This window comes from Manduca sexta, chromosome 11 (assembly GCF_014839805.1).
Source record: "Manduca sexta isolate Smith_Timp_Sample1 chromosome 11, JHU_Msex_v1.0, whole genome shotgun sequence".
Classification (NCBI taxonomy): Eukaryota; Metazoa; Arthropoda; class Insecta; order Lepidoptera; family Sphingidae; genus Manduca; species Manduca sexta.
This window is the reverse complement of record NC_051125.1, coordinates 2204987-2276794: the sequence shown is the minus strand read 5'-3', so window position 1 is coordinate 2276794 and position 71808 is coordinate 2204987. Positions and strand designations below refer to the sequence as shown.

Below are 71808 nucleotides of genomic sequence, written 5' to 3'. Positions count from 1 at the left end.
GTGTAAACCCATCTGGATGTTCTTGCGCAATAAATTGCTGGAAGAACTTGCTAGCCAAAACTTAACGCTTAATAAAATGTAGGGCGTCCTTTGTCAAACACATTATTCGTTTTACAAAATGTGTTAGTGAACTACTTTTAACATGTTTATACTTTTAAAAATATTCAGGTTATCTATATTTCAATGTTTGTGAAACTAAACATTGGTGTTAAACTTACCCCAGCATCATATCCGCCATAGAGGCCGCCTGGTTTGGGCTTGGCGACGGCCAAGGAAAGAAGCGCGAAGAAAACCTTAAATAAAAACATCCTGTAAATTTTTACTTAATAGATAATTTGGAGTAATTGTATAATTTGATTCGAAATATATAAAATTATCTTAACTGTGTTGTGAACTTTACGCATAGAAATAAAATGATAACAAGCGCAAAGAAACATATCGTTTTAGACTAATAATATATTACGCATTCGGAATTATAAACAAAAGAATAGTTCAATGCCATTTCAGTTTCTTCTTTGTGGGGTACGGTATTGAATTACTCAGATCGGAAAAGCAGCAACGCTTAATAACATATTACTTATATCGTAATGGTAGATGGAAAATCATATCCCTGGGCTCTATGATGATTACAAGGTCCAAGCATGGACGCGATCGTAATGCTGGTTTTGCACCAGTGTTCTTATTTGTTTTAGTAAAAGCTAACGCTGATTCTACTTGATATACAATTATTTATCAACGAAATCCAGTGCGATATGAGGCAAGGAAAAGTGATATATCACGTAGCACAAATAAGTGTTGGCTCCATTCGAATCGCTTTGAAATTGACATAACAATATAACGAATCAGTTCGACAAAGTCGTGACGCGGAAGACTTGGGGAATCTAGATCTCCGATATTCGCTCTTATTCTAATTGCCAAAATCAAATACTTACAAGAGCTCTCATGGTGTGAGTGTGTGGCGACGCGTGTAATTCGTGTGAGTGATCGCCCGCCGACTGCACCTTATATACTTAGAACGACAAACGCGGGTCGGCCATATATACTCACCGGTGGACTGATTCCGTCCAACCAACATAAATAAAGGGCATTTTGAAATTATGTTATTGCGTTAGATCAACATTTCACTTACTTTAATGAAAACGTTGGTCAATTGCATTTTTATTTTACTATTTGTATGTTGCCGCTTAGAGCTCATATATAAAACATAGGCAGCTGTGTGGTCTGTGGGCAAGGCTAGTTCCAATTGTGCCTCCAGCCGATGGCGAGCGGTTCCGATTCCGTTCTATTTGTTGTTACGTAATATCACAGATAATAAAACATATGAGATATATGTATACCTGTAGTAGAATATAGATGTTTAATAGAATTTTATTAGAAATGAATGAAGTGAGTACGAGATCGCAAGACGATCGCCCATGCTTCTGTTTGATTTAATACTGTTCTTGAAATCCTGAGAGTTTATACTGGGAGCCTATAGTGGGACTGAAATTGCAGTACCCATATTTCGAATTTAATAAAGTGGTGGCAGCAGATGACCTTTCGCTCATGAAGGATTGACCTAGTGTTTCCCAGTAGTGACTAGTAATTGTTTGTACATTGATTATAATTTTATTTCTTACTGTACCCGAAGTCAAGATGCGTAATCACGCTAATATTTTTGGCATGACTTTACGTTTGTTAGCCTAATTTATACAAACATACCGGACTTTTGGCCGAGCGCTTTGGGCGCTCGCAATCCTGCAGAGCGACCATGCAGAGCATGCACCCATTATCGGGTTACGAAGCTCGGCTCAGGAAGGCTAATGGGAGAGGATGAGACACCAACGAAGAGCGTACTAGAAAATCTATTCATTACCGTATTAGTCGGCACGCGGGCCGGAACTATTAGAAAGGTCGAGGGGGACGGGGAACGCGATGAGATTCTCGGCGACGACGAGGGAACTGCGGTCTTTTAGAGTGTAATAGTTTCAGGAACTCATTTTTACGACGAATAGCCAGAGTGATAACGTCCTCTGGGTCTGTAGGAACTGAACGTGGTCGTCTCCATTTAGTGCGGTCGAATGGAGAAATACTAATAGAAAATATAAAAATACATGGGCATAACATTTAGCTAAAAGATTCATAACTCAAATTAAAACTCCATAAATATTTAACTACGCAGTATGTAGCATTAACATTCGTACGAGTTCTTGAAATAACCACCGATTTACACATACTGTTACCATTTGCAGCCATGTTCTAACGAGTTTAGTCTTTTATGAATTTTCTCACGTTTATAGTAAATGAATTTTGTATTACGTAAACGTTTTTGCAAAATATAGTTCATTCTGGATCTGTTTTGGTAGTTGTTTAAGTCGCAGCTTAATTGATTGCATTTTTACCACTTTATTAGATTATTTTATTGCGTTATTCTCACCTGTGGGGTTTGTTTGATTTGCGGATAATTATTACTTTATTGAACGCCATAATGTAGCATAATTTCATATCAATGAATCATATAATACAACTTTTTAAAAGCATGGTTGTTTTTACTGTTTGCCATAATAAAGAATAATTTTCTATTTGTTAAATGTAGTAAAAGACGTTAGTTTTGATGATACTATTTAAAGCAAATTAATAGTTGTTTTAAGATAGTGCCTCTTCATTGTAATTGTCATAAGAATTATTTATTTGCTTACACATTGTATAAACAATTTGTACCCAAAATATTGAAACATCTGCAAAAATCTTATTTTATTATATATTTCATGAATTATAAATAGTGAGACCCGAATCCTCTTACAAGAAGTTCGACAGAAAATGCTTTTAAAACTGACAACTCTTCAATCAAGTTTCTTGTTATACATTGCTCCAGAAATAAATATTGCGTTATGTATGTTAAAATAAGATTATTTTCATCTAGTTTGCTATGGATTATGCAGTGAGATCTATATTTCATATCGGTTTGAATGTGGAACGGTTGGTTTGCAGAAATAACTGACATGGCTTTATAATTAATCGCTTCGTTAATAACAGCGCGCTGGTAAATCAGTGAGGTTTGCTGATCGATTTTCAGGTCCGACAATTTAAAAGTTTATCGATTTTACATACATTAGTCGCCTTTAGTAAAAAGCGGCGATAGCTTAGTTGGTTGTGAAATGGATTGCCGAGACGAATGTCCGCAGGTTCAAAACGCACGGGCACCTCAGACTTTCATGAAATCATATGTGTATTCTTTGTGAATTATCGCTTGCTTTAAAGGTGAAGCAAAACTTCCTGAGGAAACCTGCATACCTGAGAAATACTCGAGGAATTTTGAGGGTTTATGTAGTCTACTAATCCCTCACTGTAGAAGAGGAGGTCCGTTTAGGTGTAGCTAGGGACAGCTGGACCTTTGGGGAGTTATTTGAAAGCAGTAAACTCACCAAATGATTGAATCTTTGATTGCTGTCAGTTGCTATTTGGTATACCTTACTGGACTGAATGTTTATGACTGATCTCAAATTTAAGACTATGCTGAATTGTTTTAAAGAAGGTAAACGCTTGATTTCTAATGAATAATTTGGGGCGAGAAAACAGATTGTTTGATTCCATTATTTTATTACGATATTTCATCTGACACTATGTGTGATCGTCATTTTTTTATTGAACAACTGAATGGAGAGACAGTGAATGGGAGATTGAACGAGTGACTGACAGTGAGATAAATATATTCGTTCATTGCGTGAATTTGGATCAGCCGAGCCCATTTGATCATTATCGCGGCTCGATGTGGGACAGACGTCCGTGCGCCTGCCCTTATATAGATACTTATATTGGATTAGTTCATATTCAGTGAGTCAACATGCAAGCATTGACTTCCTTTTTGATTTGGGGTGTATATGATTTTAAATATACTAGAAGGTTTTAAAGGATATAATTGGAAATAAATTATTTAAAAAAAAAAATCTAAAGTATTTGGATGCAGTCACTTTTTACATTTTTATATTCGAATTGTTTTAAAAATTAACTAATTGTTCTATGGAAATGAAATGTAATGCGTAAAATTAGCTATTATTGCGTTGAAATAAACGGGAAATAAACACTAAAAAGGTTCGGTTTAAGTGTATCTCGTGATTCCATTTCTTGGTATGGCAGCGGGTCAGTAAAGTGACAGTATTTATAGCTTACAGAGTAACTTGTTTCGTTCAACAATTAAATTGGCAATAACGGCCTATTGCCAACAAAAAACAAACATTATAAGTAAAAAGGTGTGTCAGACTATTATACTCATATATTTGACAAAGTAAAATAATTCTATAATGTTTTATAAATATAAACCTGTTCTTCCTTTATGCTTAGCAATAAATATATATCTGTTATTTATCCTGTCAATAATGAGTACTTTGACCCTCAAATTTTAAAGTAAGGAAAGTGAAAAATCAACAATTATTTAAAATGCTGATCAATAAGACTATCTCTGTAACTTGAGTGTCAGTTTAAAATAGAAATTACTGTAAATATTGTGGATATTATGGACTACACGGACCGGTAGTGTTTCTTGATGGATAGGTTGTAATAATTGCTCTACATTTCCAATAGAGTGAGCTGCGCAAGAGTTCATATCGCCGCGTCCTGTTGTGACAATAAAGTGCTTTACGCTCTATGGCAACGGATATATGTTGAGTTTGTTTTCTTATTAGTTCGGTTTCATTTTATTAGAAAAGGATATAATTTTTTTGTTGTTGTCAGAGTTACCTATTTGGAATTGGAAATGTGATCTAGATTTCTAGATCAGAAAATCATGTGTGACGTAATCAATTAGGTAGTAAAATATATATGCTAAGAATGTTGCAAATAAAACACTACACGACTCCGAGACATTTTTTTCATCATGAAACATATCAGTATTTTAGTAATGTCTAGCAGGGTATAATAGTCAGATATATAATCAAATATTTCGAGTACCTAAGTCATAGTAATAGCTCTAATAAAGGCGTTACGAAAGAACAGCTGCTAGTCGCATGCAAATACTTCGTGAGATCGTAAACAGAATTCGTTCAGTTCTTTGGCGGATACATAAATTCCTGCCCAGCCTTTACTATTTTACATGGACGGCTGTAGTTTCGTCACAATGATGAAATAGTACTGTCTTGAAGCTAAGAACTGTCCTACGCCTATCCTTATTTAGTAAACACGATTTTCATATTTATAATCGCCGCATTGGTTCTGTGGCGATATTTGGAATGTAAATTGGAAGTGGAATGGGAGATTCGGATCGGCTCTTATGGCGCATAAATAAATGGTAGGTACCTTGTTATGCGATTTTGAAAATTACTGATTTTCCAGTAATCATTACATTCCAGTTGTATATTACACTTAGTAAACCTATATCAGTGATGTTCTTTATTTTGGACCACAACAGCCTGTATGCTTCTGCTTGATATAGATAAAGCTTGAGGTAATTTGGAATACAATAGACCTTTGACTTTATATGCGTTACCATTCCCGATATTTTGGCTAACAGATGACACAAGATAAGACGCTGCGATATACCGCCATTTTCAATAGTCAAAGGCAATCGCTTTTTCTCGGTTTCCGATCAATTTCAAACATGAACCTATCAGAACAAATTATTTTTGACACGCTTACAAATGACTTATTGGTTCATTCTCGGAATCGGATTGAAGATTGAGATTGGGATAATTTTTTAACCTATAGCATATACTTTAATAAATAGAGACACTGGGCTTAAATTTATTTACCACCATAATTTACCTTCATTGAATTAGGTCTAAGAGACACGTCAACTGTTTTAAGAAGGCGTCACTAAAATACGAGTTTGAAAACCAGCGTTCCACTTTCAAATTTTCTTGGAATTGAATTGGATACCGGGCACGCCGGAAGAAATATGGAATTCAACATTTTCGTAATTAATATTACCAGGTATCGATTTCAAAACAATCATTCGATTAGAAGTAGTTAATAGCGCGTAAACCGAATACAAATTATTGAATTAAGTATTACAGAGATAAGTATTGTAGATATTTTTGTTGGTGTTTTGCACGTGAGTTAATTATTATAGAATTTATTGTATTTACCAATGTTATACGTAAGTATAGAATTTGTAATTTAGAGTTTGTGTTTCTACCATTCGTTGGAGAATGTGTTTTGCCTACCAGTGGGTACTTAAGTATTTAAAATAAACTGCATTAAATCCAGGCTAAAATGTAGCTTGTTTCAAAACATTCGATATTAATGTCCACTTTTAATAGACTAATTTATACTAAGATCGATAAATTAGAGTTCGATTAGTGGACAAATGTAAGTCCAAAATTCTATTAACTAACAGCACAGAAATCGACGCTAAATCATGAATGCATCGAATGAATCAAAATAAACCTCTATTTATATCCCAATCGATATTGAATGATATCGAATACATCCGAATAAGGCGTCTGTAACATTCCGAATAGAAACACGGGCGTATGCAATTACTGTAACATTTAAATTTCTAATACATTGCCTAAGTGGGTGTTATTTTTTGCGTCAACCCCACCCTATAAGTTCAATCAATGTCCTCGTTAAGAGTTATTTGTGTTGATCTTATACGGATAGGTTAAAAGCGTTACGGAATGTAATATTTGAAGTATTTTAAATAATGTTAGGAAAATAATTATAACACAGTTTTTAGAGTTAATGAATTAAGGTAATTTATATTCTAGCTTATATTTTAAATTTGTTTTTTTTTCGACTTTAATAATGATAAACAATGGCCTGGTGACGTAGTTGTTTTACGGTATGACGGCAGTACTATGGTCTCGGATTGGATTGGGTCGGGTAAAGTGATATCGGGTTTATCGACTTAGTATTAGCACGGAGTGTGGAAATTGTGCTTGATGTGGCGAAAGACTGTTTCCATTATGAGACGAAATGCGCACGGCGGAATATGGATTCACTAGTTTCGCCTCTGTCTACCCCTTCAGGGATAAAAGGTGTGAGTGTGTGTGTAATAATGTGAACACGATCAACTTTTTTCTAGTTATTTACCAAATAATTTACGCAGTGCTTACATATCCGCATGTCAAGATACTGCGTAGTAAGAAATTCAACGAAATATTTATTGGGTATAGCTGTTGATTACGCAATTAAAAACAGGATTAAATAATTTTAAGGATTTCAAAGGATCGCGTTTTAATGGGTTGTCAGTGGGCACTGGGTCTTACAAACCTATTTCGAAACAAGCAAATAAGTACTACGTAGGTTTTCTGTAACTACTTTAAGCTTAATTTTTTTGCTGTTGCTTTGAATGACGAGATGAGCTTGCCGTTTGCTTGATGGTAAGCGATATGACCGTTCATAAACAGTAGAAACATCATCCAACACCTTAAATTACAAAGTATTGTTTGGTATTCCACTGCGCTCTCCATCCTGTGACATAAGATTAGGTCTTATGTCCAGTAGTTACACTGGCTACAATGTTCTTCAAATTGGCATACAACAGAGACTACACACTGCTGCTTGGCGGTAGAAATAAACATTGTGATGGTACCTACTCAGGCGGACTCCCACATATGAGAAACCTACTACCAGTATGAATTTAAAACTGCTGTTTTCAAGGCGTACCCATCGGAATATTGTTATATATAACATATGACGCTTAATGATAACGTAATGAAGGCCAGTGCGGTTTACTTTAAATGTATTTTTAGCTAATGAGCACATAGCCGTGCTGCGTTGGTTCAAAGTTGTAGTTAAGTGGGTAGTTGTATTTGGAGTACACTGAATTTATGAGGTTCAAGTAAATTTTATGTGGCGATAGCCTAGTTGGTTGTTGATCGAACTGCCGAGACGAATGTCCGCAGGTTCAAAACCAAGGGCACGCACCTCTGACTTTAGTAAATATATGTGTATTCTTTGTGAATTATCTCTTGCTTTAACGGTGACGGATAACATCGTGATGAGAACTGCATACCTGAGAAATTCTCTATAGGAAATTTGAGGATGTGTGAAGTCTACAAATCCGCACTAGGCCAGCGTGATGGACTGAGGCCTAATCCCCTCTTAGTAGTATAGGCGACCCGTGCCCAGCAGTGGGACAGTATATAATACAGAGCTGATATTACGTAAATTACACAAATAAAGATGAAATTCAGAAAATAGTTAGAAACAAAGAAGATTTTAGTTATGAGAAATGCTTTTGATTTCTATGCTTATGAATTTCAAGTTTATGAAACATAATATGTGGCTTGTTTGACTACACGAATGAAACACGAGATGAGACTGCAGGCGACATACTACCCGAGTGGTAACATTAGACAAAATTTTATATAACCAAATACATATCCACATAGGGGGACCTCTTCTACATTATTTAAAAGTCTTTGCCTTTAGTAAACAACCCATTGTTATACCAAAGACTTTAAACCTACGTCGGCCCACCACAGACAATATTTATGGGTCAGTAATGGTCGATAAAGCATTAATATTGCACGCCCATCGATCCATGTAGTCCAAGCGCCGCAGTTCATGTGTTTACCCATTCTGTTTGGTCGTAGTTATTAACTAATATTAGGTGAATGTCCGCGGCATCTTTATCAAATATTATTAGGCACAGTGTAGGTACTTTAAGGTAGATTAAAGATTGATTTGGATTTAAATTTTGTTACATTTGGGTTGATATAAACTATGATTAATTTGATTGTATTTTTTTATATTGATTGAAGCATATTCGTTTGTAGAATTACGATTACCAGAGGCTAAACACGACTCATTCTGCTTCAATGCAAACATGGGTAGACACTTTAATTTATGTCAATATTAGAGAAAATCTTCACACTTCAATTTTCCGCTTAAATTTGTCGTTTACTAGTCCTTATTTTTGAGGCTCTAATGGTCTATAGTAAACCTAAAACCTAGAAAATTAACTTAGAATTGTATTGCTTAGAAGTCTTATAGATTAGATTGTACAAAGAAAAAAAAATATACATAAGGATTTTACAGACTGATGACAATAAAAAGATTCTTTGGCGAAAAATGTTTTTTTAAATGATTATGACATATTTCTTTAAGAAACTGAATTCTAAATTATTCATAACCTTGTAAGGTTTAGATAGGCGTGACCTAGATGCCCTAATGATATCGGTTCCTAAAAGAGAGTTGTCGATGACTAATAAATGGCTTCGGCCAAGTTTGTGTAAAGTCTGGACGTTACTGACATGATGAATTACCTTTACCGGACTGTTATATTTCTCTTTATTTTTGTAGGTCCTTTGTATTTTCCATTACCTATAGCACTGCAAACCTCAATGTCCCTGGGTGTGGGTGTCGACGAGAGATAATTAGCCCTCGTCAGTCGACCTAATTTTGTCGGCTTGTTTAGTACAGGATTTATACTTATCTTAAGTACATTATTATGCACCCCCCCCCCCCCGTTTGTGTTTAGTGCACATCATTTTACCTAATTTACAATCAATGTTAGTAAGACAATTGAATAAGAAATATTTTCATAGCTTTCAACTTTTAAAAGATATTATTTTTTTTTTATATAGAAATTATAGGTATATTATAACTTAAATATTTGCTTATTCCCGCTCATAATTCGTGCGATTTAAAAGTATGAAACGCATGCCGAAAGGGGGATGCTCCGTTTGCTTAGAAGATGGTATTAATGAGCGCTGTATACATACCTTTAACCTTCTCGGACGGGGTTGTTTATACTTCTGGACAGTTGTGGCGCATATCATCAGCTGGGAAATATATAAAAAATTACAATTCCGCCCTGAAAGTTTGCCTTTATTAAATATAGCAGTGGCTTGCAGTGGCGACATCTATTAACGCATAATTAAATAACCGTGACGAATTGCTTACCGCGTGACAGTTTAGTTCCGATTTTTGCCACAGATAAAAGTATAAAAAATAAAAGTGTAATATGTAGTAGTTATCGTAATATACTTTTTTTTATTTGTACTATTTGACGAGATGGCGCTGTACTTGGCTTTTATTTTAATATGTTATTTATGAAAAAACTAGTTACATCTTTTGTAATTTTTACTTTTTATTGCTACTTTAAATTTATGAACACTAACAAAACGGAAAATTGACTATGTATTTAATTAATTTTTTTTTCAGTTCTGTGAGGTGCCGCCGCGTCGTCGTCAAAACAGAATAAAGCTGGTGTGTCCCATAACTTCGAGGTATCTTCGTTATACCTATCTATCAAACACAGACATAGACATAAGCATAATGTAACCTTATTCCCAGAAATTACAAAGCTCTTTTTTCCATTTAAGTATTTAACATGCTTAGTGAAATTATAATTACCTTGTTACTCAATACCATCGGGAAACCATTAAGGTTTGTACTAATGCTATCAGGGTTGACATTGTAATTAAATATTGTTAATAAAATCAATGAAAATGACAACAATATTCGATTATTGCAAAAAAACAAGAAAACAAATACAATTTAACACAACCTAGTTATTCGCAATCACTTTAGAACGTAACAAATACATGTACTTGTCCAGTCCTCGCCTACTTTCGTAACATTGCCCATTTCACAGAACTAACCCACGATAAGATAAATTCTGGACCGACAGTCATACTGCCTGACATTTTGGACTCAGGCCCAGTTATAGCGAAAACGAAGGGGTGTTAAGTTATAGCGACTTACATTTTAAAAATATAATATAATTATATCAGCCCTGTATTATATACTGTCCCACTGCTGGGCACGGACCTCCTCTACTATTGAGAGGGATTAGGCTTTAGTCCACCACGCTGGCCTAGTACCGATTGGTACTTCACACACCCTCTAAGTTCCTATAGAGAACTTATCAAGTATGCAAGTTGCCTCACGATGTTTTCCTTCACCGTTAAAGCAAGCGAAAATTCACAAAGAATACACACATAATTATAGAAAAGTCAGATGTGTGTGCTCTTGGGTTTTCACCTGCCGACATTCGTTTCAGCAGTTCCTTCGACAACTAACTAAGGTATCGCTGCTGTTTATGTTAATGATATACATTATACATACTAATAAAACTTATTAAATTGATCATACACCCCTTTTATCCTCGAAGGGATAGATAGAGGCGTAACTAATGTATCCACTTCTATTCTATTCATGTTGCAACAGGGCGAGAGCCTATCGTCAAATCAGGTACAAATTTTGGACTCCGGGCTAGATAGTACTTTGCGTCCTTTTTGAGCTGTGAGATTGCTAGGACTTCAAATAACTATTTCTCCAGTTATCTGTTTACATTTTCTTAAAAGTAATAACTAACACGATTCATCAGTCCGCTTTATCTTTAGACATGAAGATGCTACCCATGGGTATTAACAAGGGTTTGGGAATTCCCGACAATTTAAAGGTCCCGGGAAGATCCTTCAATTATTTGAAAATGATACCATCATAATTTCGACCACCTTGTCTTGTTTCGAGTCTCAAGCCGAAAGTCCCAGGACTTGAGACAACTAAAATTACAGAAAGTCCCGGGACTTTGAGACACGAGACGACCCGGGAATCAAGCCCTAGTATTAACTTAGTTATGCGTCTTAAGATGGGTCTACATTTTAACATTATTTTTACACTATAAGCGGGCTTTCGATACATCCGAACTTCTAACAGCAACCCGGCTACACAGTAGTTAATTTGACATAGAAATAGCGCGACACAGCCCATTTTCCCCATTGCGCAAGTGGCGCGCGATCGCACCCGCACTGTTCCGCGTTCGGTGCCCCGGTCACGTTCGACCGAGTGTTGGGTAGCAATCCTTTGTTACTGTTTGTTTTGATTTCGTTTTTGTTTTGATGTAAAATTAATTCGTGTCGTTTTGGCGAACGGTCACTTTATGTAAAAAAAAAATACAAATTCAGTGAATCCCTCCGATCTTAGCGAGATTGATATTATCTTCTTTTGAAATCGGTTAATTGGAGTGCAATTTGGTGTTGAAGATTCGGATTTGTATCTGAGATAAAACGCCTTATATTATATTTACGACATAAGATGTATGATTTAAATATTTAATTTTATTTGCGTGAGATATCGTATCATGGATATTTTGCTCTCTGCTGCTATAAGTATGGAAATGAGACAATGACGAGTTGCTCTGTTAAAATAAATTATTTTATTTAATACTTGGGAAACATAAAGCACAATCTGCAAACATTGACGTATATTCTATTGCAAACTTATAAATTTGTTCTAATATTATGACCAAACTGCGACTGGTGGTAGGGACTATAATATAATCCATCTAAAATATAAAAAGCATTGCGTATATTAACTAGAATTATGCCGCCCCGATTTTTTTGGTAAAATTTCGCAGAGTTGACTGCATTTTTTAACTATAGCAATCAGTTTAGCAGTTATATTAAAAGTGCACTACTGAGACTACAGAATTTCTCTTATACGTTTATCATTTCCTTTCCCGAGGGCATTTTACAGTGCGCGTAGTCTTTCCGCTCAATTTTTAATACATCATGAATGAATGAGCTAGAAAAGGGTGGTTATTTACATTTAAAAATAAGTAAGCAAGTGTTTCACTGTAGTTCTATGCCAGATTGCTGGATAAGCATCTCTATTGCTACTTTTCCTTCATATTGTATGGCGATTCATTGTTCATAATTAGGTTCACTTTGAAAAAAAAAATATTCAGTCCTATTTCTTAGATATAAACCACATAACTTATATCTCTATCACATCACATCATCATCATCATCACATATCTTTTGAGTGAATCTTATCTGAGTGACTCAAAAATACTGAGTAACCTTAATCCATTCATTAGTCACAAATCCACTTTCTTCGTCCTTCAATCAAACCTTATATCCACGGCATAATAGATTAAGTAACGATTACACTGGCTGATGTCATCAGTCTTCATAAGGCTGGTGCCACACTTAATTCTAATCACATCCTTTTCCTATAGAAAGCGAGTTAATCGAGGATTGGTTGCGTAACCGACGTAAATGGTGACGGATGCGACCTTGGGAATGCAACAGGTGACATAAAATGCAATATTTATGGAGGGAATTTCATTAATTAGCTCTTTGGAACGTGGTTTATGGTTTCTTAAGGTGAGAGGAGACTTCGTACATGCCTTCTTGACTGATGACATGAGTATGTGAGGAAAGAATGAGGACGTTGATATATAGTAGGGAAATTGCAGAAGAAATAGCAGGCATATTAAGTAATATTGACTTAATGTATTTTTTTATATAAAAAATATATAAATTTAAATAGTTTATTTATTACCACTTACACTAACAATACTTTTGCGCGTTATTTTTATATAATAATTAGTTGTTAAATTAATGTATTATTGTGTAGTTAACCGTGATTAACTTGGTTGGTACTAAATAACTATGAATGACAGATCTTTTTGTTTATTGCAGTACGTGGAAGTAAATGAGCTAGTGGCGGCAGATTTAACACGCATTGTAGCCTAAAAGGTTTGACTTTTAAGAACTGATTGTATTAAATTTTTGCAAACACACTGATGTTAGTCTACAATAATTATGTAATAGTAGTTATTTATTATATAATAGCTGCTGGCCACAGGGGTCTTTTACTTCTGATCGGGTAACAATGCTACTTGACTAAAATATGTGTTATAATAGCCTACTTAAGAACATTGTAATATGTAAATAAGGTAATGCATAAATAATGTATGTATTCCACGTTGTGTTGGATTGGTGTGAGAATATTTTATTGTTGTTTATAACCTTTATAGGCATTTTTAATATCATAAGAATGAGTATTGCGATAGTACTTTCTTAACTATCAAATAGTTCGGTCTTTTGTTTGCAAGTTATTGTTTTATATTTGTACTTACAAGACAATAAAGGATTATCTCATTTTTAAGTCTATTATTATGATTTTATTTTTATTGAATACCTAATTTTTAAAGTTAACTTTATATCTCCTTATAATGTAAACAACGCCATCTCTTAAACGTTTTTCTAAACTAGAATTAAAATAGTACGAAAATGACTTGAGTTTAACAAACACTTATTGTTAGATGGCGAGGTATTTAAAAAGTTATAACAACCTTTTATTTTATTTGTAGAGCTTTTCTCTTGGTAATGATAATATATACTTAAGGCGATACCTCAAGGTCCATTTTCATACATTTTGTTTCGGCTTTAATCTGGGTAACTAAACAAGTATTGGCAAGTAAAGAATTTAAATTCACGTCTAGTTAGTGATTAGTTCTCGCAGTTGAAAGAAAAATGTAAAAATAATTAATAATCATGGATATTTCTGCCTTTTAAATTTCGTCATATTAAATTTTAAAGGCCGAAATATCCATGATTATTAATTATTTTTACGTTTTTCTTCAACCAATCACCAACTAGACGTGAATTTAAATTACAATACGTTAGATTTAAAATGACCTTGAGGTATCGCCTTAATAGGTATGATTTTTGTTTGTTCCGAAGTGTTAGCTTAGAGTTTTAATTATTTTTCAACCAACGTCTTGTAACTACAGATAACTTGTAACTTAGGTATTTAAGGTGGTAAATAATACAATCCAATTTGTTATTCTAATTTGAGACTGTGTGATCTTATTGGTAAGTACTCGGATATTATTTTTTGATAAAATGAATATCAGTCTTATTTTATGGCAAAATTAACTGTTTTTCGTGTAATTCTGATAGCGTTGGTGGAGTATGTAATACAAAAGGTTACAGAAAGTTGTCGAAGGTATAAAATCAAACAACAAGTATTTCATCATATATTTTATTATAAAAGTCGTATAAAAATCGTATGTTAAATAGTTTTTAGTCGACTGCGGTCGAAATAAACTCTTGATCCGTTGATTATTAAAGCTAAAATATTTACATACAAATGTGCATTGTCCAGGTACATACATACATTTCTTTCCCAACAATATATCGAAAGAGATCAGCTGAAAATGTCTCCGAAAATATGAACGAATTTCAATACGCCTTTGCACGTTTCAATTGAAAAAATACTGTACCACTTCAAGCATATTGGATAATAATAAATGTTACATAATATATGATTAAATTGATTAAAATATGGCAACCCAATTTAATATACGATAAATAATATATATTAAGATGATTTATGGCAATATGGTCACCCCAACAAAAAATTCAAAATGGCGCTCTACATTTTTGTACAGTATGATGGCCGAAAATATGGGCATAGACCATTGACATATCTATGGTCTACAATACTTTACCAAAAACACTCACACCCTAATCTAACTTAATCTAAATCACATTATATTTTTCTATACAGAATCCCCATAAGAAAATGCCTTTGAAACATTTCTTTGTCACTTGTACGTTCCAGATTTTTACATCTAGCAATATAAGAAATTCCTAATTTTTATCAGCAAATTTGAGCCTTGTCTTAAGCCAACAGTGAATTAATGTCTAAAATCGGAACGTAAGAGTGATTTGACAATTAATTTACCACCCGTATTTGGAATGCAGAGAGTGGAGACCACCGTGCGAGTGAAGTCCGTGGCCGATGGGTCCTGCGAGGGCGGCGCCGACTCCGACCACTGACTTGACCACTGGAACTGCGACGGGAGCTGCTACTGGTACCGCCACGGGTTTGGGGACTGCGACTGGGTACGGGGCGGGAACTGGGACGCCGACCTGCAAATGGTTTGGTAGAGTCAGTATTTGTGGAAAGAGTTATGAGACTATGGCTTAAGTATTATTTACTATTGTTTATTGGACTTCTACTTCGAATGCCTTAAGGGAAACCGAACGAAATGGAAAATAATACATAAAGCCAGAAAGGACTTTCAGAGCCATGATCTTCAGTAATGAAGTACGCGAACAAAAAGAAGTGGACTTCAGAGACACAGATCAATCTTACATCATTTTAGTTAAGAGTAGCAACTACCAGAACTTTTCAACAGTTTCCCTAATGTTTACTTTTTTAATTCTTAATAGGAGTGACACTAATTTATATCTGGAAGGAAATTGCATTATAGTATTCATAATCATGAGCAACAACAGGAATCTCACGTCTACTTGTAGCTACCATTCCTCAAAAGCTAAGTTTTTTAACCGACTTCAACAGGAGGAAATTTACTTCATATTTATTTAGTTAACTACCACAATTAGTCTAGAATAGTCGTGCAATTATACGCTTTCCTTACCTGCTTAATGACGGGATAAGGCACAGCGTGAGGTACGGGAACTGGTACAGGCCTGTCGACGGGTACTGCGACGTGCCTCTCCACCGCGACGGGGTACGGGCGGGGTACTGGCACAGCGTAAGGGCGATCTACTGGCACTGGCACGTTCACCTGGAATGATCAGTATGTTAGATGTGTTAGTAGAACAGAAGAATAAGGATGAACATTATACAAATACATGCATTGTCAGAGATGATGCAATTTGGACAAGAGTTGTTTTGATGTTTGCTGCTTGCTATTCAAGAAACTAAACGAATCTTTTGGATCTATCTAATTCAAGTAATTTTATGTCTTAGATAAATAAAAAATCGGCTATTTTCTGTCAATGAAATAGAAATTAGGCTTGACAATTTAAAAAAAAAGTAACTTACTCTCTTCTGGATCTATCTAATTCATGTAAGTTTAGATCTAAGATTGATATAAAAACGTCTATTTTCTGACAATGAATAGAAATTAGGCTTCACTATTCAGAAAGTGACTTACTCTAACGGGGTAGGGGACGGGCCTGTCCACAGCAACCGGGTAAGGCGCGGGCACAGGGAAACCAACATGCTTGGTGACTGTCGTGTGGACATTAGCGCCGATCACAGCGCCGCCAGCTGCTTCCGCGGCCAATATTCCAGCGCTAAGCGGACCAGCGATACCTGGACCGGCGGCTAATGCGTGACCTGCTGCCAGAGCTGGACCTGCGAAATGCGCTACAGCTGGACCTGCTGCAATAGCATGGCCAATAGCAGGACCGGCGATAGCTGGAGCAGCGACTGCGTGTCCGATAGCAGGGCCGGCGATGGCAGCGCCGTGGACTGCGAGCCCTGAGGCCACTCCGATGCCGTGGCCATAGAGAGGCGCGCCGTAATGGCCGACTAAGCCGCTGCGCTTCTGGACTACTTTGCTCGGTTCAGCAAGAACTGAGGCAGTCACGAAGAGGATTGCGATCTGTAAGAAGTTCATGGTGTTGGTTAATTAATTAAATAGGAATTTTATCTTGGATGATGACGAGTATTTAAATTGAAATATTATTTTCTGAAATACCTTGATGACGAAGACTCAAATGGAAAGGAAAAATATTTTTTATCAGAAAAGGTTAATTTATCGCACGAAATATATTATGTTGAATTCTCAATACTATAGATATGATCAAAGCTGAACTGAAGTTTTAAAAAATATTCAAAATCCCTTAAAGTTCATCCACGGTTTTTTATGAATAGAGTTAAAGTTTATCCTCGGGTTTTATATACTAAATGGAGTTACTGTTGTTATATGTAGGTACAGTAATCTTCATCAAGATCTTAACTGTATACTTAAAATCAACAATCGATAACATGAAACAATTAGGTAAGGAACAAACCAATTACAATATACATTGTGATATTGTATCACAAATTCACACATAAAAAATATTTTGTATTGAAAAGTGTTTCCCATGACGATAAGAACAGCTGGCAACGGCATGGGAACTTGTGAATAGATCTGTAAGGACTTTTTGTTATATTACACAATTTACGACAAAGAAATGTTACGTCAGGATATGTAACTAGCGCTGTAGAATTATCAATTAATCTATTTATATAGCATTGTTAATTAATAATTGGTTTATTAACTAAGGCTTCGGACAGCGTGTAGAATTCCTTTCCTCCTTCCATCCCATAAACCCTTGCCCTTATCCCTAAAGCGCCATGGTTGCTAAGCCGGGGGATTGCTTATACACCGTTAGTAGGATGTGATAATCATGGCGTTCCAAAAAAAAACTAAGGCTTCGCACAGACGTTGTCATTTTGCCAAGAAAAACTACAATTTACAGTTGCTACAAGAGCGCGTGTGCTCAACGTCTACAGATCTGGGGCCTTATTCTCTATCCCGCACGTTATTTTGACAGTACGTAACAAGCACGTAACACATCGCATCATGTTTAGGACTATAGAAATTTGGCTTACAGAATACCATTCCACGCACATTTCACGAAGATAACATGACACGGCCGCGTTACGCGTTTACACTATCATACAGAATAAGGGCCCTGTAAGGACTTTTTGTTAGACATTACACAATATTGTACGACAAAGAAATGTTTACGTCAGGAACATATGTAACTGGTGCTGTAGAATTATATATTTATAGTATTGTTAATTAATAATTTATTAACTAAGGCATCTCACAGACGTTGTTAACTTGTCGATGGACACTACAATTCAACTAGAAATTGCTTTATCAAGAGCGCGTCTGCTCAACGCCTTAGTCCAAGTAAGAAATGCACAGATTTTTCACTTTCCATTTCCAAATAACCAAAAACTCTACAAGTGAAAATGAAAGCGCTGTGACACGTAAGTTGCCAAAATCTACGGACAATGCATCAGTGCATAATACAGGGTGCGTCGAATATTCATCACTTTTACTACGTGACGTGATGTGATATGGTCGATTGATGTGCACAGTGTGGCAAATGAAATTACGGTGTGCTGCGAATTACAAGCAGCCGACTGACTCATGCCGAATGTAGAGAAATTTCGATAATGTGTTGGAATGTTCGCGATATGCGCATTGGGGTCTACAAGGAAAAATACGGTCTTGATTAATGATATGATGTAAAGACTTTATGTAAAGGCTTGGCAGAATATTTTTGAGTAGAGCAGGTTAGAGGTTTTAAATTTTAATAAAACTACTTATATCATTGAGTACGTAGTACATATATATCGATGATTTCTATCGTCTTATGAGTATTTTTTCTTTAGTGCATTTTATAAAGGTCTAGCCGATTTAACCACTGAATGTTTTAATTACATACAAACATACTTTCAAAATTCTATTATAATATTATAGAGTGTTGCGGTGTACAATGAAATCAACAATTTCGCCAATAGAATTCAATTAATGACTCTTCCTTACTTACTATAGCGCACTTCTATTCCTTGCTGAACAATTATAATTAGCTAATATTAGTAAAAAACCTATTTTAAATGCTCGCATGATTGTTCGCGTAACAACTTATCACTAAAAGTGTTCGTAGTAAATCAGTCGCCGGTAGAGCAGGAACTATCCGCAGTTATGGCTGTTACGTTTATAACGCCTATGTTTATGTCATTACTTTATGCTACCGAGTTTGTTTATGGAGTTATGTGAGGAGTAAACTAGTTATTTTGTAAGTTTACCGGCTTTTATTGATTTTACTGTTTACATTTTGTGTTTTGAAATAAATACTTTTGTTTGGTTTTCGTTCGAAGTTTGAAAGATTGTAGGAAAGTAATTTTATTTTTAAAAAGAATATTTTTAAATATCGAATTATCCATGCGATGTAACAGAATTCTCAAATAAAATCAGAATTAATATTCAACGCTACATTTAAAAATAAGTTTGTATATTAAAATGTTAATGAAAGAAATAAGATTTAATGATAAATTACTCAACAAAAAATGTGTTTATATTGTCCTTTTAATATTTTTTAGTTTTTCTCACATTATAAATGTTGTATCATAATTACCTGCTAAAGGTAAACAAACAGGTCGTTGAGTTTTGTAAGAAATATATCTTAAATAGCCTATTGTATTATTTTCACAAGCCTACATGAAGGCAAAAAAACTATATCAATCTATCTTAAACCTTATATTCTAGTATGTTTAGTATAAATTCACCTGAATCCCTCGCGATACAATTTCAGTGTTATTTATATCTGGAGTATGAATGGGTTTGCAGTTTGGCAGTTCACAGAGTCGGGGAATCTTTTACCCTAGAACAGTAGCGAAGGTCGACATTTTCCAAAAGAGAACCCGATGCAACATAAGGGCACTATTGATAAGCATAAATGCGGTTTGCAAATCGCTTCAATAATAATCAGATTTTACATAAGTTACGAAAGGTAAGCCGATAGGAATCGTGTGTCATGGACCCTTCACCAGTGCCCTAGAAGATTCTACTTCTGTGTACTTCTTAGTAAGATTACCTTTGATATTTGGGGAAAGAAAAGTCTAACTGAACGACTGTTAGAACTGAGCTATGCCTAATTAAACGGTAGATAGTTAGAACTGAGCTATAGGTAATACGCATTAATGCGGAGAAGAGAATATCTAAATAATTACAAGTCATTGCGTAGTTAATTTGGAAGAGAGAGAAACTAGATTGGTAGAGTATGCAAAAATGTATCACTCAGGACTAACTAACTTGCAACATATTTCGGTAATATTATTAAAATTGCGCAGTTTATTTTTAAAAATATATAAGTATGAATGTGTTCTGAATGGTAAATGTGGACTGAGTTTACGGATTCTGTTTCATTGTAAATTAGTTCAAGTCATTTCGTCGTCATCCTGCCTCAAACGAGCTTCAAAGAAACATTTAGAAATACTACGCAACTACATCATTAATAACACATCACAAATATTGTCTATTTGACTCAACAATTTAGAAGACGACATGAGTGTGATCTTCGACAGTTAATCACGATTCTTATAAGCGTGATCGAGATTATCCCGCCCTTACACCTACCACTGCAATGCCAAGTAAGTAGATCTGTAAGCCAAGATCTAGGACACGCATTTTATGACACAGAGCGGTGACGCTCAGCGAGTCTCAGGGATCACCTAAGTCTTAACTCGCAATGAAATTAATCAGTCCAGGGATAGGAAGAACTTGGAAATATTTTTTCTTCTTTCTATTACCTTCTATAAGCGGGAGATAAAATCATGAACTAAAGAGGTATTTTTACATAGATATTGTCTATTTTCCGGGAATGTGGTAGCGGATATTCTCAATATTTTTGGTGGGCTTTAAGTAAATTCATTATCTCTCTACGTCTCCTGTCTCATTTTAGGCCCGATGTGAAACTGCATAACTATTATATCTCCAGTCAATTCAAAATGGCCAATAGTTAATTTAGTACAAGCCGACTATGGTTTTGAATTTGTTTACATTGTTATATAAAAAATATATATTACATACAATGTATATTCATTCATAAATAATGTATATTATACATTACTCAATAATCTCATATTTTAAGGACTTCATATTATCTTCTACCACCTCAATATTATGTGTAGGTTTTTAATTAAATATATTGTCAGTAGTAAATGTAGTCACCTATTAGTAGCACACATATAAGATGCTGTCTTATTGTTTTATTGCAATGAGTGCTGTTGGTATTATTGCAATAAATAAATTTGTATTTAAAAATATAAGGGGTATGTATACTCGTATTTCAGATTTTGTTCGCTTTCAGAGCTGAAATGTTTTACACAATATAATTTGCATTCAATATTAATAAAAGAAAAAAGTGCGGTATTAATTTTAAAAAAATAATAGAAGAGTTTCGAACGGGCCGCATGGGCGGAAAATCCGCACACGCATGCGCATAAGCTAAAACCGTGAAGATTCCATTTTCGAAATATTCACCTGGGTTTATCACGTCTTAACTTGGTTCAGATCTTAACTAATCGGTAATATAAACCTATTGGAATAAGATATAAGGTGTATTTTTTAAATTAACTCATAGAGTCATGCTAACGACTACATTATGCTTGTATGAAAGGATTGAAAGCGATTATTTTTTTCATGCGTCTTCATGACGTAGTGATGGTGATATGAATGTGGTCGGAATCTAGTGATAGTGGGTACGATTCCCAATATGATCGACTTTCGGTTAGTTTTTTTAAATTTTGATTTATTGGGGAGCCTCTGTGAGAGTAGAGGCGAATATTATATATATCCGTTTTAACGAATGGGCGAAATTGTATGATAATTTTAAATTATATGTTTTAAAATAATTATAACAACGGTAAATATATGACTTGAAAAATATTTCAGCATAATCTGAACATCTTCTCCTGTATGCAGAAATAAAAATATTTATTTAATAAATAATTAAATTATTTTTAATAGAGAAAGGATTTACTGATTATAATTTATTTTATCTCTTATACACATTCATTTCTATACAATAGTCCTCGAAATCACACCATCATTTTTCACTTAAATATTGTTAAATATTATAAAACACTTACAAATGCCTTCATTGTTATGTACACGCACAACACAAGTTAAATGGCTCAAACTGGCTCAACGATCACAGTGGATATGTGACAGAGGAGCCAGTAAGGACTTATATAAGGCGACCACCGACTACCCCACTATGGCGCAGGACAACATCGGATAGTATTTTGCGACACATTGGCACTGTGGTGTTGTGGGAGAATGGCGATTGGGGCAATATGATTAGTGCCTGGATTCGTTTATCAGTAATTTAGACATTGGAATGTAATTACGGTAACAAATATGTAATATTTTAAATATAAAAATTGCATGTTCGGTTTTTAAAATGATAAATAAAGTCGTAATAAGATTATCTAATAGCTACGGATGGATAGCACTGCTCACAAATATACTTAGTCTGGCCATAAATACTGTTACACTTAATTATAAAAAAATATTACATTTGAATTTCGAATCTGTCATTTTTATACGATTGTTCATTGTGTTTTCTCATTTTGGCGCCAATACATTGTAAAATATTTTGCGATATTAAAATGGTGTGGGGTGATAAAGAGAACCGAATCGCTGTGATAGCATTACACAAAGTAGGTATGGAGCCAAATGCAATTTTTAAAACTCTCCATACACTTGGTATTAGTAAAATGTTTGTGTACCGGGCTATTAATAGGTACAATGAGACCTCCCTCTGTTTGTGACAGAAAAAGATCTGGCCGTCCACGTAGTGTTCGTACGAAAAAGGTGGTCAAAGCAGTAAGGGAAAGAATTCGAAGAAATCCTGTCCGAAAGCAAAAGATTTTATCTCGGGAAATGAAGATAGCACCTAGAACCATGTCGCGTATTTTAAAAGATGACTTAGGACTTGCAGCCTATAAGAGACGCACTGGCCATTTCTTAACTGATAATTTAAAGAAGAATAGGGTGGTAAAATCGAAACAACTACTGAAGCGGTACGCAAAGGGAGGTCACAGAAAAATTTTGTTTACGGATGAGAAAATTTTTACAATTGAGCAACATTTTAACAAACAAAATGACCGTATTTATGCTCAAAGCTCTAAGGAAGCTTCCCAATTAGTCGACAGAGTGCAACGTGGACATTATCCGACTTCAGTGATGGTTTGGTGGGGTGTTAGCTATGAAGGAGTGACTGAGCCATATTTTTGTGAAAAAGGTATCAAAACATCGGCACAAGTGTATCAAGATACCATTCTTGAGAAGGTAGTTAAGCCCCTTAACATCACCATGTTCAATAACCAAGTATGGTCCTTCCAGCAAGACTCGGCGCCGGGTCATAAAGCTCGGTCCACGCAGTCTTGGTTGGAATCGAACGTTTCGGACTTCATCAGAGCTGAAGACTGGCCGTCGTCTAGTCCCGATCTTAATCCGCTGGATTATGATTTGTGGTCAGTTTTAGAGAGTACAGCTTGCTCTAAACGCCATGATAATTTGGAGTCCCTAAAACAATCTATACGATTGGCAGTGAAGAATTTTCCCATGGAAAGAGTGCGTGCTTCTATTGATAACTGGCCTCATCGTTTAAAGGACTGTATTGCAGCCAATGGAGACCACTTCGAATAAGCTTTTTATATTTTTAATTGTTTTATATTTATGTATTAAACTGACACACTGTAAAAGTAATAAATGTTATTTGCAGTTAACAATTTTCTTTTTTCTTTATTACAATATTTATGGCAAGACTAGGTATACAAAAAGAAAAAAAAATATTTAAATTTAGAACAGTCACGTGATTTTTACGAGTTTAAAATATATTCTTCACACAGGGCATCCAACTTTACGTTTTTCTTTGCATTTATTACGTACTACATAAAGTGAATACATTTAACTAACAATTTAAATATCATTATTCTGTAATAAGTTGAAACAGTACATTGCTTCTGGCGATGTTCCAAAGTTTATTGCATTGATGGTTTTATCGAAATCGCAATATGAGTGTATTAACATATGTATTGAGTTTAAAAACACAACTCCGATGATCCCACACTCATTTATACATTGTATTTAATAGGACGCGGACTGCTTTAGTAGTTTATAGAAACTATTCTGTGTTTGTACTTTAAATCTTAGTACCACATATTATTAAAACACATCAATTCAATTCAATCAATTTTTTTTCTAGATTCGCATAGAATAGTCGACCCAAAATCTAAGTAAATCTCTTTGCGCGTTGCTATTATAAGAAATACGGAATCATACGTCATAGTCATACACTTCATAGCAAGTCTTTATAGACATATGGTCTTATTCATAATAAAACCCTTATCGAAGGTATAAATCGCAAATAGTTAAAACGTCCTATAAGCTTATCGAACCTTCGATAAAATTTCTTATTCATAATGGTTTCATAAACCTCCGATAACAAAAAGGCCTTTAAATGTGCACAATGTTGCCATTTCGTTGAAAAAAAATAATTAAAATAAGTTCTACCAATTACTACCAAGTTTTGTCTCTAGAAACAGACAATAAAAAAAATTTTTTGTCATTGTCACAATGGCATTTGTCAAAAAAGTAAACAAAATAAATACAAGAGGAAGATTTATTTGATGTTCTCAAAATTCATTGTAAAACTTGGAAGAACGCATGCAGGAAATTGCGCTAAAATGGTTGGACATACGCACTATGATAGCCATCCTTAAAATATTCATATAAAAAAAATATTAGGATAATATACAATAGTGATTATGTACCCTGGTGGCATTCAGCACAAATAAAAAAGTTAAAACAGCACAATGAAATATAAAAGGAATAAATCAATTTTATTTTTTAGATCATGCTCATTGTGCCTCCTCAGACCCCACTTCCAGTAGAAAATATAAAGGAGATATGTATGTATCCGTTTTATGCTATAATCATGTAGGGATACTGTTGTATTAGGTAGGTCAAAAGTAAAAAATATTTTTGAGGTCTTTATTGATTAAAATAACAAATAAAATAAATAAAAACCTTTATTTATCACGTAGGCATATAAAAGGCTCTTATGACAAGTTAACATATAATCAAATATGATGTAAAATTTGTTCAGTACACAGATTAAGGCATGCATATGATGCATTAGTATACTATAATCCACCTCCACCTGGAAATATAAGGGAGGTATTAATTAATCATCATTAAGTAATTTAAATTTTATGCTATAATCCTGTGGGATACTAATGTATATTTGAATAAATATTTTTTTTATTTCAATATTATGTTGAATGCTTATACATTGCATAATTTCAGGTTTGTCCCACATCTGCAGAATAAATTGCAACAGTAGAAGTGCAACACAGGAAAGAGTTGCATGCTATTCAGATGGACAATGAGCTCCAGTGATATAAAAAAAATAAAACTGATATATTAATGAAAGAAAAATATAAATTTTATAAAAATAAATGACAATGACTAACTTTAATTATGTTGTATAATTAGTTACCTTTCAGTGTGAACAACATTAGTCTAGATTTTGGGTCAATGATGATAATTATAGTTGATTCTGACACCTCTTCAGTATCGGACACACTTTTCTGTGGCATATATCTCTCTTTGAGCAATTGCAATGTTGTGCAACACTGCAAGAGCCATAATAGTAGTCTTCACATTGCCAAATTTTAGATATGCTATGGAACAGACATTGAAAATGCTGTTTCCACACACCAAAGTTCTTGTTGCAATATCCGGGAGTTATGAGTGCTGCTTTGCCATCTAACAATATCTCTGATCTGAAGATTAGCATCACAAGTCACCTACAACAATTCTTGAGTTTAGTTTATGCAATGAAGTAGACCTAAATTAATTTATAACTTTACATATTCCCGAAAATCTTACCTGAACAACAACATTGAGGGAATAATATCCTTTTCTATATAATATTAGGCTGCATCACAACCATATTTTTAAATTTTATATGGGTGTAATAAATACAACCAATTATATATGGGAATTCTTTTACATGGTGAAATTCTAGCCTTAACAAGGGTTCCTCTGAAAAGAAGTGGAGCATAAATATAATCTGCAGCATGTAATACGAGCGCACGCTCCACTCTCATATACCACTGGTAGTGGCTTAAGATAATCCATAGAGGTCTGCAACATCTTGCATCTATTAAGAAAACGAATCTAAAAGTAGCTCATCATTAGGTATACGTACTTACCGAAGTCTGTATAAATATGGAATAGGATTAACTTACCTCATGACGATTCCAACATGTCAATGCAGTTAACTAATACTTGCAATTCTGGTGATCTGCCACAACCTATACGGTGAAGCTGCAACTCTTGGCGGACTATCAGTCACTTATAAATGCAGCCGTATGTTTGGAAAAATGATACCGTTTACGGAATTCATCATTATCCAGAGAAAACGGATCGAATTTCTGACGACACATTTTTCTACCTAAAGCAGCCTAGCTTGCATTTTTAATACGTAACTAAATAAAATTACTTCTTGAAACGAAAATTATGGGCTACACGGTCGAAATGTTGTTTACTTCTAAGTACAGACTGACTTTGGCAACAAGCGTCAAACACGAAACAGCTGACCGACATCAGCCATTTTTTTGATATCGAACGCTTAAAATAGGTGTAAAGACGGGCGTCAGGCTCGATAAATCAAAGCATCTTTATCGGGGACTTTTAGCGCAATTGAACCATTATGAATACAAATTTTTTACATGCCTCTGATAACGCCCAGATAAAGTTCCGATAATTCTGATAGTGTTATTATGAATAAGACCATTATATTTTAAATCAATACGAAAGAGATTAATTTCTCTGTACGAAATCCTATAGAGGAAGCGTCGTAGACATCATTTTCTCCGTTTCTCTATCCAAGGAGGGGTCAGCCGTTAACTCGATATCCTTTGAATATAGGCTGTACAAGAATATTGTGTAGATTTTAATTTGATTTATGTCTATTGTAGTATAAAAACACACGAAAAATTATTTAAAAATTATACCATCAAGACTCAAGTTTATATAAAAATTAATTTAATCCTCCCGCCATAAAACGCATTAATGCTACCACTAGACTAAGAAATCTAAGATATTATCCATAATGCCCTATTCCGAACTACGTCCGTAACACAGTCCATTCAGAGATAGTGTCTAGCGAAGTATACCTCCCGTCTGACGCGGGAACAAATAACATTACGTTTCAAAACACAGATATTAAAATTGCACCAACTTTATTGATCAATTACGAGTTTTGAACGATCTGGGATCTTGTTTGTAATGGTCTAGCAAAGTATGAAATTGTCAAAGGGAAGTTAATCAGGCCTTTTAAATATAAACCGTTTTAACTTAATTAAAATTATCCGATTGCATAAGACGAGAATTCTCGGATATGTGTCGAGACACATATCCGAGAAGACACATATACGTACTACGCTACGACTAGCGTAGTACGTATTTGGGCTATGAACTCTGAGATCGTTAGTTCGATTATCGAAAGGGGCTAAGTACATAAATTTGGTTTTGTTTACTAGGTGGACGAACCCGCGTGTAAAATCTAGCGGGTTATAAAATTATACATCAAACAAGCAGTCGGATGCACCACACGTTACTAAGTTTTTGCTACATGTGTATGCTTAATGACATCTCGTTTGTTGGAATTCGTATTTAAATTACAAATATAACGAAATAGTTAGTAATTATCTTTTTAGGTAAGGTTACTAAATAATTTTATAACCTGATTTTTTTTTTAACAAGCTTAAGTATCTGGTGAAGTGGAGATACTCTATTTCGGAATCAAACAATACTTTGTAATTCAAAGTGTTGAATGGTGTTTCTACTGTTGATGGGCGGTCGTATCGCTTACCATCAGGCGAATGGCAGGCTCGTCTCGTTATTCAAAGCAGTAATAAAAAAATGTTAAGTATAGGCAACAAATATTATTACTGGAACACTTCAATTTCTTTTTTTATTTCCTACGTTTATTAGCCGGATAAAGGTCGGCTTACGAACAAACCGGAGTTTCGGGTGAGCCTTTAGGCGCTCGCAACCTTTGAAAATTAAGTGACCTGTGGGCAACCCACTAACGGGTTACAAACCTCGACTCAGGACAGCCACGGGGAGAGGATGGAAACATCAACGATTGCGACACTTCAACTAGGTCTATCGACGCGTGCCTAACAAATTGATGATAAAGAAAAATCACTTATTGCAAAGTTGATATTGCATGACCACTTATATGATATGGAATTATATTTTAAGAAATCCTATTGGTTAATATTTTATTTCATTGTTGAAAGTGACTCTCGGTGGCGTAGTTGTACTGCATGCGTGGTAGGGCAGCGCTCTGAGGTGGGTTCGAATCTCGCGTCGTGATTCTGATATTTGGGTTTTTCTGTTTAGTATCAGCCCGGAGTCTGAAATTTGTGCCTGATATGGCGATAGGCTCGCCCCCTATCACATCCTGGGACGGAATACACTTGGCGAAAAGTGGGTGCCCTGGTTGTGCCTCTGCATACCCCTTCATGGATAAATACGTGATGTGTGTTTGTTTTTTTTGAAAGTGAAGCTATGTCATATTATAACTGACGGACTATCGAGACAAATGTCCACAGGTTCACAATCCAAGGGCACATACGTTTGACTTTTCTAAAAAAAACATTGTGTATTCTTTGTAAATTATCGCTTGCTTTAACGGTGAAGGAAAACATCGTGAGGAAATCTGCATACCTGCCAAGTTCTCTATAGGAATTTTGATGGTGTTAGAAGTCAACCAATCCGCCCTAGGCCAGCGTGGTGGACTATGCCTTAATCCCTTTCAGTAGCAGAGGAGGTCCGTGTCCAGCAGAGGGACAGTATATAATACAGTATGTTAATACCCTCTCTGTAGTATGCTATGTTAAATACAATGTGTGTTTTCTTTCAAAGTTAATCATGCTTCGGTAGTTCAGAATTATTGTTTCTTCGCATTTACTTCCAGTATCCGTGACACGTTTTCGTAACATTGTTAAAGGTGACATTTGTTAACTAAAACAATAGCGTGAATTTGTACTGTTATTGCTACGATGCTTAGTGAACGTAGGCGTGGCTGATGCACACGCCGAGCAGGTGGATAGGTAGAGATCATAACTTGAATCTATGACTTTAATGGAACGGACATTCTCGTCTTTTCAGATATCTGAGGATTTGTGATGATATGAAAGGCTGGGAACATTTTAGATATGAATAGGAGAATAGTTTTTTTTAATAATTTAGTTTTAGAGTCTTATACACTTACCCCCTTATTCATAAACGTTTTTTATCTAAGGACGGAGTAAAGCTGTGATAACAAGTCTGTTTTTCAGTGCCCAACGGCACTAAGAAACAGACATAGGGCCGTTGTGATTGGCTATTATTGTTGTATCTCAATATTAGCCAATCACAACGGCCCTATGTCTACGCACTGAGAAGACCGCCATGCCGTCAGCACTGAGAAACAGACTTGTTATCACAGCTTTACTTGGTCGTTCGATAAAAAACGTCTATGAATAAGGGGGTTACAGTGTAACATATTATCTATTATATAAACATGAAAAAAAATATCAAATTCTTTTTCACTAACCAGCATTATATTTAAGTATTGGCTACTATTTACATCGGGAATGGAGGAGCGGAACCGCGGCCAAAAGCTAGTCTAGTATAAACAGATACAATATGAATTGGAATTTAATTCGTAACACAAACTGATCTCATTCAAAAGCGTAAACCAGGTTTCAACAAGAGGTTTCAGGATGTCGGCCGGTAATCTATTATGGCGTTGCGCAAAGTGCGTGCGCCGACGCCGATCTACGGTGGGCAGTGACGTAACGCAGGATAGGGCTTGTAATTATTGTGTTTAACTGTGTTTATAGTGCTTAGATAGTAGTGCAGTGTTTTTCGATAAGGCAGCGTTTGCGGGTTACCTTATTTTAAGAAAGCTTTCTGGTTAATATGTAGAGTATGATATTTTATTTATAAATTATATCTTTTTGAGTTGAAAAATTCACTATTTTGCCTTACTTGAGAATCAAATACAGGACCTTACTGTACTTCCCAAATACGCTGGTACTAGATCAATGAGGGGACTGTAAATGATAATTTTATCAATTCTTGAATAGTAAATAATGCCTAAAAACCTTAAATTGATATATATATATATATATATATATATTCTTTAAACTTTTTTTATAATTTTGGCTATGACCTACATCTAGTCGAGTACAAATGCTATCACACTGATGCTTGACGACAAAAATGGACAGTTATAATCATAAATGAAAAATTAACGTTCGATAAGGGCGCTAGTGTCTCACTAAAGTTTAGTGTCAGAGTGGGGCAAGGTACCCCTGTTTGATACGTAGTTCGCCCCGTCAAATTTGTAGCAAGTACATTGGAGTATTTTTTCTAACGAACTACCCTTATGCAATATTGAAACAAAGAAACCAGGGCAATAGGCACGTCAAACGTTAAGGAACTTAACCCGGCGAGCATGTGGTGAAAAAATGTAACAAGAAGTATGAGGCAGGGTATGACATACCCCTTAAAAAAATTGGCTATAAAACTTGTTTCTGAAGAAGTATTATACTATTTATTTTTGGTATAATAAGACAATACCATCATAACGCATTGGAAATAAAACAATCGCGCCATTTTAACAATTTTATTTTTTTACCTCGATGGAAATAAGTCACTTTGAATTTCAAACAAACACTTTCAGTCTCTTAAAAACTAAAAGGAACTGAAGTAAAACCAGTTTTATGATAAAAAAAACTTAATCGTATGATAGAATATGAAATAATTTTCTTTATAAACTAAACAAAATCACAAAAAATTTAGGAACATCTTAGGAACTGGAGATAAAATCTGTGCAGTTTTTGCAAAAAAACATTGCATGCTCCACACTAATAGCCTTTCCTCAGCTTGTTCATGAGTATTTTGTCTTATGATTATTTTTGTTGGGGTAATCTCTACATCTAATAAAATGACCAGGAACATTTTGAGTCGATGAAAGTGATTCGTTGATCTGGGAAGAAATTCTGTGACGTATATAAATCGAAATATATATTTATTGTCATTTCACATCTTCAGGTGTTCGTAAACTAAAGCCAAGCCTAAGTTACGGATGAAATCGGTCCATTTAGTGTCTTTGCCCTGATTTTCACGAAACATAGGACCCCTGGGGGCCCGTGGGCCCCTCTCAGGGGATCCGCAAGTAAAATAAAAGTTAAAAGAAAAACTATAAAGTGCACGCTTTTGCACTCTTGTATATCTAAAAATAAATACAGAAGTAAACTGCTAGTAAAAACAAATTTAAGAATCCAACTGAACAACATCAACCCAAACATTACGACTTTGGTCGCAAAAAAGGTCGCATAAGGTGGCATTAGTGGTCCGCACTAAATAAAAGTTTGCGAAACCCTGTTCTAGTAAGTACATCTTCTATCATAGACCGAAGTTGTTTTTTTCTATTTTCAACATCCATTTTCTATTAAAATCTACAATTAAACAAAGAAAATAAGTTAAAATAGCAGAAAAAGCAATTTTAGTTTTTGTCACACCAGCTATGAGGCGGGGTATCACGTACCCGAACTCAGTTTGCTAGCGTGTAACTCGAATGCAGGTTGCCGCGACACTGTGATCACCCCACTATTACCTTCCGCAACCCTGTAACTCCAGCTACTCAAAGAGACTATAAGTTTGAAAGTCAGGCACAAAAAATATACGCCAGTAATTAACATGGGGGGTATGACATACCCCGCCACACGCTCGCCGGGTTAACTAGAAAGTTAAATTGAACTTGTTCCGACAACCATCTTTCAAATCACTCCAGTTTGGACTGGTTGTTATTCAGTTTATGGAAGATGATTTGATTACGTCATTTCGCATTATATCATATCAAGTTATGGAGACAAAAATATGGATCTCGTAAATTATGAGCTGTATTCCGGAAAGGTTGATAAGATAAAGACTAGTTAGTATCCGCTTTAATGATCTCATTTCGCTAAGAGTAATGAAAATGCGATTAAAAAAAGGTTTTGTAAGTTTGTGACGCGTAATCTCTAACTATTGAAACAATAGGAAGACTTATTATGATATGTGTTACATTTTATTTTTACACCTATTAATGTCAGGGTTTCACAAATTAGTAACCCTGGACCAGAAGTCACCAGGCTAGCGACTGATGCATTAAAGGATTTTAAGGAGGCCCTTGCCCAACGTTGGGATGTTATGATTAGTCTATGCAATACAGTACTTATATCTAGAAAGAAAGAAATATTTTATTTGGTTTTAGTAACATAATATAAACGAAAAAACAAAGCAAATAATATAATAAGAACGAAATTAAAACTACATTAATACAAGAGAAATAAAAAAATAATGATCAAAAGGGAAAAACCAAAACTAAAATGGATCCAGCTCAGCTTAATGCTACAGCGTGAACTGAAGCGCTGATTTTCAGTTGAACCCAATACAGATTCCGTCTTGTAATAAATAACAATGAAGTGTGAAATACTGGATATACCTGCATATCAATCTCAAGCCTCATAAATAAAAGCAATTATATAATCTATGTATCAGTGGAACAATACGTAACTTTATAGCTGTGTTACGTGCCATTGTCCAGTTTAAGGATTCGTGGTGAGACCAGACGCTTGTGCAATATCGTGCACCAGTTTCCAGACCTTTGTTTGCGTAAAGTAGGAGGTAGCGTAAAGGCGATTTGAAATCGATTAATATCGATTGTTCGGAATACGGAAATTTTATCGATTTTTGTTTCGCATCAAAACTTGCTTAGTAATATAGACGTGTATCAGACTTATATTTGTAAAACTATCTATTAACCTGAGAGTAGAGATAGTTGAAGGACTGAGATACAATTCTCCTTTACTGTCTTTAGTCTGTCCTTTATAATAGTATTAGTTTTTATGTAATTTGCATCCGAATTTAACATGTCGTACCTATATCTGCGACCGTAGCTAAGATGCCTTTCTATAATCGTTAACGCTAATAAGAAACAACAAAATTACGGGAACGACTTATCAATTTGTCCGGATATAATAAGAGTTAACATTCCGTGTCTCAGGATGGCGAAGGCAGTGGAATACCAAACAATACTTTGTAAAAAGTGTTGGATAGTGTTTCTACTGTTTATGAGCTGTCGTATCGCTTACCATCAGGCGAACGGCAAGCTCGACTCATCATTCAAAGCAGTAAACAAATCTTAGCGATAGACTTATCTATCAGATACGTCATTTTTATTTGACTCTGATTCGCCTACTGTGCTACTCAAACACATTTCCTAGAATGATACGTCTAAAACGCTTGCTGTTTGTCAAAACACGAATGTTTAGTATAAAACGTGCATCGACGTCACACGTCAGACGTGAATGGACGTGAGCTTCGTATAAGGCCTCGGGATTTCCACGAGTAATACATTACTTAACTGCATTTTTGCATACTATTCGCACCTGACAGTTAGCTGAGAAGACTTTTAATCTATACTATTATATAAAACTGAAGAGTTTGTTTGTTTGAACGCGCTAATCTGTGGTTGGTGGTGCTACTGGTTCGATTGAAATTCTTTTAGTGTTAGGAAGCCTATTTATCGAGGAAGGCCATAACATCACGCTATGACCAATAGGAGCGGAACTTTAATAAAAAATGTTGCAAAAACTGGGAAAAATTATATTCCTTTTGAGAGCTTCTGTTGCCTGCGCTGACGTGAGTAAATGGTTAAAGTTATGCAATAATCATGTATGATGGACTGTGGCCTTTAAAAAGTTCTAAAAAGTATATAATAAAGCAGTCTCCCGTCGCATCTGTCTGCCTGCCTAAACGCGGTAAATTAAAAAACTATGCAACGCGGATTTCGATGTAATTTGGCATGGAGATGGTTTGAAACTCTAGGAAGGACATAGGCTACTTTCTATCCCGGCAATATATGTAGCGGGTGTTTCCGAAAAAATGGATCCAAGATTTTTTCTTGCGGGTAAAGCTTCGAGCAAATGCTAGTCTTACTAATATGTCAATGAGACGATACTCGTGGCTCTACGTGATTATTTGCAGTGTAAAAGTACCGCTGTATACTTTACATGCCCCATGGGGCAAGAAGGTTCTGGAGTGGAGGCCATGAACTGGCAAGCGCAGCGTCAGACGTCCACCCGCAAGGTGGATAGATGACCTCATAAAAGTCGCTGTAGGTTGCTGGATGTGGGCCGCTTTCAATAGGTTGATCTGGAAATCTTTAGGGGAGGCCCATGTTCAGCAGTGGTCAACCTGCGGCTGATGATGATGATGATACTTTATCGGGACAAAAATTAACCTTAACAATCCAGGATATGGTCTATTGAGAGGCAAATTTCATTCAAATCCGTTTAGGGATCTTAACGTTAACTTGTAATGCTATTTTATCTCGTAAATGTTATCACCGAGGATTTTATTCGGAGAAAGATTATTACGCAGAAGAAGGAGCGTATATCTCCTAGTTGATAAATACATGATTCATTTAGTGTGAGTGAGGACTGTGCGGCAACTTTGATGGTGCACTTTGAAGGCTTCCTGTGTTCGAATGCTGCATGGAAATCGCTTTTTAACAGTTGCTATATGCTGTCATGGTAACTTGTTTGATAGTAGTTACAAATTAGCATGCGAATATGAGTTTAAAAACTATGAAAGCGCTAATCGGTTATGCTAAATTATGGTTTTGTGTATGCGATAGTGTAGCGATATGTATTGATAATTGCATGGTTGATGTTTTATATGCAAGTTTGTTTAGCGTTGTTAAGTTAGTCGTGTTCGCTCAGAATAATGTAGGCAAATTGCTACAGTTTATTTCTTGGTTTAATTTAATATAAATAGAGACTTCCAACAGACACTATATGATGCACAGTGAACATAATTTCACTTGTGGGGTATTATTCACATTAAATAAAACGTCCGTACACAATTGCAGAAAATATAATGAATAAAAATACCAATGTAAAAACAAGAATAATTTTCCGATTCTCTTTGCCAATTTATTTTTGATATTTGAATACATTTTTAAACTCGCCAGCGTACTATAAAAATAGAGTGTTGCCTCAAAAAAATAACTAACCTATTCTTCATACACTCAACCCACCCAAAATTGGTGATCCCGTCATGACAACTCCAAACATAGCATGAACACCATAACACAAAGCTGTTTTTGAAATATATTATAATTATTTTCCCCTTTTTTCTAATAAATATATTGTTCGTTGACTTTTGTTGCGAACATTTCAACACAGCGTGAGTTGTAAACGTAAAGTTGACTAGAATTTACATAAAAATTTCGCCATTCATTCACGGCGTTCGATACGCGCCTTGAAACACCGCCGAAGGATGCAAGGATGTCGTTATGTAAGACAATGAGACAGCAATCCTTGCATCAAAGTGCGGCGATCGGTTCTGAGATAGTTCGACTATGCGCCGGTCACACGGTGCTTGCCAACATACTGTGTTTAGTTTGATCTGCTTTTAATTAACTATACGATATAGGTTTTTTTATTGTCTTAGTAGGCAAACTTGTGGGTTGGTGGCGCTTCGAGAATTCCACCACGGTATCTCCTGCCTGTCGTAAGAGGCGACCAATAGGGGCCATCGGGGGGTTGTCGGCGGGCAGCAGGAGTTGTCCACCTTTAGTGTACATCGTGCGCTTTTGCACATTTAGGTGACCCTCGGGTTGGGCGGCAGCATGGAAGGTAGGTACTTTTACTACGAAACAAAAAAAGGCAAATGAGCAAGCGGTTCGCTTGATGGTAAAAGGCATCCGCCGCGTATGGACTCAAGCAATGCAAGAGGTAAACCCAAGCCGTTGTCTACCGGAAAGTATTCCGGAGATTTTGGGAATAATTCAATGAATACTAAACTAGCACTAGAACACTAGAAAATTTATTTCGTTTATTTTTTAAATTTCTTTGAATGACGAGATGAGCTTGCTGTTCGCCTGATGGTAAGCAATACGATCACCTATGGGTGATTGAACAGTAGAAACACCATCCAACAAACAAACACCTTGAATTATATCCAGAGACATGAGATGTTCAGTCTTATTAGTTAGTCCGTTCCACAACTAACTAGGCTATCGCTTTGGTCTTAGAGATAATAAATATATTATATACAGAAATCATTAGATTTGTATAACTAATAGCCATTTCTAAATATAGGCAACGCCTTCGGTAATCGTTTTATCCGGATAAATCGTTTTGTAATATCGGATCGCGTAACTACGCACACCGTTTTTGATCAATACCCGTTTAACTGTGATTTCGCCACGTTCACTCTCTACTTGGTATTCGGACCAATTTCCTTAATTTAGCTTACATTAGGTCGCTTTGCATTGACTTATCTAGCTTCCAACTCATTATTAAGACAATAAATAACCATTTGAAAGGGACATTGGTTCCCACAGCTCCTTGGAACTAGAATTAGCCATTTAAAATATCGTAAGTACTTTAGTTGGTTTTATTGATTTTGGACTGTTTGCTCCTAGTTTTAAGTAACGTTTTCGATTTGTAATTTTGATCTCCTGACACCCGAAGAATGCGTGGACGGTCTACTTTTCACTGTTGGACGTCAAGGACTTTTGTTTTTATTGTTTTTGCATATTAATTAGTTCGGACGTTGATGTTTACGGATGTCTTGGAAATGAGGTCTAGGTCATATTGGGGACGATCGGTAATAACTAATATCAGATTCTGGATTATTTGTGTTCTTGTCATTTAAGTAAAGGTTAGATAAGCGGTTAATGTTTGTTGGTTAGCTGTAAGACGGTCTACGATATGCAAATATAGCCGATATAGATCTTTTGAATAGTTTCTGTATCCAAGGCAAATAAGGCAGACGAACTATATTTTAGTATGTTAGTGGAAAATACGTCTTAATGAGTCTGAATTAATCTTCACTTGCATTCTTTCAGGGAATCCTGGAAAAATAATACAAAACCCACACAAAAAAATAATTTATCTGGATATAGAATTTATAATGTTCTAGTCCAGAGTTACACAACACTAAGCCTCACAATGCAACAAACTTTTACTATAGAAATATCGAGCTTTATATCTAGAATAGCTTTTACCCGAGCTCCGTGCGCGTGCAAAAGCTTTTGTGGGATAAATATTTTCCCAGAATAACAAGTACAAACCTATGGCAGTCAAGAGTATTGTAACTTCACATTAGTAAAATAAATATCAAAATCGATTTAATCATTCAAAATATTAGCCTCTGCAAACCTACAAACAACCTTTTCCTCTTTGTAATATTAGAATAGATAATACTCATTTAATCAAACTTATGAATCGTTCAAGCAATTTAACCTAGTTCGATAAATAGTCTAAATACTTATATCTTACTAATAGTATAAATGCGAAAGTTTGTGAGGATGGATGTATGTATGTTTGTTCCTCTTTCACGGAATAACTACTAAACGGACTTGGATGAAACTTTACAGTAATATTGGGTATACATCAGAATAACACATAGACTACAATTTATACTAATTTTGTGTAATTTGGTCATAATATAACGATACATATCATATAAGCTGGAACAAAAATGTATCCCGGAAAATTCCTTCACGCGGGCGAAGCTGCGAGCAAAAGCTAGTTAAAAATATATAGAAGAGCAAATATATCTGAAAGGAACATTAGACTTCGATTACTACTAGCGTGGGAACTCGGCTAGGTGTCTGCATATTAGTGACCAAGGGTGAAGTTTTCTGAAAGGTAAACCAACATATAGGTACTAATATGCATAAATAGAGTCTTCTCATCTTCCATATTTGCCTTTGTGAAGGAAAACATTGTGAGGAAATCTGCATGCTTGAGAAATTCTCTATAGTAATTTAGAGGGTGTGTGAAGTCTACCAATCCGCAATAAGCCAGCGTGGTGGACTAAGGCCTTATCCCTCTCAGTAGTAGAGGAGGCCCGTGCTCAGCAGTGGGGCAGTATTTAATACAGGGGTGTTAAATATATTTTTATGCATGAATATGATCTGTAAATCGTTCTAATGATAGATTTTACATAAAGCTCAAAAGGGAAGCCGACAGGAATCCGATTATATGGATCCTTTACCACTGCTGCATATTGTGTAGCTTCAAAGATTTAATGCTGCGTTGCAGTGGCGAAGGGTGAATATTCTCGAAAGGGAACCCGACACGACTTATAAGTACTAATAATGTGCATAGTCTGGAATTCGTTGTAATGATAATGAGATTTTATATCTATATATATTAAAATGAATGACTATTTCCCTTGGTCACGCCATCACGCATGAACGGCTGGACCGATTTCACTATTTTTTTTTGTTGTGTTAGTTATTGTCAGGAGAAGGTTTTTATGAAAGAAAAAAATCTTAATTTTTGACCGGCCGTTTGATGTCAAATTTCTCTCGATGGAATCATTGACTGTCAAATCGGATTAGAAAAACATCTATTGCTCGATTCAGGAATCGAAGGAACAACAACAGTCCAAGGTGTATACTATAAGATATGGCATCGAGTAGGTACGGAAATTCTCTCAATATCTAATTGGAATGCCAGATATCAATTATTCCACTGGTGCACGGAATAATTAATTTGTACTAACTATTTCGCAACACACAGCCCTCATTAAACATGTAAATAATGCTATTTATCTTCCGATAGGAAAGTGAATAGATTGTATAGTTCATCCAGCGCAATCTAATTGCTTACATTGTATAAGAGTTACTCTAGTTTTGAATACAACCTACTAATTACGTAGACGGAAATAGATCAACAGAACTAGATTGATCAGTGTAAGATTTCATTTACATTACGGTAGAAATCTAAGTTTGATATCGTACATTATGTATGCGTTATTATCACAGTTTGTGTGAAAACTTACTCTCGTATTCATAGACTTTTTTTTTGTTGTTTGTTTTCAGTGCTGACGGCATGGCAGCCTTCGCAGTGCGTAGACACTTGGGCACTGAGAAACAGACTTGTTATCACAACATTACTCCGTCCTTGGATAAAAAACGTCTATGAATAAGGGGATAAGATATAATTAGTCCATCATCTTGGGCCGTCCGCCATATTGGATTTAGAATGTCACTGATATAATCATGCATTGTTATCTAAACTAAATGTGTTTGCAAAATTTCATTTTAATCGGTTGACGATAACTGTTATGAAATTCATTTTCAAATATTGCAATTTAAATAAAGGCCTGTAAAACGGTGTAAATGGTTTTGAATATTAATATATTTAGTCCATGCTGCGCCGTCAAGCTGATCTGGGTTTAAGTTCACGTAACCAGCTTCTGTCCATCGTATTTCTTTTGCACGTATTTATTAATTTCGTTATATTTATTGTTAAATTCTTTTTTAATAATACCAGCTCTGCGTTACAGACATCCTGTACTACTGCGAGAGTTGAGGCCTTAATCATCACTCTGGTCTATTGCATGTTGGAAGTTTTTGTATACCTTAGCTATTCTAATAGAGATTTTCAGATCCGTACGTTGCTCATGAATCTACCGTTAAAGCGAACGATAATTGATAACGATACACGTAGGTTTTAAAAAGTCAGAAGTGTGTGCCTTGGGTTTTGGATCTGCGGACCTTGGACTCAGCAGTCCTTTCCATTCCCAACTGAGCTATCTTCCATTCCAATTTATTTACAATTACCTATAAGTGGCGAATGGTTCATATAATCCAATTCCTGCTGAATAATGATTTCTTATGTTTACGCGAATGTTAGACATTGAAATTAAACTAATTTTCCGGATTCTATCGCGGTTTTTTGTGTTTTATTTCTTTTATGGCTGCAAAGTCTTCGAAACGTCGGGAGAAAAATAAAAATCAAAAAACCGCGATAGAATCCGGAAAATTAGTTTAATTACAATAACCAATTCCTGCTGGCTTTCCTTTCATAATTTATGCAAAATCTAATTATTACTAGAACGACTTTTATACAGCGTTTATGCGTATTATTAGTACGTATAAGTTGTGTTGGGGTCCCTTTAGGGAAATTTCAACCTTCGCCACAATACATACAAAGTATATTTTCGATATGTGAAAGACCAAATTCTGTTTCAACACCATCTTAATTGTGTGTTCAGAGCATCCGTCCAGTGAATGACAGGGTGTGTTAAACCTAGTGATTACACGCCGCCCACAACACCGTGTTAATTATTCCAGAGCACTCGACTTCTAACTGCTCATTATGGCTTACTTGATTCTTGCTTTTGTAATCGGTACATAGACAAATTAAAAAAAAACAAACACTTATGCCTTTATGTAGAAAGGTGCTACCGCGGCATATGTGTGTTGTGTTTCATGATGTGATATGTGTCAAGCCTATCACCATATCGGGCTTAAATTCCAGGATCTGGACTGATATTAGGCAAAAAAATCCAATATCATTTTGCTGACTTCGAACTTGGGATATCAGAGCGGTGGTCGTACCGCGTACGTAATACAACTACGGTACCGAGCCAGTAAATAAACGAAGCGTCCTGTGAAGTCATAAGGTGCTATTCTAATACCATCTTGTGCGTAGGACATGGGTGTTTTTGAATAGACAATTCCATATTACTATTAGTGCCAAAATAAGAATTTCACCCATCAATGTTACTTCACTGAGTACAGTATGAACTGTATTTATGAAAATAGATGCCACTAGACCATTAATGATAATATCCTACATAACATATAATTTAAAAACGCATTACACAACTATAGTTTTTATGTGCACACCTTAATGGTTACAATGGTGTCAACTTCATTTCGTCAATACATTTACGGTGAGTGATTGTATCAGTTTTATGACATTTTCTCTTGAATGACATAATATTATGAGTCGCAAGTGTGACATGCTTCTTTAAATAGTTCCTTTCAGGTAACAGTTAGTTCATTCAGGAAAATCAATTTAGACTGGGAAGAGGGATGAGTTGAAACTGTTATTCTGATAAAACTTTTATTCAAATTTTTGATTCCATTTTACATTTGTCAATCATCAATTTTAACATCAAGTAATTTAAGGGACCGCATCTTTTGTAAAGTTTGTTACTTACTAACTTTAAATGTGTATTACTATACTTTATGTTTGCATTATGCATTTATGAATAAAAGTCGAATACATTTGTTCATATATTTTAACAAATAAATAAGATTTAAATAACATATTGTTGTGAATCAGTTGTTTTTGGTGTGGCCTATCAGTTTTCAAAGAAGGTAACTGCGAAAGGCAACATCAACTTAACGAGTCAAATCATTTTGAATGCAATGCCTTTCGACGGATTTGTGTTTAGTAATGTACTGCAAAAAGCTGATGATTATTGCTTTTAGATATCTTCGTGAATATTATATTGCACGATTCATATTTCGTATATTCACATGATTTAAAATTATCGTTAGGTCTATCGACTACCTCTACATTATAAAACCTGAAGAAAATGATATATTGATAATAATGTAAATTATAAATAAATGCAAATTCTGATATAAACTATGTAGATAATGGCTGATTGTTAGAAGTAAAAGTAAAAGTCGCTAAACCAATTTCGATGTTTAGTAAAATTTCAAGTTCTTTATTGACATATTATGGGACAAATTTTAAACTGGAAAAGTGCAGATGGAATATCAGTACGGAAGAGGAGTTTCCACGTGTACCGCGAGCAAAGCCTATTAATGTGTTAAGATAAAATTGTTACGAGGTCTATGAATAATAATGTATAATAAATAGACAGCTCTGCTCACATGTTCATATAAAGTGTCAGTTTACGCATGCGCGTGCCACGTAATGCCGCGGGATGGCGGCATGCTGCGCACGCGCGGATTAGACGCACCAAGTGTCAACATCGGCGGCTAGCGAGTTAGGCTTAGGTTACAATTCGTGGTTATACCTCTAGACCTAATTAACTGGGGTGAAGGACTTCCTGTATTTCAGTGGAATATGTTATGCGCTAGTGTATGATATTTAGTATGATGAGGCTGATTGAGGAATAGTTATTAATAACTTAAGTGACGTCATCAGCATGGTTCTTTTTTTAAAAGTAAAACAATGGACAGCTTTAGATCCCGCATCAAATTACTGAGGGCATAAGAACTATTTTATTTTCGAGAACTGTTTTCAATTGCTAAATATTTAAGGTCACGAGAAAACTACCTGTGTTTTTCGCATCAACGCGCGACGAAAATGTTATTAATCAGTATTCTTCTGGTTGATTGTGTGGAAAAATTCGGGTCAAATTAACATATTACAAGTAACGTGATGCCGAAGTCGCAACTCCTCGTCACGTGAATCTGAATATTGAACTACTCTTTAAATTCACGCATTCTTTAGACTAGCAATTGTAGATAATGTGGTTATTAGATATGTTAAAAATATGTTTCGTTTGTTACAATTTGGACCACACTTAACTTACAATGAGGTGTAGTGGCGTCACTATGCTGTGATCATATAAAAAAATTAATGTATCATGTGTATATTTTAATAAATTGAAGAACAAATAAATCAATCAAACTACAGGTAGCTGAATCATTCAAAATAAAATATTGGTGTTGCTTGATCTGGCAATGAAACCTCAAGCTAACCCCTTAATATAGTTTATCACAAAACCAAGTTGATACCACAAACAATGTAGTTAATTAGTATTATTGTGTTTCAGTGTGGCCTAGGTCTAACAATTATGATGTCTCACGTCATACCAAATTAAATTGTAAATTTGCAATTACTCAATTCTGCGGCCGCTTTTATTGCAACTAGGAATCTCGACGTTTAATAATTTATATTGAGTATGTTGTTATTGCCCTACTAGTTGATAATATACGTGTTTATGGACATTCCTTATGTGCATTACTGGTCATGAACATTATTTATTATGAATACCAGATTTGCTTCTACAGTTTAGAAAGGAGATTAGCTTTATTTAGGTATTAGAATGTTGTGGTCTCCGAATTGTTTTGTACTTAGTTTTTTTAACGAAGACGATAAATCGTTTCTATGAATTTTCAGCCAAGGAAAATGTTCACGCAGATAGCAAGTTATTTAAAGTTATGTCTTTAAAAAATGATTTATATTTTTTTTTCTATTAAAAGTCGCGTTCTGTCTCAAAGTAGTTTCTTGATTACCAATATAGCAATAGCCAAGACTTAGGGAGTAAGCACCTTTGCTTTGGCGTAAGTAGTAAATATAAATAATAGGTTCGTAAAAGACGCAGTTAGAACTCGTAATAAATCTGCTAAAAGGAATGCTAAAATTCAAGCCTCACGTACACTTTCTGAATAACAATCGAAATACTAGAGATTCAGTAAAATTCTAACAATGTATGTTAATAAAGAATATGTTACGTAACACAAGAAGTTCCGTAGGCCTAAACCATCGGACTAGTAACCTACATTTGAAGTAAAGTAAAATATTCAATGCAAATCCACACACACGAGGAATCTAAATGAGTCGCCTGCGTTCTTGAATTACCACTATAGTGTAATGGAACTACCACGTTCAGGAGAATTAGTAAAATATTTACCATAGATAATGCTTTTTATAAGTAAAATATGTGGTGAGCAACTTGCAACGGACCTTCAAACTAAAGTTATATGAGGCTGTCATGCATATTACGCTTCATCATCATCAGCCTCTGGGTGTCCACGGCTGAACATGGGCCTCCTCCAAAGATTTCCAGATCGAACTATTGAAATGACCTGCATGGGCTGGATCAGCCCCCTCCTGGGGCTTTGGTCATCTATCCACCTCGTGGGTGGATGACAGACGCTGCGCTTACTAGATCATCGTTTCCATTCCAGATTTGTGCTACATCGGTCATCAGTTCTGCAAGCTATGTGCCCCGCCCACTGCCACTTCAGCTTGCTAATCCGATGGGCTATGTCGGTGACTTTTGTTCTTCTACGGATCTCCTCATTTCCCATTGCATATTGCGCTTAAACGCTGGATTCAGTATTATAATTACTAAATTGTGTAATAAAATAACATATAACATAGCTTGTCTATCGTTGCTTGGCGACAAGATAGAATATAGACAATACCCTCGATGGTCTCACGCATACGATACACTGACCACCCAGAAGCCCCGTGAATACAAAACATGTAATAAATCAACTGAACTTCGGCAGAATTCAAAGACTCCAATCAAAAGTTGAAGCCAATTGTTGCGAAGTACACGCCTGTGACTAAAATAATCAACGATGAAATATCTTCCGCGTAGATTCGGTTCATCACCATGCAGAAGGCGCTCTAATCATCGGTGATGCAACTTGGACCACTGAACCAGAAACGCAGTGATCTCAACTTTATGTGACGGCACGTTCCTCCATTGTTAGGTTACTTAAGGGTGCCGTTTTGGTTTTTAAATTCGTAAATTGCATGTGTGATGAAATTTTTGATGTTACATTCTGGTAACACATTTCATTATTTCGGTAATTTTTGTATGTTTTAATTTATGTTTTAGTTGACTATACTCCTTATTCGGTTTTTAAGCCTCGTAAAAAGGAAAAATATTAATGATGCAGAATGAATGATGAAATTCAAACATGTAACATTGTATTTTGTGCATTACTTGCGTATCAGTAGAAAAAGAAAAGTTTTATAATTATTTATATATTTTATTTTTTACTTTTCATTAATGTGTAATTGATAAACTAAATTAAAAACTACTATAATCAATTTATCAGTTCAACAAATTTTATATATCGGTAAATTTAAGCCTGGCCACCCGATATCTGAATCATTACTAAGATCTTATTCCAAACATAATCATTATTATAACTAAGATTTCAAATATACTGTATATGTCACCACCGCAAAATTACAAGAAAACGCCTCAAGCAACTAATACCTATAATCATTTTAAATAACAATTATATCACCACACCGCACCTATAGCTTAAAATACATCAGTTTTGTAACTCCAGTAATTTATTCCTTACGGCAAGTTGTTTTCTTCCTGTCCCCAGGGTAGGGCGGGGTCCTTATATCATCAACAAAAAATGGACCTATCGCGATGTTAACGAAGTAGGAAATGTCTGATTTTTAACTGGTATGAGACGTCAGGGAGAAAAACTGATGAGGGAAAAGTGCGGCCATGTTTAGTTGTTCGACTGCATTCCCTTTCTATAAGGGCTTGCTACATAATCTTGGATTTGATGCGAGTTACATGGCGACTGATATGATTTATATTTATGTGTTTTTATTATTGTTTCTTCCAATTGTCCTTATGCGCAACTGTCTTATTCACGCGTGTTTCAGAATTTGCATAATTTTAAATACCAGTTGCTTTACTCATGTCGATTCCTATAAGGCAGCTATACTCTAAGTGTGTTCCGCGGAACCCTAGGGTTCCGTGATACCTCTGTCGGGGTTCCGCAAGAATTTAGAAAAAAAAATCAAAACACCTCTCTCAATAATAATTAGTAACTGTTACATTGTACTTTTATTATGCTGATTAATAAAAAATACACTTATAAAAACAATTGTTTTATTGTAGGGTTCCATCAAGTATTTTGCTTCCCAAAAGGGTTCCGTCATTTAAAAAGTTTGAGAACCACTGCTTTAAGGAAACCTGTCCTATTTAAAAGTTGCTTATATTTGCAAATATTGTTTATTATAATATACTAGTTGACCCGACAGACGTTGTCCAGTCTTAACTATGAAATTGCAGCGAGCATTCTGTCAATCGCTGACAGTTATTTCAAACAATTGATAGTTATATAAAATTAATATTTACGTTAAGTTTTCTTAAATTTTCTAATTTTCCGCGCAATTTTTTGAATTTTTTCTTTCATAAGAACCTCCTGACAATAACAAACAACAAAAAAAAAATGTGAAATCGGTCCAGTCGTTCACGCGTGATGGCGTGACCAAGGGAAATTGGGATTCATTTTTATTTATATAGGAGGAAGTATTTATTCATTAGAAAGATAATGAGGCTGATTAAAATTAAGGTATAATGCATTTTTTTATCGAAATATTTAATGACAATAACATGCAAAAAGTTTACGAGGAGTTTATTCAATGGATATTTAATTCATAGTGGTAATGCATAATGCTAGACGAGGCAAGAATATTGAATCAGCCTACGATTTGGAGAGGCCGCAGCTTAGAATGGTTAGTGAAATTGAATTGAGTGCGCATTACGCCGTTAGTTTAGATAGACATTGTAGCTTTATTTGTGTCGGTTAGCCGCTGGAAAACATTAAATTAAAATAGTGATAACATAATCAATTAAAGTTTGGCCTTTGTGGAAAAATTGTTTCGGGATCTTCTCTTCTTCTTCTCTCTCGCATCTATCAGAAGAATTGAAGCGGGAATGACAGACTTTCGAACCAAGTTCCCTCATTGGAATATCGACTAAAATTCCCCAGCATTCTGTTTCCACTGGACATGCATCCAGATCCTTTGGATAGTTAGAAACTTTAAATACATTAACATAATGATTTCTTATGTTTACGCGCATGTTAGACATTGAAAATAAAAGTATTTAACGGATTTTTTCGCGGTTTTTATATTATTATTTTCTTTCGACGTTTCGAAGACTTTGCAGCCTTCATATTAACACAACTTCATATAGCCTTTACATTAATATAATAAGAATGCCATTTCAATTAAGTTCTTAACGACATGTAAACGCAGCATTAAAAATTTGTCGGTTTTAAATAAGGAATCTGATTTTTTACGTGTAAGTAATACATTATGCTTACACGGTAACCGACATCCTGTAGAGAGTTCACAGAACTTCTTATTATCTATTTAAGTCATATTTTTTTTATTATTTCTTATGTTTACGCGAATGTTGGATATTAAAACGTTGTACGGATTTTATCAGTCCGTTCAGTATTTGTGATATCATCATTTTTTTTCCAATTGTTTGAAGTTATTCCGGTATAGTATTAGATTTCATCTTCTTATTTTTATACCACCACTTCATTCATACGTTTATTTTACATTGAGACCGTTGAATTTCATATCCAGTTGTAGGACGTCATAAAGTTGTAAATATTAATGAATGTTAACTGAAATTGTAATACATTTGTATTTTTATTCATAAATTCGAAATTCCATTAACAATAATCTTTTACATAAAGAGAATTTAATTACACCTATTTCCAGGGTTGCCACAAGTTTCGTAAGCTCAGTAAACAATCCAGCCGGAGTTACATAACCCGTCGGATACTCGGTTACGTGTAGGTCTAGACCAGATCTAATCTAGTTTACCTAGCTATGCCCTATCGAGTCTGATACTCGATGCTGACAAATTATGCCTGTGTGGCACGCTGCATATTATATAGAGTTGTTAAAACAAACATTATGACTGCCTCGGTGATGTAGTTGTACTGCATGCGCGGTACGGCAGCGCTCTGAGGTCCTGGGTTCGAATCCCGGGTCGGGCAAAGTGATATTTGGGTTTTTCTGCTCAATATTAGCCCAGAGTCTGGAATTTGTGCCCGATATGGCGATAGGCTCGCCCCCTATCACATCCTGGGACGGAACACACTCGGCGAAAAGTGGGTGCCCTGATTGCGCCTCTGCATACCCTTTCGGGGATAAATGCGTGACGATGTGTGTATGTGTATTATGTTTGAAGTGGCAGAACGTGTATTACATCTGTTCTACAGTAAAAATCGACTAAGCTACGAATATAATTGTCTACAGAAGACGCGAAGTAATAGAATAGAAGTTTCGTTTTATATATTGACAGAGATTTCCGGGAACCTCCAACATCCCCTCCCTTTTTGATTGCTAAGCTTTTAAGGTTGGCGGCAGATCCAGGGTTCTTTTGAAAATGTGGGTAATGTGGTTCATGAAATACATTTGACATTAGTTAGCCCATTAATTCGTTTGCTGGACTGTACTAAAGATACTAAACTTATTATTGGGAAGTATTTTTTTATTGCTTTGAATGACGAGACGAGCTTGCCGTTCGCCTGATGATAAGCGATACGACGGCCCATAAACAGTAGAAATACCATCCAACACCAATGTGTTGCAATATAACCCAATAATACTTTGTAATTCAATAATTACAAAGTATTATTGGGTATTCCACTGCCCTCGTCATCCTGAGATATGAGATTTTAATTCTTATTATGTCCAGTAGATACACTGGCTACAAGTAAATTCCAAAGATAAAGTTGTTACCACACGGTAGTCTCTGCATGGCGGTAGGTGTCTCTATTACCTCCTATTACGGCAAATGGATATTTTAATCGACACATATTTCATGACCCAGACAGACCTCGTATGTCCACTGTAAATTAACTATAATCTCACAGAGCTGTGACATTTGGGCAATTTTCTGTTTTAAAGATATCTCTTATATGATATATGAACATACATCATTAAAATATATTTTAAATTGTAGAGTCTATTAGTATGTATAATTGATTATCGACCTTTTCAACAGTACCTAACGATCTATAGATTTTTTTTGTAACAACTCTATATAGATATCTCGAGCACGGGTGCAAAGTAAGTACAATTCCGGCCGCCATGCCACACGTGTCAATATAAATACCTTATACTTTTGCACACAGCATCACTTTCTTCCACCTCTCTACATAGATAGGTCGCTTGAGAAAATGTTACGGATTGCATACGTGAGTCATTCATTTAATAATGGGAAATTAAATCTAATTTGAGTTCCTGATTGAGTTAATTTCCTTTAAATGAGGAATTGTGTTTAATTAGTTTAAAAATATTATCATGGAGAAAAATATGCTATCATGGAAAATTACGTCAAAGATCTGAAATGAAACTAAGAGTTGCTTTAGTAAAAGTTTTGTAGTATTATAGTGTTTCTCGGCAACAAGTGGACAGCATATGCATGATGTCTAATTGTACTTTTTGTTATTTTCTCAGATTGATAGCAAACGCGTATATTATTTCCCCAAACGTAGAATATTACTACTGCATTTAGAATTGCGGGTATATGGTGAATTTTAAAGGTTAAATTGAGCATTATTCAGTCTTTTAACATGCAGTTATTTCAGAGCTAACACGCACAAACAAAACATTTTTTTTTATTTCTCTATAGTTTGGTGTTAATAAGCGTTATTATTCGGTAAGGTCCGCCGTATTTTGAAAATAAAAATGAAATACCGCATGACGCTACCAAATTAATAATTACTGTCCTATTCCTAGGGGATAAATACAAAATTTAGTCTACGTTACGAAATCCGTAGGCGTTTAGAAAGTAGATAAACAACTAGATCTCGTTTCTATTTTCTTGTTTAATGTAAAACTTGTCTATATCAGTTATTTTACATTCCAGATCTTGCTGTTTCTATGCGGCTGTAACGCTTCGGGCTCTGAGCAAAAGAAGCGATCGTTCGGCCATGACGTCATCGCGTCTGGTATTGGTCATGGTGTCATCACATCAGTTGGTGTGGGTCATGGCGTAGCGTCAGCGATAGGTGGCCATGGAGTGATCGCGTCAGGTGGGGGTGGTTCAGGCGTTATCGTATCTGGTGGGCTTGGTTCTGCAGCTGGTGGACCAGTCGCTGTCGCTTCATCATCAGGAGTCTACAACGGAGTGCCCTCACAACACACTATCGAAGAGTATCACAACAACATTGCCATACCGGTGCCACAACCGGTACCCGTGCCAGTATCAAGACCGGTACCCTATCCAGTACGAGTAGCAGTACCTTATGATGCCCCACGCGCAGTGCCAGTATCAGTACCTCACCCAGTACCTCATATAATAACGCGTCCAGTCCCTGTTCCTGTTAATAGACCTGTCCCGATTCCGGTAGCTCAGCCAGTACCTGTTACAGTTACTCAAGGAGTAGGAATACCGGTACCCGCGCCATACGCTGTTGGGGTACCTGCTCCGGTCCCGGTTGCGGTACCTCAAGCCGTACCAGTTCCGGTAACTGTTGTCGGCCCGGGTGTAGCAGTCGGCGGAGGAGGCGGTGGTGCTGTTGGGATAATTAGCGGCGGGGGATTAGGTACCGGCGGGATAGTTGGAGTCGGAGGATTGGGAGGCGGAGTGATTAGCTCTGGGGGGATTGGCGGAGGAGTAATTGGTAGCGGTGGAGTTATAGGTAGTTCAGGCCACACAGGGGCTATTGTATCTCATTCATCGATCGCCAGTAGTTATGGCCACACTGCGGTAGGCCACGGTCATCACATTGAGCATCCATGGTGATTCTTATTTTAGTTTATTGTCTTACGATGGTACAACTACAGGTTATCGGGTAGAGGTGATGGTTTAATTTAATTTACAATTTAATTCAGGATATTATTACGAAGTAGTATTGTAATTAATGGTTACGAAGTTTGAAATTTGGGGGTATTATTTATAGGACGTAATTCATTTTAGCATGTTCACTTTTTATATTGAATATTTATCAATATAGAAAAGTTGGGTTAGGTTAGGTTGTAAAATGCCATTTTTTATCTTTTTCTAAGCCCACCGAATTTGTCGACTAAAGAATTTTGTTCATTGAATATTTCTTTTGATTTTATTGTATAAGCCACAACATTTTTGGATTAAATTAATTATTGCATCCTTATAGTTAAACTTAATGTACAAAATTGTAATATAAATAATTTTAGTTTCATAATAATATCTTGCCAAATGTATATACTTAAGAATAGTTAATACTATTAGTGGCAACTGTATCCGCCATTGTATATTGGATAAATATGTTTAACATAGTTGATACAATATAACTATTATTCAAAGGTGCTCACATAATTGTACCAGTACAATAGCTTATAATAAATCAATATTGTACACAACCAAATAAAATAATATAGTTGGTATTTGTATTTTTTTTTTCTAGAAATTTGAGATTATTCTGTATACGAATGAAACGAAACAAATATTACGCCTTCATCCTTGAAGGTGTAGCAAGAGGTGCAACTAAGACACTGATGCTTTTGCTGGTGGTAAGATATCTTTTATATCCGCCCGGATAGCGACCACCGTACACAAGCCCCATGGCATCCTTTTCATTGAAGAGAAGGTTAGGCGTGGGCATTTTTATTTTAGGCTGCAGGGTGGTGTTGCAATAATATTTAGCGAACTCGGCTCTATGACATTAGATCTTAAGTGTCATAATATCCATTGGCTTCAATGTTCCCTAATCCATCAGTACAATTAATATTTCCAACTCCACCCTATCTTTCTATTTGATTAATTTCGTTGCGGGATAAAGACAAATTGGTGTTCCCTGAGACTCGCCAAGCTTCACTGCTCGGTGTCATAAAATGCCATTGCTGATCTTGGCTTACAGGAGTTATAGTGGTGTGATGGCGGGAAAGTCTCTCTAATTCACAGTGTTTGCATAATATTACTTGGTGATAGAAACAGACTGTAAACCAGAAGGTTATGACTAAATCTCAGATTATTTTTATTGACTTATCAGACACCTGTATTATGTATACAGATTTAAACACGTGTGGTAGATAAGATATCAATGATTCGAAAAACATGCGAATTTCAGCATCAGCTACTACCTTCCTGAACGATAGTAGAAGTAATACCATAAGCGTAATGATAAGAGAATACGGATTTCTATACATGATGAGTGCCAAGGTTGCTAGGACTTTATCAGATAAAATGCTTTGTAGACTAGGAAGTAATGTTCAAAATTCGCTTAGTGGCAGCGGGGTCTTAAGTTTTAATCTAAGGTATACACTTAGGCAGTGGCGAAGGGTGAAGTTTTTCGAAAAGGAACCCAATACAAAATATACTTAAGTACTAATATGTATTAATGAGGTTTGCAGATCGTCTAATGATACATTTTACGTTAATTACAAAGGGAAGCCGGCAGGAATCGAGTTATATGAACCCTTAGCCATTGCACTTTGGATTTCCTAACTTGTCCTAGGCTGGGTGTTCTAATGGGTGATGGAGTCAAGCAGGTGGTTGGACGCAAATACTAATCCAAATCCTTAGTAGAACGCATTTGGAAAATGTAAGGCCCAGCTCATGTTGGAGTGGGACATGGGTAAGTAGAAAAAGAATATTGACCACGAAAAACAAAAACATAGCAATATCAGTATATTCGTTAGGGAACTACAATCTACAGACATACAAATACACTGACAAGAAGATCCATACCTTAAATTTTTAACACCTGTTTTTTACCGTTGGGAGTTAGAAAAAGAATAAAAAATATACATGATATACTCGCCTTCCATCCTGGCATGACAAAGTTATTAATATTGGTACGATATTAATAACCTTTAAACGGTTGATCGATTGCACAATTTGAACCTGTCATCGATCGCCAATATTTTGATTCGCTGGTCTGTAGTAGTAATGCTGATTGCGAAATGATTCTTCGAAATGAGTCATCTGCCGATGCAGGTGCTTGTGATCAATAGCATAATGATGGGATAGTCCTTCGGTCGTAAAATATCGATAATTTATTACTAGCATAAAATAAATCACAAATAGTTTTATAGAATCATGACTTCGGCATAACATTTCGCCAAGCTTATCCGCCCCGTGGTGTGATAGGTGATGACCTATCACGGATACAAATTATATCGTGCTTTGTTTTAGTATCTACTACAAATAGTGTTGATAAAACAATTACACCACGTTTGCGGTAACATTGCATATCATTATGCACCGATTTTTTGCCATTCAGTTCGCTCACGGTTTTATTCACACGGTTAAATACCTATATTGTCTAGTCTCTATATTTGCAAGAGCTATAAGTACGATGGATCCCGTACCATAAGTATTAACACACACATGCACACTTTCTCGAAGCGGTAAAGTCCAACTGATGCACTCCTATTTCGCCGTGCGTACTCCGTCCTATGATGTGATAAATAAATACAAGACTTCGGGCTGATACTGAGTACAAATACTAAATATTATCAGATCCCTACCGCACCGTAGCGTAACGTAGTAGCATACCGTAATGCATCGCCACTGAGTATGAACTTATATTTTTGTATTTTTAAAGTAGATGATAGATATATAAGTTTAATTCATCTTTATTGCCTTCATAGTTTAATAAGCGTTTAAGGGCTGTAGATTGGAAAACTATGGGTTTAATCTCCAAATGGGACGTCACTGTGTTTTTAACGCGATTTGGTCAAACTGCATCATCCCCGCAAGGTTGGCGTCTGGTAAAAACTAAGCTAAAATCACAGTAATTAGAGGTATTGATCATGTTCTCACAATTTGTAGTTGTTTTCCTCGACTTTAAATGTACATAATTTCTGATAACTAATTACTTGTTTACGATAAGGATAAAGCTAAGTAGAAGATCGAGTCTACTGTTAAAATTGTTAAGTTAAATTATTATTGAAAAATAATAGATTCCATTTATTTAAAACTTTATAGTTAAATGTCTGTGATTTTGGAAAATTTAAGAAGTGACTATTGAATCAATATGATTTTTTAATTTATTACGCTGAATCGAATTGTTAAGCTTCCTTCGTCTTCTGCTAGCTGTCTTATACGCCGGCAAATATAACTCTCAAAACTGGACTAAAAGTACAGCGTCATTTTATAACCACTAAAATAAAACAAACAATTATAAAATTCCTTCTTTCTAAATCATTAAAACGGACAGGTCTTAAAACAAACGAAAACAAACTCATAATCAGGATTATCGGACATTATCATTAACTCTAATTTATATTTACGATAAAAGATTATTTTTATCGGAATGATATCGTATCAGTCCACATTCGGTTTCGGAAGAGACACTACAATTATTAAGTGAGAGATTCGTGCAAAAATGTATTCAAGTGAGTTATTTAATTCGGATAACTAATAAAAATGACATAAAATTTCTACCATGGATTGTTTTGTTAATATCAGAGATCTCGGATGCACGATGCAGGTATCGCCGCAATGTTTGTAGCTGCCATTGGTTTTGTACTATATTGTGTTTATGGAAGGACATTGTAGTATTATTATTTTGTTTTATGGGACCTAATGTATATAGTCTGTTGTGTGTTCGGTCTTCTCCCCAAATGAATGCCACGAGGCACACAGTTCAGTGTGTATACTCGTGGTTATAAAACAGTGAGATTTAAGAGGGCCCGTGAACATTTCCCCTCCGACTATCCTAAGAAGTTCCCAAAAAATGCCTAATGTTTCTGGAAGACTAGTGTAATATAGTGTCAGACAGTAAAAAATATTTCAAAATTCGTCGGATATTTTTGTTTAAAAGCAGTCGAGACTGTTTCCATGAAACGATAAAAAAATGTTTTGACCACTGAATTCTTGATTCGTTATCTATGAGTAATAGGTGAGTTTTCTAGAATCAGAAAGAAGGTAAACAGCGGTTGACTATCACTCGTGTTAATTTATATATTGAATATAAAATAGGTGAGTTCATTCGTGATAAAATAGTAACATTACTCCGCGTTAAGGACTTTTTTTAATCATGTTTATGATAATTTTCACTTTCTTCCTTATACAAATGAAGAGTTAAAAAAGCAATTTTTTATTAATTTCCTATTAAGTTTAGAGAAAAATCCTTAATTACTTGTAAAGAATAAACGTGGCACTCATTACTTAAAATAATTCGTATATGTTTGCACTGGACATGTCATTACAAAAGATAATATTTTGAAGGAAATAAAGCCTTGATAAGATAGTCCATCCAGAGGTGACTAACCATTTATTTAGTGTGCAACTTTTTAAAATCGAAACAGTGAAATATTATTTTACTAATGTAAAGAACTTTTATGTGGTGTTTGATTTTATAATACTTTGCATTTTTTTTTATACGGGGATGTGACGCCACTGGACCTGATGGTAAATGGAGTGGGGTCTAATAGAATGTCGACTGACGAGAGATGATTGCTCTTCGACAGTCGACACAATTATACTAGCCTGTGCGAACCGGATATACACAGGCTGATCCCGGAATGCGACACAAACGTGGGCTACTACGGCGGGTTTTGACACCTTGTTTACGGTCGTCGCTATCCGGGCGGATATAAAATATATCCTAGCACTATCATCATCATCGATAAAAAACTTAAAAAGGGTAAAAGTTAATATTGAACAATCAAAAACGTAAGAACACTTTTTTCTCCATTATCTTGCGAGAAATTTGTAATATTGTGCCAATGGTTCACAACTTCTGCCTTGGACTATGACCACATAGTGTCAGTATAATCTCAGATGTTTGAAAACAGCATAAATCTTAGATAATGAAACCTGCATAATGCACTGCCTTATGAAGGTTATCATACTGAGGTCATTTCTTTTTTCACATTTTTTTATCTAAGCGTGCACCTTTCTCTGACAATACCAAAATATAGTCAATGTGATCCATAGGTAATGTACAGCCTGACCAGAAAAATAAAAAACCCTCGCCATGTTGTGGTAAAATTAATTTTTATCCTTAATTTAGAATTTGTGGTAGCAATTGCCTGCATTGTAAGTTTTACTTCAAAGTCAAGGTAATTTATGAATTTCTCACAAATAATAGGTAGCAAATATTGGACACTCATTTACTTCTTAGGAACACTAATTTGTTTCAATAATATTGTTTCCGATTTTAATTCACGTAATTATATGGAGTCGATGTTTCACGACTTGTAGCGCCCTCTTGTATTGACAAGTGAAAACGTTAAATAAAAAGTAGCGCTCCCAAAGGTTTTTTATTTTTATGGTCAGGCTATAGTTTTGTATCATAAATATAAAATATCAATAATCATATAATAATATATTAATAATAATAACATAAATTTAAAAAATCAATGCAGTACTCAGTAGTTACTTAGAATTTTCTGTTTCCGTGAGTATTATGTTTGTGTATTTGTATTACCTATATGTGAGAGGCTTAATCTACTTTTTACTCAAGAAAAGACTTCTCTTAGCGAAGGGGCACCCAGAAGCTAGTTTCCTACATACCAATCTACATACTGACTGTTATTAAACTACCGTCATTTGTTATATTTCAGAATTCCCGTTGTCCATGGAAAACATTCCTCGACAGAAGGGTTTCGCCTGTTTGTCGTTAAAGTTCGGATGCATATTTTCAGCGCTAATTATAATTGTAAGTAATCAGTTATCTACTATAAATCTTGGGGCTTATTCTCTTTGCCACACGTAACAGGCGTGTAACGCACCGGCTCGCGTTTAAGACAAAAAAAATCGCATACTTCTGTATGATATTCTTAATTCTTACCATTGGACGCTAATTTCTTTTCAATTAATTAATTAAAAATAACCTAACACGTACGCGTTACGAGTTTACACTGTCATAGAGGATAAGGGCCTTGAAGTATTTCGTGATAATTCAACACGATTTTAATATGCTTGTCAGTTTGGTAAACGAAGATATATTTTGATAGTATCATTTACGTAATTTAACTGGTAAGATGTTGCCGAATATATAATTTTATTTTTCATGCTGGTATTATTCGACAAATACATTTTCTCTTTAGTCAACATTTTTGGTGCCTGAATAGGTATGACGCAATTTGTGTTGCTAAGTAGCAGTGTGAACACACTTTTATTGTATGGATCGAAAGATCAAGGCCGTTTGCTGGGAGGGCCTTAAATTTAAGCAAATTTGACTGGCCTACAGTACAGACCTAATATATTAGGTGGCCTTTAAAAGCTAGTTCTGTGTTATAGTTCACATAATACTGTTTATGCTGAGATGGCCACCTTATCTTTGGACTTTTCTTATAATCCTATATATTCCGCAACAATAAATTAATCTTTCTTTCGAGACAAGTAAACATACGTTGCCTTTTTTATCGCGTAAGTATACAAACGAGCAATCGGTCTGCCTGATGGAAAGCGGCACTCATCGCCAAAAGACTCATGTAATACCAGAGGCGTTTCCTAGCCGCTGCCAATCGACCTAATTTTTCTTCGCCCTATTAATGGAGTAGGTATTGTTACAGCTGTACTCAGTCCTCGCGCTAGCGCAATGTACAGCAACTCTTGGAGGATTGACGCCCACCCTCACAACGGAGGACTGGGAGGGCATGGCCACGTACGGCATGATCATCGCGGTCATCATCACCCACTGCGTCACTTTGTTCCTCACTGCAGTTATGCTCGCTGGAACTTTGAGGGTGAGTTATGCTCGCTGGAACTTTGAGGTGCTGAAACTTTGTTTTCATTAAACATTTTAAAGGTGTTAATAAAAGAGTACACATGGTCTTTTAATTGCGGCGCCAAATCAATGGACTAAGCACCAGTGCAGACATGCATGTTGGTGTTGTCCCGCACTGGCGTTTGACCACACGATGCGAGTGAGTGAGACAGTGTTCAGGAAATACTTTAGTTACACCCAAAACACAACTATTACGCGAACCCCAGTCAGTGTGTTAAGAGGAACTATTTTGGAATGTATGTTTGAAACAATAAATTAAAGACAAGAGATAAACGGTTGCATGGATCAAACATAGACCTAGGGTAAACAGCTGAATTGCCAATTAGTATAAATGCATATTAACACGTTTAAATTGGTTGAAGCTATTGCAAACAAATCGGCTGTTGATTAGTTTATTTCATTAATTTAGTAATTTGGTTGCAGCAACAGTTAGTTACATAGTAATTTTACGAACACAAAATATTAACAGCTCGTTAATGGCTGCTTGTAGAGTTATTCCAGTAGAACTGTTGTAAGAGTCTGTGGCTGTTAGGTTTTTGTACTTTTAAAGTGTTACCCCCTTATTCATAGACGTTATTTATCTCAGGACGTAGCATTGTTGTGATAACAAGTCTGTTTCTCAGCTTTGTTTATCTGGTAGTTTGCTGTTTGTTCAGCTTTGTTTCTCTGACAGCCAACTAGATTCAAGTTGTATCTCAATATTAGCCAATCACAACGGCCCTATGTCTACGTACTACGAAGGCTATCATGCCGTCAGCACTGAGAAACAGATTTGTTATCACAGCAATGCTCTGTCCTTAGATATATAACGTCTATGAATAAGGGGTTAGTCTATAAACCTAATTTTTATTGTTTATTAATGATTTTCCATGCTATCTCCAGGAGAAGCCGTACCTGATGCGGCCCTGGTTGATCTGGACATCAGTTCAAGTGACCGCCTACATCCTCATGTTCGTCTTCTGGACCACCATGAACATGATTAATCAGATGGCTGACGGTTCGCTGCTGTTTTACGTCATAGACTTTTTGGGACTTTGTAAGTATTTCAAGCAAACAAGCCGGCATAATTATGTCGACTGACAAGGAGTAATCAACTCTCTCCAGTTAACACTCTTTCTTGACTTACTATCAAGTTCAGGGTTACTTTGCCGTGGACATATAAAAAAGAGTGTGCAGTAAAATATACATTTCAGTTATTCACATGAGACCAAAACGTAAATTCGTGGGTTTAATTATCTTATTCTTTGTGAATTTATCGTTCGCTTTAACGGTGAAGGAAAACATCGTGAGGAAACCTGCACATCTGAGAAGTTCCTCTATAGGAATTTCGAAGGTGTGTGAAGTCTACCAATCCGCACTAGGCCAGCGTGGTGGACTAAGGCCTAATCCCTCTCAGTAGTAGAGGAGGCCCGTGCTCAGCAGTGGGCAAGTATATAATACAGGGCTGATATTATTATTATTATAATTATCTTGCCTGTTCGCTCGGCGTTTGATAAACAAATGAAATCGTTTTGACGAGATCTTAGCATGCATAAGGCAACTTTGTAGCCTGGATAATGCAGGAGATTCTTTTTGGAAAAGGACTTATCAGCACAGAGTTCCATAACAATAGATTGAGTTATATGATACTAATATCTAATATGTACCTTATTGTAATAAATAAAATACGATTAGTAATAATTGTTAGTTATAATGTAAGAGACAGTTACAAAAGAAGAAGTAATTTTGAAAGACCATATTCAAGTATGAAGTTTGGTTTCACAAAATTTATGTTTACATTCCAATATACCAAATTTCCAGTGTTCCGGTTTTACATGTTGATGCTGGTGGCGAGCTACTATAAGGAGTTGGAGGAAGACCACGAGTACGGCGAGCGGCTCAAGGCCGAGGAGAACGATCAGTGGTACAACTCCGCCTGATCACCACAATTTGGATATTCATGGCAAAGCTTAGGGTTTTGGGGGGAGTATATGTATCTTGAAGCGCTCCTCGTTTCCTTAAGGTCTATTGCTATGATTTTCCCTCGTGTCCTTGTGAAGCTATGACTATAATCAAGGTCAGAAAATGCAAGAAGTAACATAAATAAATGTATCCTAGACATATTTTGTTGTGCAATATGAATGAAGAAATTGGATAGTTTTATGGTGTTGTCTATAGAGTTGAAAATATTATATGAATGGAGCTAAATTATTTTGTGGGTTTATGGTTGAAAATGGCTTGGCAGTAATGAAACAATTCATTACCAGCATTAATTAGCGAAGTGAATAAAAATATGCTGCAGTAATTGAAAAAAAAAAAAAAATTGTACCATTTAGCCACATTATTTATCGCGTATACCTAACTACTGTACTATATACTCAATATTACCATATTACCGACAAACATTATTAATCAGTTTTGAACTGATCATTGTTTTGGTCCTTTAAACTTTACCTCAAATAAAAGTAGAGAACACAATTATTAGTTTAAACCTAGATAGAAAATGTCATATGCCAAAGCCGTTCTTATTATGTATAGTTAAAGGGTTCAAATGCCCACTAGTCGTTAATCGTTCAAATGTTTTGTAAATATATTTTAATGTGTAATAATGTAAAATATTAAATAAACTTTATATTGCTAAATTAAACAATTTATTTGGTATAAATTTTGTAACATTTTATAAAATACTTTTTTATTTAAGTTTAAATATTTACAATAACCTTATGTTCTATATTTAAATCTTAATATTTAAGACACCCAACGTTTAATACGCGATTCGGAAATATAAAATTGTACCTTAAATTTTAAAATGAAATATAGACAATTATAATTTGAGACTATTGAAAAGTATATAAAAAATAAAATAAGAAGCTTTCTTTGTATATTCTATAAAAATATTTTTAAAAGACCTTTTATAACCCTATTAAAAATAATATTTGACACGAAGAGGAGTTATCATTTTAAAAAATATTGTAGAATATATAAAACTTGTAATCAGCTCTACGGTGCTAATATTTTGAGCGCTAAATTCATATCTATAAAGGTAACTTATATTTATATTATAACAAAAAAGGCAAACTAGATATTATTTTTAAACTGTGGTTGAATTTACATAACAAAGTAGAAGACATTGCAATAGTATAGATTTTAGCAAAATTGAACAACATTGCCTTTATAACTGTCAAGGTTCCCTCAATTCATTCCACTAAGTACGCGTTGGTATTAAAATATCAATAATTATTTATACATAACTTCCAGGCACTTGTTTATCAATTAATTTCAGTTTAAGTACCATATTGGTCCCAATTAAATGTGTATACACTATAGCGAGATATAAAATAGGTCAGTCGTGTTCGAAATATTAAGACCTCTTCATAAAAAATCTAGCACCGTCACAAATACACTACAAATGTATCACCTCGATTCTTATTTTATCATAAATCTATGTCTAAAAATATCTAGCCACGTCAGTGTGGTTATAAATCTATTTTAGGCTGGATCCCTGTCTCTGGTATACTTCACTGTTCCGTCTCTTTCCATTTTCACTATGGAACTCCAAATGAGGATCGCCAGGTAGATTTGTAGCACTGGAAACAGAAAAAAAAATATATTAAAGAGATAAAGTGAAGCGAGTACTAAAAGAAATTATTGTATTGGTTCATAAAAAATACTTATACAAGACTAATTTACTTTAGTTTAATTATATTTATCCCGGGAATTTTTTCACGTAGACTTGCGAGCAAAAAACATTATGCTAATAGGCAATTCTAGATAGATTTTGAATGCCCTTCCCCGAGCAAGCCACCTTGAGCAATTGTTCTATACATTTTCGCGCACAATTACGAAAGGGGACAAGTAAAGATATGCGAACAATTGCTTAAAAAAATAATTTTAGGTTCTTTTATTAATTTTAAATTATCTAAATGTTTCTTATTAATTTAATATGCATCATAAATTTCGAATACATAGCTTCTAACAATACGATTAACACACCACGCCATTTTACTGAGAGCACTGCATGTATAAATATTTTTCATAAAACCATTCATAGATGGCGTTGTACAGACAACATTTATATGTACGTTGTACCTACTTAAGATTTTTAATAAAAAATTATTTATAGAAATAACACTAATTTTGGATTTTACCGCGGTTTATTATATTTAAATTTTCTCGCATTTTTTTTAAGACTGCAGCTTTTATGATCCCTAGGCGGATTGTAGTATTGGTCGATCGAAAAATGAGTTACAATATCTACCTACATTTTACAATTATACATTTTTTTATTTATTTACACATTTACTGTTCGCGCGGGTACTCACTTAGTTGGAATAGTACGAGGAACACCTCGCTGGCGGTCTCCTTGGTGATGAACGCCAGGCTGTAGATGAATCCAATGATAGAGTACACGATCTCGAAGTACAGGTACACTTTCATCAGCAGCACGTGTTTCTGAAATACGATATAAAATGTATTTAGTAAAATTTTATTACCCAAGTGTACCTAGATCATATAAAACATGAAAGGAAATACTTATTATTTCATTATAGATGAATTTTAACACATTCAAGAGTTGTTACGCAATAAATATTTATAGAACCCATTGTGCGGATATTTTTTCCGTAACATATAAATTTATTACCTCTTAAGATCCAGTCCACAAAGTTCCGACCGAACCGCGTCTTGGCTAAGCTTTTAGCGTTTCCTTTCAGAATTTGTCTGATACTGTGTACCTATTTTGACTTCCCTTTCAGAATTTGTCTTTTCTATTCTATTTTGAATTACAAACTAGTGATAATATAACTTACCTTATGCAACGCGACTATGAAAGTAATTGTCATAACAATCTCAATAAGCAGAGCCACTGTGTCGACGATAAGTCGTGCGAACTCCGATCCGATGTCAGCCTGCTCCGTCGGCGACGAATTCCTGATCACCGATATGTAAAGTGACAGGAATGACGTCACAACCAGTGTCAGCATCTGAAATTACAAGGAATAAGTAAATACATTATCATATTGTCCATTTTTAATGTCCAACTGAATATTGTAACATAATATTGTAAATTGATCAAATGACAGTAAGCAGTAAAGACGATAAAGTTTTAATCATAAGCAGTAAAAATATCTTTCTTTGTCTAGCCCTGCACCTAAGGATAGCAAATTGTTTGCGGCTTTTATTAGTGAAAAAGAACATAATAGTCGTTTTTTGATACTCTTTGACGATAGAATTCGACAATACAGTGATATGTATGTATCTAGATGAATTATTGCATATTAGAGACAAGTTATAAGACATTTAAGCGCCATCTATAATAGTTAGTATAGAAACTAACAACTAATTAAGTACACGATTCATAGATGGCGCTACTACAGAATTTGTATAACGACATAGTTAAGTATATTTCCCGCTGCATTATTTCCAAGAATTTAATTTTCCATGATATTCCTACTTTTACCTACACAACGACTACAGGAAAATATAAAGACATGTTATACGAACCTAAAAATAATTATTTTCTTAGAAGCAGTGGATATATTTTACATAAAACGGGCAAATGTAGACTTTATTTTACATTAAGTTAACTTACGTCGTGTTCTGTTTTGGTAAATACGAATACTAAAAAATCTTTGATATCGTAACACCAATGATTATGTAGTTTTTTACGTTACTAATGTACCCTTACTATATAAATATATAGGTTACCATATCATCCCTTGTCTTGATTACGAAGTTAAAAGAAGATTACGTTCTTTACGTCCATGTCTAGAAAAATGGCATAAATCTGAGATGTTTTTCCTTCCAAATAGTTAATAGACTCATCGCGTGCTTTTACGATTGCCTTCAGACCCTACACCAGCCAAAAGGCGCGCCACCTGCGTTTTTAAATACTGTCCAAAATGATAATACATAATATATATAGAAAAAGAACATTATACTTATTTCTGGAATATATATTTTTTACTTTGGTTGTTTAAAAATGTTAATAATGTCAATATTGTTTCATTATGTTTATAATGAAAATGCCACTTAAATTATTGAATTTGTGCATTTCCTAAAATACACATAATTTTAATTTGCAACCAACGTTATTAAGTAAATTATAATAAGGATTATTTTAGTAATTAAGTATCATTTTTTAAAAAGAACTAAATTTAGTTAAAAAAATACTCGTAAATCTTTGCATATTCCTGCCAGTAATTTGCGCACCGCATTAATCGTTTGCTCGGCAATGGGCCTTCATTATAGGATCAAAGTCCATTGTTTAATCAGACAAAATATTCCCGATATCCTTGATAAACATTTGGACTCCATATTATGTAAATCATATCCCGCAATGCCCTTATCTTATTTACGGATGCGACATGTCTGTTATTATCAAACATGTTGACTTACATTGTTTGATTCGAAAGCAGCGGGATTGTGATACAATCAATGCGTTAAACAATGCTCCTTTATTTGAACTCTACAAGTTATGGAAACATTAATGTTCATGGATTTCCTGTTTAAAATTTAAATCTCTGCCGCTATCTCTTTGTGTTTTTGGCATTTAGAATATTTGCAATATTTACAATCATTGTAAGGTTTTGGAATCTCAATAGTAAAATACGTTGCAATAACCGAGTTATAATGTACTACGTACGCAATAACTATACTTAGATTAGATGTAAAATAAGATCACAATTTTAACGATATACCTACCAATTGTTAGATTTCGCACAATATTTATTTTAAACATAATTCATTTCCAAAACGTCAAAACAAATTATGAAAGTTTACTTAACCCTCAAACAGCTTTCAAGTGCGGACGCGTTAGTAAGTGGTTCAGTAAATTATTATGAACTGCTAAGTTAGTGATTCTCGGAACACGTTCTTTTGGCTTCGCACCGTATCGTATTGCAAACAAAAAATCTTTCATCGAACATTTGTGCCACAAAAGCTTTAATGGGAAGACATTCATTGTTATACGAGGCTGCTTAAGTATGTGCGAATGTTATTTATATTATTACTCGGTATGGATATCGCTTAATTGGTTACTTATATGCGCTTGACTATGAAGTCTTCTGGGCCCTTATTCTGTATGATAGTGTAAGCGCGTAACGCGGCCGTGTCATGTTATCTTCGAGAAATGTGCGTGGAAATGGTATTCTGTAAGCCAAATTTCTATAGTCCTAAACATGACGCGTTGTGTTACGTGCTTGTCACGCACTGTTGTAAAAACGTGCGGGATAGGGAATAAGGCCCCTGATATTATTTTTCTGCGGTTCATCCAGTCATCATGCTATATTTTGCGTACTTTTATTCTTTAAAGCATGGGTTTAATATATATTTGTACCTGCGTATTACAAAGCTTTTGAATGAAGCAAGAGTGTTGTATTATTTTTGTATGTTTTAGTATTATATTTATTCTAATACTCCTGATACTCTATATCCATTCCAATCTCTTGTAGGCTATTTTTCAGTTGTTTTAATTCTACCGTATGTCAGTTGCACACACGGTTTTTTATGGGCAATTGGTTACTTTAAGGGCGTCGAGATTAGTAAGGCAGTCTGCTTGCCTTAACTACTGGTCAGCTACTACTATAATTAATTTCAATTTATTTTATTTACTTATTTTTAATTGGTCAGGTCAGTATAACTTACCAAATTGACATATGCAAAGGCAATGAGCCCTTTCCGTAGCGGGAAGCAGAAGCAACATTTTGTCACGATTGGGATCTCCACTGAATCCCGGATCTTATCCCTGGATAATAAAAAACAAACAATGTAAACACGCAAGATAAAAGAATTTCTCCGAACCAGCCTCGAATCACAAACTAAGTGCAATGCACTGCAATCTTTATCATGAAATATTGGATGTTATTAATTGTACTGGCAATGGAATCCAAAGGTAGACATCATGGGGCTAACAACCGCACTAAATTCACTCGTGATCATTTCCATTCTTACGCCATAGTGGACCATGTAAGTGTGTCGCGTTCCGGGATCAGCCTGTGTATATCAGGTTCCAACAGGCCGGCAGAATTGTGTCGACTGAAGAGTAATCCTCTCTCGTCAGTCGACATTCCATTGGACCCCACTCCTCTTACCATCATGTGCAGATATTCTCAGAGCAGAGCGGAATGCTACGGCCATACTTATACGATACGGCTGTGTTTTTAAAATAAATATTTACTATCATTTTCAGTTCGCTTTTATCGTAGTCGGGTTTTTAATTTTTATATTTATGTATTCTAAGGCCATAGAGGATGCTGGTATTATCTATGGATGCGGACGTGTGCTATGTTTGTGTTGATTGGACTTTGTCCTCAATACATTTCCGTAACAACTTTTTTAACGGGATTTTTTTTATCAAATATCCTGGTTATCATAGACTATGTTTTAGATATTTCTTTTATTTGTTTATTTTTACGTATATTTAGTGTAGCGGTTACGAATTGTTGACCGGTACGTATTTCATTCGAAATTGAAGCTAATGTGCGTTGTTCTTCTCATGTATTGTAGTTATCGCGTTTTAAGAAGTTATCTGTCTATCTTACTGGTGGTAGGTCTCTCATATGTGAGAGTCCGCCTGGGTAGGTACCACCGTAATGTCTATTTCTGCCGCCAAACAGCGGTGTGTAGTCACTATTTTAATCCGGTTTGAGAACATTGTAACCAGTGTAACTACTAGACGTAATGAGTCGTAACATCTCATGTCTCAGGATGGTGAGTACAGTAGAATACTAAACAATAATAACTCAAGGTGTGGGATGGTGTTTTTATTTATGGGCGGTCGTATGGCTTAACATCAGGCGAACGGCAAGCTCATCGCATCGTTCAAAGCAATAAAAAAAATCTGTTAAGTTAGTTTCCAAGCCAGATAAGTCTATAAATATTGCTTTTAGGGTTCCATTTCATCTCAATCGGTATCGTCACGCGGCTACCTCGCTACGGTCTGTTGGTATAAAGGCCTTCTGGTTACCGCACGCAACGTTAAGCAACACCTGACGCGGTCAACATTTACATGGGCTGCCGCGCATCATAGCAGATCTTAAAAGGCTGAAGTTATGATACAGATATAGCTAGATATTGTTCTTGGATCAAATACGTATAATGAAGTATTTTGGGTAGGACGCGGAAGTATTTTCACAGCGCAAATGATCTTGAGATCGAATGTTAGTGATAATAAGAGGTTCGTTCTTGGACTTATTTAAGTCTGTAACGAGGTCTAATAATCATAAAAAAGAAACAATAATAGAAGGTATGTGATAATAGTATTATTTAATAATCAATTGTGAGAAAATGTCATAAATCAATTTCAAATAGTACGGACACTGTTTTTTCGGACATGTTTGTAGAGATAGTATCATCTACTGAAGTTTTGAATTTGATTCGATCAAATCACCTACAACAGATCTAATATGGCAAGACTGTATAAACCTCTTGATATCTTAATTATCTTCCGCCATTTTTATAACTCTTTGGGATTTGGTCTACAAACTTCGAGTTTCTAACACGCATAGAGTAAAATAAAAATGGTTATAAATAAATAAATAAATGCACTGCGGGAGTGACAGTGTTTCTAGATGAGAGTACGAGACTTATAAATAGTAGGAGTGACCTAAATACCACGCTCTCTTATAGATAAGAATGTATATTCGCTTGTGTCATTAGACAAATACACTCAAGAGAGCTCACAGTGTTATTGAAAATCCGAAAACTAATTTTATTTCGATCAATGACATTCGTATCGACGTTTGAAAAGCAATCATATATAAGCCACAATCAGTACATTTTTGAGTAGAGTGCTTTAAAGTTTTGATTTTAATATGAAAATTCATAACAATTCAACTTTTTATTTCATAAAGATATAGTCTAATGTTATTAAAATTGTCTTAGACCTACAAAACCTAGATCAAATGACGCAGAAAAAAATGGCAATTCAAAATATATATACAAATAATTCATTATGTTTATTATTATTATTATATTATTCGGTATGTTTGTCGCTTAGATATGATCGCCTTTCAAGCGTCGGTATACACTATGAGTACCTGCGTCAAAGACATGCAGACACACTCCCTAGCTTTTATTGACAAGTTCTGTCATCTTTATCTTAAGATCGGAAACTTCCAGACCACGTAGTACATAGTATCACGCCTCAGTCCCATAGGAGTCGCAGAGACTGTGGATTGCAACTTTGTACAATTCTGGCATACTTCTCTCGCTTCCTCCACCCTCATCAATCTTTTCATGCATTCCCGGCGTTTCAGGGTACTTTTGACATGGCCCTAATACCAGCATCACGTAATACTATCATTATGATTCCTATTTAGGTTTTGGTTTTCCATTTTATTATGTGTTACTTTTTCTTAGAGCTAGCGTACTTGGGCTGTGAACCGGTTTAATTCTCGAGGAAGACACAAAAATTTGCTCGAATTTTTTGATTTTTAACCCGCGCTTCTGGCTTAAACTTTGTGGAACTTAATATGTTCATAAATTTACCAAAAATAAATTAACAGACGCTTTTATTCCGGAAGGGGTAGGCATTCTTCCCATGCGTATTACGTCCCATAATGTGATCTAAATTATAGGCAACGCCATTTTTAATTATTTTAATGTTTACAAATCTAGCTTCAAGAACGGTTATTGCATAATCTGGATTCCAAATTTATAGGTAACGCTATTATTCATGTTTGTTATTTTTACAAATCTAGCTTCAAGAACTGCTAGAATCTAGATGCCTAGTTATGTCACCTGACGTTATTTATACTTGTAGAGCGCATACAGTTACGCACTTTGCCAACGTGTGAGGTCAGTGTGACGCTTCGCTGATGTTACTTTATAATTATTAGCTTTGCTTGCACAAGGCAAATAACTGTTTTTAATTATTTAAATGTAAAATCGGTTGGATTTGCGCATCATGGTAAAAGATCTGCACGGATTTTTAAGTTAACTGAAGACTGGAAGGATTTTGATGCCGGTGGCTTCGAAACTCTAGTAAATATAGCAGGTTATGGGTTTAAATTTTAATTTAAGGATATTAAAGAATGAAAACATTTCGTTTTATTGTTTTATGTTTCCTAGTTTTTCGCTTTTGAATAATCAAGTCAGTTTTATAATATTTACTTTTTTGTTTTATATTAAATATGACGGATGTTAAGTAATGTAAATGTATTCGCCGAAGTACATTGGATGGCATAGAAGCAAAAATCTAGTTAAAAAACTGAACAAAAAATGACGATGTTAAGCAAAATAAAACAAAACTTAAATGAAGGTCACGAACGAATTTTTTGCAAGTTTATACATTTTGAAGACTGATTTTGTAAAGAGATAAACAGAATTACCAAAGATTACTATATACTAGGTGTCCTTAAGTCTCGCGCAGAGATCTTAACTTATTGCTAGGATACACTACACTCCTAGGAAACTTAGTTGCTTCGTCTACTTAAACAACAGCTATCTCAGTATATGCTACAGTGGCAAGAGCAGCTTGAGCCACTGTCAACTTTATACTTACAGCTTCCCTTCAATAGAGCAACGACTTAATGGTTATAGGCAATTAAAATTACTGTTGTGTTCTGGTTTGAAGCAAGCACGGTTTGAAATTGTAGCAAGTTTATGTAACTACTGTACGTAATAAGACTTAACCTAATACTTTGTTATTCAAGGTGTTGGATGGTGTTTCTACTGTTTATGGGCGGTCGTATCGCTTATTATCAGGCAAACGGCAGGCTCAACTCGTCATTTAATGCAAGAAAAAATTGGTAACCGCGTTTGCGCGATGCCTTAGAGAACAAGAAGGTCTGAACTACTGTGAGTGTTAAACAATGATGCTCACCACTGACAGAGGCCGTAACCGCACGTTACTCGACACAACGCGCAAATCACATCACTGACTAACTACACTGCAATCACTATTGATGCTTTGTGCTGTTCATAAGAATCTAGCGGGAAAAATGATGTTCTTTTTTTTTCTAAATATTTGCCAGTGTCATCTGTCTGAACTGTGAGTTTCATTGTATATTTTTTGGGAGAAAAGTCGATTATATGTCAATGCAGAAAAGTATTTTTAATGTAAAATCCATTCAAATGGTCTCAAGGGTTTCTGTGGTTACCACTAACATCTTTAGTTTAAGATAATTGACTCTTTTTTGTCAAACAATTGCGTATATTGGCCGGTTAGAGCTCCAAGATTCGAATCTTGGAGCGTGCTCCAGTTTGTATAGGTTTATTAACACAATTTAAATTTAGATACCAAGCCCGTTACATTGTTTAACAATTTCAAAAAGTATGTAGCATTGACCTCCTGTTGAAGGAAGATAAAAGCATATAGAAAAATAATATAATTTACAGTCTTTAGAAAAGTGCTCACATACAAAACATCTACGATAGTGTCGCGTAACTTACACCAACCGCCATAGTTTTTTCCCACCGCTGGTATCCCACAACAGTTACGCAACATTACGGCACACGCCACATTATGTACTCTGTCATAACGTTAAATAACACTCATTATATACTCATTAAGTAAAGACGTCGAATAGTGAAGATGACCTCTTTTAATCTCTATGAATTTGAATTTTGAAGTACTCTCAGAATAATTACTAAAGTCAGAAGTACCTATTCACAACCAAAACATAGACAGGTACAAATCAATAGAGAATGATGTTATATTATCTATGGTCTAAGACTTTATTAATTATTTGAATTTAGAATGGATTTAATGAAGTTCGAAAATTTAAAAATGGCGGCTCGAAGATTAAAAAAAAATGACTGTTAATAAGTGGAATATTTTTTATAATTTTATGTGTTCTTTTTAATTCACTTAAAAATTCCAACGTTAAAAAATTACACATTCAATGCGGGTACATTTTATTGTTTTTTTATCTTTGTTAAAAGTACGTTGTGTTCGTTCGAATAAGCCTACATTATTCCTATTGCTTCAACTCTTTAATGCCTACTTTTACAAAATCTTAGCTTGAAATGCTTGAATACATTTTGTTAAAAGAAAGTGTAAAAAACCTCTCACTTTTAGTAAACAAAGACGTTAATTGATATCCGAAACAACTTTCATCCATTTTACAACATTTTGTGATTCAATTCGTAGATTGTTCGGATAAGTCATATTCTGTTATTCGAGTGGTTTTTGACCTTTTGTCACGTCAATTTCGGCTTTAAAACATTAGTACAAAGAGTCATATTCTGTTATTCGAATGGTCTTTTGACCTTTTGTCACGTCAATTTCGGCTCTAAAACATTAGGACAAAGCGGCTTTTCAGAATGAATTAGGTTGATGTCATCGGAAGGTTTGTGATCGTATCGTGTGAAGGCACTAGGAACTTAGTTCTAATAACTCAGTTTTATGGTAAATGTATGAAAATTAATTTTCACTGCTCATTATAAATATTTTATGTCACGGTCTAGTGCGTCTGCGGGGAGCCTAAAGCCTCAATACAACGAGAATAATTTACAACCATATAGAGATTTGTATTTAAAAAACCCAGTTATTGCTTCAGGCTATGAAGAGGAGATGCTTGCTTAGGCCAAAAGGTTCGTTGCCTCAATATTCCGTTTAAAAAAAAAAAACAGTCGTCACCCTAGTTTGACGAACTGAAGTAATTTTCCAGGGCTCAAGCATATAATTAGCTTTGTTTGAACTGTGCTAGACAAGTGAGTGAACAGTAGAAACGTGAGGAATGAGATGACAATGCAAGCGAGCCCCGCATGCACGTGACGGCAAGGTTGCAACGTGAGTACAATGATTCTAAATAACTAGTTACAACACTAGTAGTCATCAAAACCATGGATTATGGTGATGCGTGAGTGCGATATAGTGGCCATTGATGTTTTTGTAGGTTTGCTTGCATTCTGCCAAGCAAGTGATTAAATGAGTATTATCTTCGCTAGATTGAAAAATATATATTTTTTTAAATTATTCATAATTTGAAATTTTATATGAGATTATTATACAATCTTCTTATTTTTGTTTCATGGTTTGTTAGACAAACATAAAGTATAAAATTGTAAGAAATAAAACGCTTTTTGTTTTATTTTACGGACACAATGTTTAAAATTCAAACTAACGCATGAAATTTATTTGAATATTGTGAAGAAGAATTTATATTATGTATCAGTTTTTTCTGTTTAATATTTCCATAAACTTCTTTTAAGGATTGCGGTTTCGTGTTAAAAGGAAAAGCGTAAGAAATAATTCTATACTTATTTTCCGTTGGAAAAATTACATTTGAAGTTAACTATTGCTTTACGTATTCTAACACAGGATGTATTGGTTTGTACGTAACTTCCACAGATAGACTGTTGTCAACAATTACCACAATAATTACAATGTGCGGAATTTCTAAATTTATGAAAAATTTCAGGATTCCTCATTATGAATCCCTAATCACTGTTGGTTTGGGTCTTGAACTTCGCAATCGGAGGGTGACTAAATTTTTTAATGCATTGTTATTTTTACGAGATATATAAAAATGTAAAAAAATAACTTTCGAAATAAAGACCATAACAATAACTATGAACTGAAGTTGTAATGTTCCATGTTCCAATGTAATGTTTAATACATATTATAATTTCGATATTTCCTCACAGCGAGGTCTGAAAGCCTGCCCTTTGTTGTGGAATTTATTGCGAAGTGAATAGGATACGCTCCTAAAGCGTAGATTCT

The 71808-nt window shown here is 35.1% G+C and overlaps 4 protein-coding genes and 1 long non-coding RNA gene across 6 annotated transcripts in view; 2 read left to right on the top strand and 3 right to left on the bottom strand.

The window, feature by feature from the left end:
* Positions 1–14690: 14690 nt before the first annotated feature.
* LOC115447220 (tetra-peptide repeat homeobox protein 1) lies at positions 14691–22237 on the bottom strand. The gene is made up of 4 exons (XM_030174209.2): positions 22141–22237; positions 16634–17086; positions 16112–16261; positions 14691–15599 (listed from the first exon to the last, which is right to left on the bottom strand). The coding sequence occupies exons 1-4, from the start codon at positions 22150–22152 to the stop codon at positions 15408–15410; spliced, it is 807 nt and encodes a 268-aa protein (XP_030030069.1). The 5' UTR covers positions 22153–22237; the 3' UTR covers positions 14691–15407.
* Positions 22238–24962: 2725 nt separating this feature from the next.
* LOC115454871 lies at positions 24963–26094 on the bottom strand. Its single transcript, XR_003939711.2, has 3 exons — positions 25952–26094; positions 25560–25869; positions 24963–25220 (listed from the first exon to the last, which is right to left on the bottom strand). It is a non-coding gene; the product is annotated as an uncharacterized LOC115454871 (long non-coding RNA).
* Positions 26095–48650: 22556 nt separating this feature from the next.
* On the top strand, positions 48651–50825 carry LOC119189014 (tetra-peptide repeat homeobox protein 1-like). The gene is made up of 2 exons (XM_037437587.1): positions 48651–48689; positions 49364–50825. The coding sequence occupies exons 1-2, from the start codon at positions 48672–48674 to the stop codon at positions 50240–50242; spliced, it is 897 nt and encodes a 298-aa protein (XP_037293484.1). The 5' UTR covers positions 48651–48671; the 3' UTR covers positions 50243–50825.
* A 2904-nt stretch (positions 50826–53729) lies between these two features.
* LOC115447199 lies at positions 53730–59790 on the top strand. Of its 2 annotated transcripts, none has more exons than XM_030174182.2 (5): positions 53730–53817; positions 55993–56087; positions 56947–57120; positions 58044–58197; positions 58962–59790. In XM_030174182.2, exons 1-5 carry the CDS (start codon positions 53808–53810, stop codon positions 59078–59080), a joined length of 552 nt encoding a protein of 183 aa, XP_030030042.1. In that variant the 5' UTR covers positions 53730–53807; the 3' UTR covers positions 59081–59790. The 2 variants fall into 2 exon arrangements, with proteins under 2 accessions (XP_030030042.1, XP_037293317.1); XM_037437420.1 differs by lacking the exon at positions 53730–53817 and adding an exon at positions 53885–53912.
* Positions 59791–60161: 371 nt separating this feature from the next.
* LOC115447200 overlaps positions 60162–71808 on the bottom strand; it is a 27051-nt gene continuing 15404 nt past the window's right edge. The window contains exons 3-6 of the mRNA XM_030174183.2: positions 64785–64884; positions 61949–62122; positions 61463–61592; positions 60162–60727 (exon numbers count right to left, since the gene is read on the bottom strand). Of these exons, the coding sequence (XP_030030043.2) occupies positions 60630–60727; positions 61463–61592; positions 61949–62122; positions 64785–64884 (502 nt within the window). The 3' untranslated portion in view covers positions 60162–60629. The remainder of the gene's footprint in view (positions 60728–61462; positions 61593–61948; positions 62123–64784; positions 64885–71808) is intronic.

Bases quoted from the DNA above. Each gene is read 5' to 3' on its own strand.
- LOC115447220 (XM_030174209.2), bottom strand. The intron at 16,262-16,633 runs GTAAGTCACTTT...TGATCATTCCAG, and splicing joins CCGTCCCCTACCCCGTTAGA to GTGAACGTGCCAGTGCCAGT. The intron at 15,600-16,111 runs GTAAGGAAAGCG...AACCATTTGCAG, and splicing joins CTTATCCCGTCATTAAGCAG to GTCGGCGTCCCAGTTCCCGC.
- LOC115447199 (XM_037437420.1), top strand. The intron at 56,088-56,946 runs GTAAGTAATCAG...GTATTGTTACAG, and splicing joins TTTCAGCGCTAATTATAATT to CTGTACTCAGTCCTCGCGCT. The intron at 58,198-58,961 runs GTAAGTATTTCA...CCAAATTTCCAG, and splicing joins CATAGACTTTTTGGGACTTT to TGTTCCGGTTTTACATGTTG.